This window comes from Misgurnus anguillicaudatus, chromosome 3 (assembly GCF_027580225.2).
Source record: "Misgurnus anguillicaudatus chromosome 3, ASM2758022v2, whole genome shotgun sequence".
NCBI classification, from domain to species: Eukaryota; Metazoa; Chordata; class Actinopteri; order Cypriniformes; family Cobitidae; genus Misgurnus; species Misgurnus anguillicaudatus.
Window position 1 is genome coordinate 27,521,498 of NC_073339.2, and position 72,089 is coordinate 27,593,586.

Here is a 72,089-nt window from a genome sequence, read left to right on the forward strand (position 1 = left end):
CTCCATCCACGGTGTTACTCTTGAAGTTTATGTTGGCTGCACACGAGCTATCTCACGACGAGACAATATCAGATCAATAAGCAATAGTAAACTTTATGAAGTAGGATAATTACAAATAAAGCGTTCATCTACCTAATGTGCCATTATACACAATATTTTAAAGGATATAACGAGTCCTAGTTTTACATTTATGTAAAATAATCTTATTTTAAAATATGCACGTGTGTCAAAATATGTAACGTAAGTTTGTAATTATAGTTCTATGGCGATGTAAACATACATTATAAGAGGTGTGATATCTTTAATCATGAAAACGTTAATAGTTGAGCATCACATGAAATACAAGGTAACTGTCTAATAGCTATTTCAATAATGTGTCAATCAATAAATACTTCTGTCTATAAAGAACTGCCTCGAATAGCTGAATAGGACTGAAAATCACTTCACTTGCATCTCAAAAATAAAAACGTTTGAGAAATCATTAAAAAATGTACTCGTTAAGAATCAACTCTGAATATACACAAGTATTTAAAAAGCTATGTTACAGTGGTTAAGTTAATGATGGTTATATTTACCATTTTGTTGCATCTTACCATTTCTGTGTTTCAGATGTGATCCTTATTAAGCAATCATTTTCAATAAACTGACAAGCAGCCATAGTAATAATAGCGCGGTATTTTATTTACATATGAAGTTTATATCAGTGCACAAACAGTGTATTTAAAGACACCTCCTCCGGACTGATTTCAACATCCATGGCTCCTGTCGTCTCATCATCATCATCTTCGTTTCATCTCCTGCTCTTGCATGTGTTGCTGAGTCATCTCTCATATACAAAATAAAAACTCCTGGATGACAAACTGAAAGCTTTACGTTGGCATTTTTCTGTAAAACGGACACGAAAGAAAGCAGCACATGTTTTGTATAAAGGGTTTGTAAATACACATACTGTATACCGACATATAAAGTTTGCTACATTCATATAAGAGTTAAATTAATCTCCAAAATACCAGAAAGCATGGCTATGACTAATATAATAAATCCATGGTTACTTTTTCTAAGGGCTGACTAAAAAATTCAACAGAGATGACAATATAACACAAAAAACACAATAAACACCAATGTAAGACACTTATGCAATCGTTATTTGTATTGTATTTTAAGTGTTTTGTATGCAAACGTTATGTAGCATGTTAACTCACCGTCTGTAGATACCATCGTGACTCGAGTGATGGCTTCTTTAATACATGGACGATGAAATGATGATCCAACACAAATCTTTAATTTCTCAGCACTGTTGCACTTTAAACACTTTGTTCTGTGCCCGAAACTTTATAAACTTCTCCCGAACCGGTAGCTGTGTGCGCCGGGTCCTTAGCGTGGCGAATTCGGCGTTGTAACGCGTCTTTGTTTTTTACATATGCAGATCATTTTCTGCAGTCCGAAGTACAAACATAGCAGGCATCTTCCGTTAAACAGTAAATTACTGGTCATCCCGATTATTTTTAAAGTTTTAAATCTGCAGACAGATGGATGCGCATCTTGCCAGATAAACTCCGCCTTTGACCTTTACCACTCCCCTAGCCCCGAGAAGCCCGCTCTGGCCCAAGGAATTCGGCGGGCCAGAAAAGCCGGGCCTTAAGCCCCAACGAAGCACCAGTGAAGCACGATCATGCCCCGGAAGTGACAATGCAAACGCCACAGGCCTCGGCAGGCACTGGCACGCCTGCTTGAAGCCCGATAGTGCAAACACGGCTATTGTTTCTTTTTCAGATGGTGGAGCAACTTTTTCAAGAGGAAATTGTTGACATTGTCACAGAGGATGATGGTGTGGTTGTGGTGCCAGACACCTATTGTCCTTTCCCTTGTGAAAAATAAGTGTGCTTAAGTGTACTTTTATAAAGTGTACTTATTACATAAATAATACACTTTAAGTATATACACTTAAGTGTGAATTAAATGCAATCTTTTCGGCGCACTGAATGCACATTAAGTGTAATTAATTTCAAATATATCATATATTAAGTTGAAATAAAATGTAATAAGTTGCCATTAAGAGTGATTTTTTGGAACAACTTAATTGGTACCTTATTACAACTTTATATCTACTTTCATAAATGCTTCGTGTTTTTACAATATACTTAAAGTGCACTACACAATATAATTACATGCAATGAATGTGATTTAAAATACACTTTAATGTCTGTTAACAATACTCTTAAGTGTGAATTGAATGCAATGGTTTCAGCGCACTGAATGCACATTAAATGCAATTAATTTCAAATATATCATATATTAAGTTGAAATAAAATGTAATAAGTTGCCATTATAAAATAAATGTAGATGTATGAATAGTCTCTATTATATTCAAGCACACTTTTAAAATAATAATATTTAATTATTTAACCAGGGTTACGTTTAAGTAAAACTAAATTAGACAAAGTGCATTTTTAAAAAGTGTACTTAAGTATGTCAAGAAATATTGTGATGAAAGTGTACTTACTATCCACACTATTCCTGACGCATATGCGGGCGACGCCATCTTGAGCTCAGATGGGTAGAACTTCCGGTGACCCACTACAGCTAATAGTAGTCCTATTGCGAGAGACACGAGTCTGCCGTTTTGACTGGCATTATAATGCTTATTATGAAATCCAGGAAGACAGGCATAATTTGTGCAGTTACGGGTTGCCATAATAGATGATACAAACGCAGTAAATCTTTACAAAACAGTTGTTTTAACTATAATACACGCACAAGAACTGAATGTTTATGTGGCGCATGTGCATGTATTAACTGTATCCACACATCCATCCACACCTTTCTTAGAAACTGACAGTGAACTATACAATAATTATTCAAAAACAACATACAGTATTATGCTGATAAAAATATGCTTATTTATTCTGCTACTATATATTATAACAAAAATGAGATTACAGTACATAATAGCCTACGACATCTTTTATAATAGTTTGTGATGTGTTTACGCATAGCCTACCGTTATTTTTGTTTTAAATGATTTTAAGCAAATCATTTCATAAGCTCATGTCTTATTTACTGTATAATATTTTCATAAAAAGAAAACAATACTGAAAACATGTAATAGGAGTTTAATGTTTATTATGGTTTGTTTAAATAACTTACATTGTGTTGAATGAGAAGTATAAGTTACTGCTGCTGTCGGATCGCGTGAAGCTTGATGTGTAGCCATAAAAACTTGATAAGTCGATTAAAAATTGCCGTTTAAAAAAAACCTCACACCAGGGACAGCTGTGACATTTTAAACCATCACCTGAAAAGGTTAAAAACAAGAAGTCTCTGTATATTCCATGTATTAAACACTCGACTGACTGTCCCATTGTAGAGATGGTATGTCTCTGTGCTTTTATATTTGCACATTGAAGACTCGTCACCCCCGAGGAACAACATGAAACGATTGAATATATCTTGATGTATCAGGACACTTTTTAATTTTATCCTTACACTGGTTCATACGTGAAATTATGACTGTAATCTTCATGGAAATCGCCGGCTCTGGTTCAGTGACAGTACGCGCCGGAAGTCGCACCCATAATTCGCGCAAAGCGTCATGGGGCGTAGGAATAGTGTGGATAAGTTAAGCTTAATTAGACATTATTAAAAAGTCAATAAAAGTGCACTTAAGTGTGTTTATAAATATTATGATGAAAGTGTACTTACTATAAGTTAAAATTAATTAGATATTATTACAAAGTGCACTTAAGTGTGTTTATAAATATTATGATGAATGTGTACTTTCTTTAAGTTAAAATTAAATACATATTATTACAAAGTGCAGTTGTAAAAAGTGCACTTAAGTGTGTTAATAAATAGTGTCATTAAAGTGTATTCCATTTAAGTACGCTTAAGTGGTCTTTAATTTATATTATATTATATTATCAGCAAGTGCACTTCTCAAAAAGTATAATCTTATTATTTTAAGCACACAAAAAGTACGCTTTCAATACACTTAAATACGCTAATTTTTCACAAGGGTTGTCAGACCAAAAGCCTTTGATATCACCATTGAATGTCCAGGAGTTATACCAACAGACACTGGACTCGATGTCATCCAAAGACTGTGCTCCATTTAAACTGTAAAAGTGATTTTCAGGTTTGAAAGATTCAGAAGTTGGTTCACAGATGAACTTTCCTTTAAAACTATTTCCCACCTGTAATCACAATGGAGACACATCTCTGACTGCTGGGCTTCCCCTCTTATTGTGTTCAGATTCATATGCATCTGCAGGGTTATTCATGCCAACACTTTATAGCGTTGTGCTGGTAATTTATCTTTATATATCATGCCTTCTCACTGCGTCTGTCAGCCTGTGCTTTACATATCTGAGAGTCAACGCAGCTAAACATGAAGGACAAATGCAATGCAAGACGTTATGCATGTTATATATCAGCATATGGATGATTAGATTAGAAACTGCTTTCTGTTGGTGTGTTTAAACATCACATGACATAGATAATTTACTGGCTTCCATTTTTTGTTGTGTAATAAATCATAGGAAAATCACTTTAAACCATTCAACCATTTATTTTGAGAAATAACTTTTTGTAACAAAAATATTTAAGACTTTTTAAACCATTTAGTAGCATGTACATTGACAAGTGTTTTTTGTCATCTGTCATGATTTCGGTCTTACCGGTTTGCTGTGTGTCTGTTTTCCTTTGTTGTCTTGTATGTTTGTCTTACAGATCCACGTGCGCCTCTCTCACAGGTGTTCCCGTTCACTGTGTTTCACTCACTACGTCATCATCACCTGAAGCTTGTTTGAATCCCAATCGGCAGTAGTATTTAACTCTCCCTTTCCCCTCAGTCTTTGCAAGTCCGTCATTGAATGTACTAGAGGTGCTTCTTATGCATTTCGCCATCTTGTCCTGTCATGTTTTTTTCTCAGTTTTTGTTCACACATATTAGTCTGTGTTATCTGCTGTCTCGCTGTCGCAGACTTCCAGCCAAGTTGCTTCGATCTTCTCAGCCCTGCAAACAGCATGCTCATGAATTAGAGATCTTCTTTGCTGTGGAGAGATTGTAATACGACGAGTCTCAAGTTATCTGCTCTACTGCTGCACACAGCTGAGTTGACTCTTGTTTACTGGATTACTATCGCTGTCAACAGGACTTTGTCATTGTTCATCTCCAGCGAGCTGTTCAGTAATTTGCGTTGTCCAGCACTTTCTCTGCTGACCACCACTAACGTTGTTCTCCCCTCTCTATCACAGCTCTGGACTGTTGCTGTTGGCGAGCTGTCCCTTTTGGGTTGTGCCGTGGTTCAGTTCGCTGAGTAATTCCACGGAGGCTTAATTTCCCCTTCCCTGTGGCTCCCGTGACGCGGCGCTCACGGCAGCGGTCTATGTGCCCTGCCCCGTATCGGGACCCCCCAGTCTTCACCCTGAGCCTTAATTGCCAGGGATATATCTTCGTGCTCTTTTTCCCCGGATACCTGAAGTGACTTTGGTGGCTGAGAGACTTTTCTGTGTGAGCTTTAATAAATAATACTCTGCTCTGGAATCCTGTGTTTGTGTTCCTTACAGAACGGACTCGCCTATGATGGATTCCGCGGAGGCCGATTCCATGAGGTCGGCGCTTGCACAACAGGGCTCCTGGTTGGGCCAACACACCGCCCAGTTACCTTCCACCAATCGGATGGTCGATGATCTCACTGCCCAAGTCGCCGATCTCACTGCTCGTTTGAACCGGATTCAACGGGAACATTCTCAATCTTCATCTCCGCTCGAGAGAGAGCCTCATGTCACTGACCCGCCACCATACCACGGGGATCCAGCCGCCTGCCGAGCCTTTCTATCTCAGTGCTCCTTGATCTTCGCTCTGCAGCCCCGCCGTTATGTTTCAGAACGTACCAAGGTGGCGTACGTCATCACTCGTCTGGTCGGTAAGGCCCGGGACTGGGCCACCGCTGTTTGGGATTCCCATGATCCTTGTTGTCACTCTTTCACGGAGTTTAGAGATGAGATGGAGAGGCTGTTTGATCGATCTGCCCGTGGTGATGCGGCTGCCGCCCATCTGACTCGTTTTACCCAGTCTGGGTTATCAGTAACAGATTATGCCATCAAGTTCAAGACTCTTGCTGCCACCTGTCGGTGGAATGAGGAGGTGCTCCGAGCGCGCTTTGTAGATGGACTTATCGATGGTATTCAAGATGAGATCTCCTCTCACGAGCTGCCCGAGTCCCTGGAGGCGATTATCGATCTAGCTCTCCGTATTGAGGCTCCCAGATCTTTACGGGCACAACGTCGAAATCTACGACAGCCAAGAACATCCTTATCTCCGCGACAGCCACTGCCCTCCTCCAGCCCCCCTTCATCTGAGTCAGAACCAATGCAGACTGGTAAATTCCGGTTATCAGCCCAAGAGAAAGAACAACGTTTTCGAAATGCGCTATGTCTTTACTGTGGCAAGCCTGGTCACATGGCAAAGGTCTGTCCGTTAAAAGGCTCCGCCCATCAGTGATGTCGGGAGGACTGATGGGCGCCTCTACACCTAAATTCTCCCCAACCACCTGCACTAACATGCCAGTTACAATATCCATCGCTGGGCAGGATATTTCCACTGTTGCTCTGCTAGATACGGGGGCTGAAGGTAACTTCATTGATCAGGAATTAGCTCATTCCTGGGGTCTCTCCATTGTTCCCTTCAAGAATCCACTGGATATTTTCTCTCTGCTTGGTCAGCAGATGGCACAGATTACTCACTGCACCACACCTGTAAGTCTTTGTATCTCTGGGAATCACCATGAGAAGATTGTGGTGTACCTACTTCATGCCGCTTTGTCTCCCATTATTTTGGGGCATGAGTGGTTCGTACAGCATAATCCTCACGTGGATTGGCAGAGAGGTGTTATTTTGTCTTGGTCTCAGTCTTGTCATGTTTCTTGTTTGGGTTCCGCTGTTTCTGCTCTTGTGTCTTCTCCTCCGCAGGTACCGGCGGCCGATTTAACCGGAGTCCCGGCGGAATATGCCAACATCAGCCAGGTTTTCAGTAAAGCCCGGGCCACTTCCCTTCCCCCTCACCGGTCGTATGATTGTGCTATCGATCTCCTCCCAGGCACGACTCCGCCTAAAGGTAGACTTTATTCGTTATCTGGTCCAGAGAGGGAGGCTATGGATAAATATATTAATGATGCCCTTCGTGCTGGTCTCATCCGACCCTCCACCTCGCCTGCAGGGGCGGGGTTTTTCTTTGTTAAGAAGGACGGCTCTCTGCGTCCCTGTATTGTTTACAGAGGATTAAATGATGTTACTGTTAAGAATCGGTTCCCTCTTCCTTTAATGTAATCTGCTTTTGAGCTTTTACAGGGAGCCCAGGTCTTTACCAAGCTTGATTTGCGCAATGCTTATCATCTGGTACGCATAAGAGAGGGGGATGAATGGAAGACGGCATTTAACACCCCTACTGGACATTTTGAGTACTGCGTTCTGCCTTTCGGGCTCACAAACGCTCCATCCGTCTTCCAGGCTCTGGTCAATGACGTGTTGAGAGACATGATTAATAAGTTTGTCTTTGTGTATTTAGATGATATTCTCATCTTTTCTCCCTCTATGCAGGAACACACTCAACACGTTCGCAGAGTTCTTAGACGTCTTATAGAGAACCAGCTGTATGTTAAGGCAGAGAAGTGCGAGTTCCACCAGAGGTCGGTTTGTCATAGCAGCTGGTGAGATACATCCAGATCCCGCCAAGGTCAAGGCAGTCGCTGAATGGCCCTTCCCCGCATCCCGCAAGGAGCTATTAAGGTTTCTGGGTTTCGCCAACTTTTATCGGCGATTTATCCGTAACTAGAGCCAGGTTGCTCAGCCGCTTACGGCGCTCACCTCAACTAAAGCCACGTTTGCTTGGAATAAAGCAGCTCAGGAAGCCTTTGATAATTGCCCGGTTTATCTCTGCTCCTGTTCTCTCTATTCCAGATCCGGCAGCCCAATTTATTGTTGAGGTTGATGCTTCTGATGTCGGGGTCGGCGCTGTCTTGTCTCAGAGGTCTTCTAAGGATGGCAAGGTGCATCCATGTGCCTACTTCTCACACAAGCTTAACCCAGCAGAACGTAATTACGACATAGGTAACCGGGAACTGCTGGCGGTCAAGCTGGCCTTGGAGGAGTGGCGTCACTGGTTGGAGGGGACCTCAGAGCCTTTCCTGGTCTGCACGGATCATAAGAATTTAGAATATATCCGTTCAGCCAGGAGATTAACATCTCGTCAGGCCCGCTGGGCACTCTTCTTTGACCGATTTAACTTCGCCTGGTTCCAAGAATACTAAGCCCGATGCTCTATCCCGTATGTTTGAAGGTCCTTAGCCCACCAGAGACGAAACCATCCTCCAGGAGGGGCGGGTGGTGGGTTCGCTGAGTTGGGGAATCGAACAGAGAGTGGAGCAGGCTGGTTGAGAGGGTGAAGTGCCAGTCGAGTGTCCAGCGGGGCGATTGTGGGTTCCGGATGCGTTACGCTCTGAGGTTATCCGGTGGTGTCATGAGTCCAATCTAGTTTGCCATCCGGGGATTCTGAGAATATTGGCTGCCGTCCGCCAACGTTTCTGGTGGCCCTCTGTGGGTCCTGATGTCAGACAGTTTGTATTAGCCTGTCAAGTTTGTGCCCATAATAAGGCGTCTCATCAAGCTCCCTTTGGTCGTCTTATGCCTCTTCCTGTCCCATCCCATCCCTGGTCTCATATTGCAATTGATTTTGTTACCAACTTACCCAGTTCTGAAGGTAACACTGTAGTGTTAACTGTAGTAGACCGTTTTTCCAAAGCGGTCCATTCTATTCCTTTACCCAAACTCCCTTCTGCCAAGGAAACTGCTAGTGCCATGATCAAACACATCTTTCGCTTACATGGTCTGCCAACTGACGTGGTTTCTGATAGGGGTCCCCAATTTATTTCTCGTTTCTGGCAGGAGTTCTGTAGACAGATCGGTTGCACGGCCAGCTTGCCTTCAGGCTATCATCCCCAGACCAATGGGCAATGCGAACGGGCTAATCAGGATCTAGGTAAAGCGCTCCGCTGTCTGACATCTCAGTATCCAAATTCCTGGTATGCGCACAACTCCCTTCCGACGGCTTCCCTTGACATGTCCCCGTTTGAGGCGTCCATGGGGTTCCAGCCTCCTCTGTTCCCGTCTCAAGAACCCAATGCGGCGGTTCCGTCTGCGTTAGCTTTCGTCCAACGTTGCAAACGCACCTGGAGGAGAGCTAGAAATCTTCTTCTTCAAGCCTCCAGACGAACCAAAGCCGCGGCTGACCGTCACCGCCGACCAGCCCCTCGTTTTATTTGTGGGCAGAAAGTATGGCTTTCGTCCAAAGATCTGCCTCTCCGGAACCCTCTCATAAGCTGGCACCCTGTTTCCTTGGGCCATTCACTATTGTTAAGGTCATTAACCCGGTGACAGTTAAGCTCAGATTGCCACCAACTCTCGGTCAGGTCCATCCGGTTTTCCATGTTTCTAAGTTAAAACCGATATTTTTCTCTCCCCTTAATCCTGCCCCGTCTGCTCCCACCCCTCCCACCCCTCGTCTTATAGATGGTATCCCGGCTTACACTGTCAAGTCCATTTTAGATGTGCGCCGCCGGGGTAGAGGCTTCCAATATCTGGTGGACTGGGAGGGCTACAGTCCGGAGGAGAGGTGTTGGGTCCCGGCCTGGGAAATCCTGGATCCTGGCTTGATAAGGGATTTCCGTCGGCGACGAGGTGAGCTTCCCGATGGCCCGCCAGGTGGCGGCCGTGGGCGGGGGGGTAATGTCATGATTTCGGTCTTACCGGTTTGCTGTGTCTGTTTTCCTTTGTTGTCTTGTATGTTTGTCTCACAGATCCACGTGCGCCTCTCTCACAGGTGTTCCCGTTCACTGTGTTTCACTCACTACGTCATCATCACCTGAAGCTTGTTTGAATCCCAATCGGCAGTAGTATTTAACTCTCCCTTTCCCCTCAGTCTTTGCAAGTCCGTCATTGAATGTACTAGAGGTGCTTCTTATGCATTTCGCCATCTTGTCCTGTCATGTTTTTTTCTCAGTTTTTGTTCACACATATTAGTCTGTGTTATCTGCTGTCTCGCTGTCGCAGACTTCCAGCCAAGTTGCTTCGATCTTCTCAGCCCTGCAAACAGCATGCTCATGAATTAGAGATCTTCTTTGCTGTGGAGAGATTGGAATACAACGAGTCTCAAGTTATCTGCTCTACTGCTGCACACAGCTGAGTTGACTCTTGTTTACTGGATTACTATCGCTGTCAACAGGACTTTGTCATTGTTCATCTCCAGCGAGCTGTTCAGTAATTTGCGCTGTCCAGCGCTTTCTCTGCTGACCACCACTAATGTTGTTCTCCCCTCTCTATCACAGCTCTGGACTGTTGCTGTTGGCGAGCTGTCCCTTTTGGGTTGTGCCGTGGTTCAGTTCCATGAGTAATTCAATGGAGGTTTAATTTCCCCTTCCCTGTGGCTCCCGTGACGCGGCGCTCACAGGAGCGGTCTATGTGCCCTGCCCCGTATCGGGGCCCCCCAGTCTTCACCCATTTTTAACAGCCGTTGGCATCCAGCTTATTGGTGCATTACCGCCACCTTCTGTTCCGGGGTTCCGGTTCAATGAGCTGTCAATCAAAATCTCACAAGCCAATAAGAGCAAACCGCTGTTAAGCCCGCCCCTCACGAGAGGTTTGTGTCAAAATGGAGAACGTAAATTTGCGAAGCGCAAACGAAAACTTGGAAAGCGAAAACGAAAACAATTGCAGCACATTCAAAACTATATTTAGTGAAATTGAAACTTAGAAAACCATAAACAAAGAATGCAGTATATTTAAAGATGATGTTAATTTTTTTGCTAGTTAGTTGTTTTTATTTTCAGAGTGTTTTTTTTTCTTTTATCAATGTATATTTTTGTTTGTTTTTGCAAAAGTTGCGTTCGTTTAATTTGACACAAAAATAATTCCATAGTTTGGCCATTCTAGTTCATCAATCAGCAGAAAGCGGATTAAGCGCAGGTATCCGTACTGTTCACGCTTGTTTATATATTCATATTTTACAAAAAGAACATAACTCCTCGTTTAACATAATCTCAGATTTGAAAGTGTAAAAATGTTAACTGTATGCAAGCAAAATAAAAAACACTTGTGCTTTGGTCATCCGGAAAGAGTGTATATAAAAGGTAAAAATAGTGTAATGACTTTGATCCCTTATTTAGACTTATTTTATTCATTTAATGACTGGACACAATTTTTAATAAAGTCAAATCAGTTTTTTTGTAACAAGTAAATACATTAGTTGAACAACACATTTTGCCGCGCCTGCTGGCGTATTTCTGTAATATGGAAAAATGGTCACTGAATGAATCAGTGAACGAATCTGAAATAATCATTTTCCACCACTAATTCGTAGCCATCTACTGCTTAGTCTTGATTTTTTAATCTTGATCTGTTCTGCAGTCCTCAACAATAGCTATTCAATCATGCCACATGTACAATTAAAGTACATGTCCTACATATTGGTCGCTAATGAGAACATACCAAGGGCAACAGAATACAGACACAGGAAGGTAAATATTATTTGTATCATTATTTTAAATTGTTGATATGTTTTTCTTGTTCTTCTTATAATTATGGCAGTAGTCGCCCTACTACTTCTAAAATACTACTACTAATAATACTAATAATAATAAGAAGGCCCTAGTATAGCAGTACTAACAATAATATTAATAAAAAAATTATAATGTTATAAAAGGATAATAGCTAGTAGCAGAACAAGCAATGGAGAAAGCCTACTTGATATTCATAATAAGTAGTAGGCTAGCTCCACCATCTTATAGGCTAGCTATACACTCTAAAAGAACAAACGGTGCTATATAGCACCAAGACTGTTGCTTTGGATCGTGACCATGGAGGAGCCATTTTTGGTGCCGTGTAGCACCGGCGAAGCACCTGTGTAGCACCTGTGTAGAACCATATAGGGGCCATGTAGCACCACTATAGCACCACATATGGTTCTGCATGGCACTATATGGTTCTACACAGGTGCTTCACTGGTGCTTCACCGGTGCTATATGACACTAAAAACGGTTCTTCTATGATTACGAGCAAAGAACCACTTTTGGTGCTATATAGCACTGTTTGTTTTTAGAGTGTACTGTTTTGAAATTGTTTTTTGTTTCAGTGAAAAGGCAGAAGACATAAACAGTACAAGCAATACCTTTGCAGCACTGGTGTTGAAGTCCCTAACCGAATTTTAGGATGTCATGACAGAGAAGTAAGATAGCATATATGATGATGTAAAGTATTTTTTTATGATTACACTCTAAAAACAAACGGTGCTATATAGCACCAAAAGTGGTTCTTTGCTCGTAATCATAGAAGATGAACATGTAATGTTTTCAGCCAGAAAACTTAGCTTAATACCCAAATTTCTTTGACACACTGACTGCAGAAACTGCTTATCTAATACAAATTTGACCAAGTGATATTAAACTTATTTCAAGATCAAAAAAGTAGTTATTTTTCCAGACCTACCTAGCTCTTTCTCGTAAAATCATTTGAGTTAATTTAAGAAGAGTTTGACTTAAGACGTCTCATCCTGAAAACAAGTATATTTGGCTCCCAGTTCGTTTTAATCAAATTGGTCTTAATAAGACTTCTACAAAAAAGTAAAAGTCTTCTAAAATTAAGTCAAAATTCTCTTTCAAGAGAGCACGATAAGTCTCTTCATACTAAAAACAATAGCAAAATTATGTTTTCATCTTAATATAAGATTAATTACACTTGGTGAGAATGTATTGTCTGCACTGACATGGATGATAACAATTGTTTTGCTTCCAGCTTCCAGCTCACCATGATGCACCACTGCAGCCAACAGCAGGAAAACGGAAGAGAGCTGACAGTAAGGTTAGGACACTGACAATGCCTAATTCATTCCTTATAGCCTAATTGTCTATTCTTTACATTTTACCTTTGTAACAATGTGACCAAAAATTGTTGAATTACTTACATTTGGATGGTTTCCTGTAGACAGCAGGCCTGCTGTGTGCCAGTCTATAGGCCAGGGGTAGGGAACCCTGGTCCTGGAGGGCCACTGTCCTGCAGAGTTTTGTTCCAACCCTAATTAAACACACCTGAAAAATCTAATTCAAGTCTTCACGATCACTTGGAAATTAAATTCAGGTGTGTTTGATTAGCGTTGGAACTAAACTCTGCAGGACAGTGCCCCTCCAGGACCCAGGGTTCCCCACTCCTGCTATAGGCTAATGTAATGAACTACCCTGTAACTAACCATGTCTGTACCGGATGTCTGTGTGGAAACTTATGTCCAGTAATAACAAAACAGTCAGTCTTCATGATGGAACAAAGTATGATATTCACATAAATCAAACATCAAATTGTTCAGGATGGCCAGAAAAGTGGGTTTCTGTCTATATGTGTTTGTGTGTGTGTGTAATACAATATGGGGCAGAGTAGTACTATCTAGTAGTACTAACCTATAGGTTAGTGGCAATAGTGTGCAGAATTAAAAAACAAAACAAAAACATGCAGGCCAGGAGACAGGTAATACACATTTGTTCACTATGTTAGTTTATTCTTATATTGTATTTAGTGGAACTGACTCCTACAATATAACAAACTAGCTCACACATTTTTTAAATTATAGAGTGGAGCAGTTGAAGCAAGTTGCTTTACTTCTAGTGCTTTAAGATCCCACTCAATACCAAAATGACACCAGATTCAGTGACTAACCTGCCACACACTTTGTGCCAACTTCAGAATGGATCATCTGCTGATGATAAACTGCTTGATATAGAGAACACCAGACCATACAAGGACCAGAGGCTGAGAGACCCAACCCAAATCCGTCACAGGTAAGATTACAATTACTTAAAGGCTAGCATTTCCATTATGGATTGCTTTACTTTTAGTGCTTTAATATCCCACTCGATACCAAAATAACACCAGATTCAGTGACTAACCTGCCACACACTTTGTGCCAACTTCAGAATGGATCATCTGCTGAGGACGAACTGCATGATATAGGAGAGCACCAGACCATACAAGGACCAGAGGCTGACAGACCCAACCCAAATCCGTCACAGGTAACACTACAATTACTTACAGGCCAGCGTTCATCTTTGTGCGTGTAGTTTATCTTTTACAGGAGTGATTTGCAATGATGACTTGATGCACACAATCTCAACAACAAATTTTATTCCTAGAATAGAAAATATTGATCATAGTGATGATTACACGTAGCATTTTACTATACGGTCTGATGTTTGAACTCAAAAAATATTTGTGTTGTGTTGGACCCCCCCAAAACTAGCTACACACAAGAAATCCCTAAAATATGTGTACATTTAAGTTGTGATGACAACTTATCAAAACCCATCAGCGAGTAATACTAAACTAAAAATGGTTAGATTAAGTCATATGCACAAGTGCTTAATCCCAAGGGTTCCCAAAATAATGCATACATTTCATGTGTAATCATATTTAGAAAATAACATATCACAAATAATTATAATCTTTTACTTGTGTTAGATTTTGCTTGGGTAGTAGAGCAAAGTTAATAATGTGTACCGTGTCACTCATATATAGCAATTTTAAATGATTAGAAACTTGAACACTTGATAATGTTTTGTACATTGTACTGATTTTTTTTTCAATCTCAATGTCTCATTTTGTAGGATGGAAATTGTGGAGATGACCTTTTGTACCCTGGAGCACCAATTACCAAAGGTCAAAGTTTGCTCCTTCTAATGGCCTACGTCCTGAGGCATAACCTGACCGGGATCGCTCTGGACCATCTTTTACGGATTTTTAATGAACTTTTCCCTGCACTGATAGCAGCAACCTCGTATCTCTTCCATAAATCCTATGGCGAGTATGTGCCCCATTTCTACTGCCATCAGTGTTCAAATTATATTGGAACAAATGAATGTGGTTTGACACAATGTGTTCTGTGTGAGGCAGAATTTGATGTGGTTGCTGGTCTAGAAAAGGGTTCATATTTTTGGTTATCAGTTTATCTTTGCAAATTAAAGAGATTCTGGAAAAACCCAACATCAAAATCCAAAGACATACATCAACTCCAGGTTTAATTTGTGATGTTTAATGCGGAGGGGAGTATAGAAGGCTTAAAGATAGTGGTGATATAGGTGATGATGACATCAGTCTGATCTGGAACAGTGATGGCATCCCTGTTTTTAAAAGCTCTAGATGCCAAATATGGCCTATTCAGTGCCAAATCATAGAACTACACCCTACAGACAGGAAGAACAACATATGTGTTCCTTGTCTTTGGTTTGGAGAGAGCAAGCCTAATATACATACTCTCCTAATTCCATTTTTAAAAGAGCTACAGGAACTTCAAAGTAATGGGATCACCTGGAGAGATGGTTGCTCAAAGGTGCATGCACTTGTATGTAGTGCAGATTCAGTTGCAAGGCCACTTCTCCAAAATAAGAAACAGTTTAATGGCATTTATGGCTGTGACTTCTGTTACCACAGAGGTGGAGGCTCCTATCCATATGTTATTCCTGAACCCTGTCTTCGTACAGAAGTTGAGCATTTTGTTAATGCCATGAATGCAACACCTCAGCAGCCCATAATGGGAGTGAAACGACCAAGTCAACTAATGAAACTAGACAAATTTCAAATGGTGCAAGGCTTTGTTCCAGAATATCAGCATAGTGTATGCCTTGGAGTTACAAGACAGCTGACTTCTCTGTGGTTAGATTTCACAAACCATCAGCATGGTTGGTACATAGGCACCCAAACTGAGAAAATTGATGAAGTGCTTACAAAAATTTCACCACCAACTGAGATCACAAGAGTACCACGATCTATGCAAGAAAGGAAGTTCTGGAAGGCATCTGAATGGAGGTTGTTTCTTTTGTTTTATGCTTTGCCTGTTTTAAATGGCATCCTCCCCAGAAAATACTGGAATCATCTTTTTCTTTTGGTTTTTGCAGTATATCATCTACTGCAAGAAAGGATCAGAGAGGCCAAGGTGGTGATAGCATTGAAAAAATTTGTCAGGGAGTTTCAGGGGTTATATGGCACAGCTAATGTGTCATTTAATGTGCACCTCATGACACACTTGGCTGCGAGTGTAAGGAACTGGGGACCATTGTGGGCCACATCCACATTTTCCTTTGAATTTTTTAACGGCACCCTTTTGACATATTTCAATGGCACCACTCATGTCCCTGTCCAAATAATGAAAAGGTACCTTAGGGAGAGGAGTCTCACAAAGAAAGGAGCAACAGTTATGCAAAATGCTAACAAGTATGTCGAAGATCTTTTCTGTGAACTACAGGGCAGAAAGTGTTCAACTGACAAATCAGTTCAGATCAGTGCCCATGTCAGAGTTTTTGCTAAATCAGTACAGACAGATGTCTCGGTTTTACACATGCTTGGAATAGAAGACCTACTAGGTGTTAGAGTGAAACAAGCCTACTACTACAACCGTTTCATTGTGAAAGGAATACTGTATCACTCTGACACAAACCACTGCCTACAGAAAAGAATCAACTCTGTTGTTGAGTTGCAGAATGGCACATTAGTCAGAATTGTGAATTTGGTCGTTTCTGGTGTAACACACTGTGTTTTGGTCAAGGAGCTTGTTAAGTCTGGGAGAAAGCTGTGCAGAAACACAACACTTAATATTGCATCAAGCTTTGTGTATCAAGTGTCTGAGTGCAATATAGTGTATGCCATCCATCCAGAGTCACTGACTCGCAAATTTGTCATGGTTAAGTGCAGGGAGAAGGTATATGTTATTCCCCTGCCAAACAACATTGAACGAGACTAATGTGGCATCAAGACAATTGTCATAAGCTGAATACTGCCAAGAAGTCCTGAGATTCCATGAGACCTATTGAATTGACATATAAATACAATATCGGTACAAACAATTACTGTTCTTTACCTGTTACATAAAGTGACCCTTCTGTCAATTAAGTGTTTGTGCATTAATACATGATGGTAACAAATAAAGTTAACTATATGTCTTACTCACTGCAGCATTGTATATGACCTTTTTGGAAATCAGCCTAACAATGTCAATACACTGTCCATTAGTCTACAGTAAATTACTAAATTACTAAATTTCCACTATAAAAGTGTTATTTTATTTTATGACAGTACTTTGATATGCTAATAAAAGTACACTTATATTTTAGTGCACTTTGTTTACAGTGTACTTTGATTACAATACTGATGAAGTGAAATCAGTGTACACTTTCAAAAAATTATACTAACTCTGTATTACAAATAAGCGTACTTACCAAAAGTACATTAAATTACCACTATACATTTTATTGTTTTAACATAATTTATGAAAGTACTCTGATATGCAACTTAAAATACACTTCATTCAATTCATTTCCAAAAAATATACTTCCCACAAGTACATTGAATTGCCACTCTAAGTATGTCAAATTTAATACACTTAAAAAAAACCTTCTATACAATTTAAAATACATTGACAACAAAGTACACTTTCAAAAAGTATATTTAAAAGATAATTGAATTACTGGTAAATTAGTATACTTATTTTTTGGACTGTTAAGTGGAACTTAATTACATCTTTTTGGAAGTATACTTTTAAAAAGTACATATTAAATACTCTTTAATGTAAGTACAACAAGTAGAAGCATACTTGTTTTATACTTCATGTACTTCAATCATATTTCTAATACACTAAAGTATACTACTTTTTTACCTGGGGAATCACGATAAATAACATAATATGAACAAATAAGTAACCGATCAACGCGATGCAGACAAATGAATTAAATCAAACTTACCATACTGTTCAGCGAGCAAACAAAGACGCGTCCGGTAACTGTTTGAATTTTGCGACGATCGGTTGAGCCTCCGGAAAGGGTGGGGCGGATGTGTGGTGCATTCTGGGAAATGGAGTTCTTTTCCATTGGCGTTGTTACTTTTGTAGGTGTAAACTGACTACGATTTCCAAGATGCATTGAATGCACTATGTAATTCCCACAAGTTTGAATGTTTGTTTTCATCTCGCACTTTTTTGTACTTTTTATAATCTGCGTTTTTACACTATGCTTTGTTCTTTATTCTTGATCATTAATAAAAATATAAAATATTTGTATAAATATCATAACGTTGACAAAACATGTTTAGTTTACAAACATGTTGACAGTTATTTTGAATGATGCTCAGATTTTCCTAAATATAACGAATGTAATTATATAAATAATACATTTATTTAGTAAACACACTTGTAGATATTGTGTTTTTATCCAGTTTTTATTTAACAATATGTGTTTTGTTACTGAATCATAATTACATTTTCTTGATGAAATACAAAACTCTTTAACATGCCTCAGGAATTGTCCCTGGGTTTAGTGGATTAACTGCTCATTATTGGAAACATTGAACTACTATATCTATTATCTCGGTAACACTTTATAATTCAATAATAATAAGAGTCCATGAATCATGATGAACTTATACCTAAATTAATTCTTACATAAATATAAACTAATGCTGAGTTAAGACATAACTTACTGAACATTAACTAATGAAGAGTCATCATTAACTACAACATGAACTCAAATTATTTTTTGTAAATTAGTGCATTAACTAGCAATGAAAAACATGTCATATAGTACCATGGCTATAGTACCCGAGTTCATTAAGTTTCGTGATGCATGTAATACACCTTCAAGTATGCATGTACTTTAAAACTTGACTTTTATCCTTTTTCCTTATCTCACGTGGCATGACGGGCCAAATTAAAGGTCTATTGTGGGCCAACTTTGGGCTATGTGCCCTAATTTCGGCACCTCTGGACTAGAAGTACAGTAGCTGACAGGTATCTGCAGATAAGTTTACCTGAGTTTGTCAGTCTGTATCACCCAACATGTTTTGCATTCACATGTGAAAGACTTTTACACTCTTAAAACAAATGTGTTAAAAACAACACAACATGTGTTATTTCTTACACATGTTCTGAGTGTGCGCAGGGACAACACATGTTAAGTTAAATTTAACACAGAATATACTACTTAACTATTTATTTGTAAAATAACAAATATTTGACAATTAATGCTAGCATGAAAATATGCTAGTACTGTATGTTGCTAGATGTATGCTAATTTAAATAAATGTAAGTGCAAGTATAATCACTTATTAGAGTCATACATTTTAAAACACTATTTATAAAATAATTCTTTGAATTTAAAAGCACGTGTTAAACATGTTGCATAGAACAATGTCTGAAATCATTTTCAACATGCAAGTTATCAAAAATTCTTAACTTGTCCTGAAACATTAACATGTTATTTTACATTTAGAAAAATACTTTAAATGAACTTGACAAGTGTATTCAAAGAAATTTCCATCACAAATATTTAAGGGTGGTTTTCCGGACAGGGATTATCTTAATCCAGGACTAGGCCTTAGATTAATTAGGAAATATAACTGGTTTTAACAAACATGCCTTACTAAAAACATTACCTGTGTGCATTTTGAGGCAAAACAAAGGGCACTGATATGTTTTAAGATATGTCAGTGCAAGTTGTTTTCAGTTTGGACAGCTCTTAAAAATCTTTTAGTCTAGGACTAATCTAATCCCTGTCCGAGAAACCGCCACATAGTGCATGCATTGTTTAAAACAGACTGCAATTTTGCGGTCCATCTTGAAACTCCATTGCCTTGGATCGTTTGCAAGAGGACTGGGACAAGGGTAGATCATATTTATACAAAAAATAAACTGAAGACAGTTGGCAGGGATACTTAAGGTTACTTAGCTAGTAAATTTGAAAAGTCTGTCCACCGCACAGGTCAGCTTGTCAACATCAAGTGGAAAGGCAAGAGAATCGTTCATTGCGACAATTACATAGTGGCCTCTAAGTCCTGAAGAACCGCTGGAAACCAACTGTGGCTGAGCTGATTTTAGACACCTTTTCATCATTAAGTAAGCAAAGAGGTCACGCTGGTACCAGCCTACAGAAATGAAACAATGAACATCATTAGAAAATGTTGTTGCATGAAAATTACTTATTTTATATAAAGTTTATAATCACAAAGCTTACCGGCACAAAGAGACAGCAGAATTCACACAGCAGAAGATGAATGAGAATACTTAACATTGTATAACACAGCTCATCTGGGTGTAGTAAACATGCAGGTCACATGCAAAATATAAATTATGAAAAAAAATCCTTTAAAAAGGATTACTTTTATATCTTACATTGAATGTTACATTTATAATGTCATTTTCCAAATAAAAAATTTGGAACAGAAACAGGAAATCATACCATTATGTTGACTGACAGCTTTCCTCAATGAATGTCTGATGTCCATTTTCTTCTCTAAAGATGCTATTTCCCCGAGTTTCTCAATAATTGTCACCTCCCATTTCCTGATAAACATGTCTTCTTTCCTATCGGTAAGTCTGGAAAACTCGATGTCCACCTTCAGTAAATTTAATAAGAAATATTAATATTGAAATTATGAAACACTTTGTGTAAAGTTATATATTACAAGTATATTACATGTCCAGACATTGGGGATATTCCTTAAAGATTTCACCAACAGTTGGTGATTTTGTCATTACCTGTATCCATCTCTTTTGATGACTGAAGGTTTGGTCAATGGCATTCTTTATTGATGATGTCCTATCACGTCAACTCCATTGAAGCTTCCTTCTGATGTTCTGCAGTCTCATTTTTATAAATCCACTGTGATGGGTCATCAAAAAAAAAAAGAAAAAAAAAAAAAGAAAAATACTCCTATCATGATCAATGCAAAAATAGCACTAAGTTAGAGTCAAGTACAGTTTTTATACACATTGTCAAGTAAGTAATTTCATACACATTAATGAAGTATGTAAAAGCATCCTTACAGTACATGTCCCTCATTTTGACCAAATGAGACCATAATCCAACAACACAATCTCCTTTGCGAGTGCCAGCTTTTCTTTTTCAGATGGATAGCTAAAAAAGATTACAAACAAACATTGACACAAAAATTGTGATCTAAATCTAGTAGCACAAAACTACACCCATTTTATTCACTACGTAGCACTTCAGCCTTACTTCAAGCAGTGAAAGGTTAGCGAAGTTTGACTCCTTACATTTAGACCACTATGTTATATTGAACGCGAGGGGCGCGACACGAAAATAAAAAAACATTATTATAAAATGTGGCGGTGCATCCAGTATGTTACAGCATCACCGAATAATAATGAGTTTTACCATCTTTTGTCTCGTCATGCCGGTCACAGGTGTACAGTACATTAGGTACAGTGACGTGCATACTGTTCCACCATGTGCTTAACCAAACGTGACGAGGCGTCGCGATAATCGAAAGGCATAATTTATAATATCCCGTCCTATTAACGTCAGGACATAAACTGAAAAGAAACCCGTTACCGCATGTCACATCTATTTAGGACACGGTGTTAAAGATTTACGTTAAAGTGCTGCAAGTGTCACACATACTAGTCCAATGACTTTCATTAAACAATGACTGTTAACATGAATCTCCAAACGTAACTTTGCAAAACGAGCGAGCATTTAACGTTACCACAATAAAGTTTAAATGAACAGTCTCCTGCACAATTAATGCTAAAGTTTCTTACACTATATGAAAAATAGATATCATATTATAACGGTAATTTTTTATTAAAATTCTTACCTGATGCAGACAGGAACATTCTTGACCTCTTGACTGGAAATGCGGTTGAAAAAAGAACGTCACAGCGCAGGCGCAACACAATATGCGTTATTGTCTGTTTTTTTTCTCCTCAATAAAACAAATACAAAATAGACTGCCAAGGCTCAATAATAATGTTCACGAATTGCATAATAATAAAATAATAATAACACACGCAAAAAAATATATACAACAATGCGTAGTTGTCTGTCCAAGTGAAACGTCATCAGATGACTCGTGTGAACTTACGACAGCCACCATGGAAGAGAGCGCCTGCATAATGTTTGAAATATTACTCTTATTGTGTCACAAAATGTATATTCAAAAGCTATTTAGGCAAGAATGTATGTATAAAAAGATCAAATGTGCGGTCGGTTAATAAAGATAACGTTTATTAAAAAATCTGCTCCGACTCTTTCGGAGTTCTGATCCAAACAACCACCGGATACTCAGCTCATCAGCTCTGAAAACAAAGCACTTCTACCTGTGGGTCATTAACATATAAAAAGCCCTTCACACCTCACACCCACCCCTCCTCACAACCAGCGGTAAGGATTCCTGGAAACCTATACCAGTTCCTATATATATCCACATACGTAAGTTTTCTGAATGTTTCACGAGTTTACTTCTGTGTTTTGTTTCCAAGCACTCTGCCTGAAAAATCTGGCAAACCTAAAGTTTAGCAGGGATTTCCCATCCCGTATTTGTCCGTATACAGCTCTTTTCATGCAGTGAAAACTACTAATTCCACCAAGTTAGGATACTCCCCTAATGATACCAATTCGGATGTATCTTGCTGAAGGGATATTCCCGTGGTATATGCAGCCATTTGTTGCTATGGCAAGTAATCCCATTGAAGATTTTGTCAGGGGACACTTTCACACCTACAGGTACTGGAATTTCACACCTTTGCACAATTCTGGTGTCCCCATTGGTGTTTAATCTCAACACTGATTGGTTGCTTTAAAAAAAAAACTCCCAAAAACCTGACAACTATTGGGACACAACTTTGAAACTTTCCTGTTGACATGATTTGATTGGTTACACTTTGTATTTAGCCCAACCCAAGCCCTCATAGCCCTCATAGTGACTTGATTTTTTACCTGCTATGCAGATAGATTACAACATCCCTCTATATACCCCCAAAACCCTTCAAAAAAGAAAAACTTAAATTGAGTCTAAAATGTTTATTTAATAAAAAACCCTGAACAATCCACAATCACAAAACAATTATTTTACACAAATATTAAAAGTTGCATACAACAAATCAAATGACATACAATTAAAGTTGTACATTTTAGGAAGTTTACATTAAACTGTACAAGGATACAACAACATATATGATCAAATAAATGCATAATGTACATCATCTGATTTTCTGTGTTGGATAGACTTCATATTTAAAGCAACACTATGTATTTTCCATGTAAAATTGATGTACGGCTCCCCCATGTGGTTAAAAAGTGCAACAGTGCCTGGTATCAGACACTCTTCTGCAGGGAGGGGGAGGGGCGGGGCTGTGTGCTCTACCCTCCACCTCGACTTTCAGAGTGTGCTTGTAGCAGCTAGGATGCTGGTTAGGTTGCAGCAGCAGTAGAATTTGTCCAGTTAACAGTTGTTCTATCACTGAAATAATTTGAGACATTAGTTAAAGGTTGAAAAACTACATAGTGTTGCTTTAAAAAGATAAAGAAAGGCAAACATATAATGTTAAAATATATTATGATCCAAGCTTACAATAGCATCTAGGTTATGTCAAAGTGAAGCTGGCTTTGTTACAAATCAAAATAATGCATTAAAACTTGCAAAATAAGCAGCATCTACCAGCATCTACCAGAACTAAAGCAATGAGCTTTTAGTCCACAGAGGATCATCTGTATCATTTAAAATAGCAGAGAGTCACTTGCTAGCTGCTAACATTACCAACACATAAGTTCCTGGTATTTTGTTTTTAAGCAAATCACGTTTCATCTCGGCTTCTTTAAAGTTTTGTTTTTAAAAATTTAAACATCGAATTGATTCTTTTAACAGCCAGTTGTGCATGTATGTCACGGTAGGAAATCCATTGTTTCCTCCGTGTCATGTTTTGTGTTTGTGTTTGTACTCACGTAGTCTCCATGTGCTCGTTTGATTGATTGTTGTCACCTGTGTGTTGATTGTCTCGCTCCAGCTGATCCTCATCTCCACTCAGCTACAAATACTCACTCATCTCTCTCCATGTTGTCAGATCCTCATTCATGTTGCACCCACACAGTTTGGATTATCGTCTCCCGTGTTCGTGTTTCTTGATCAGTGTTTCATGTTGTCGTCTTCGTGTGAGTGTTCCGGTCTGTTCCTGGTTTCATCCATTGACCATCATGACATTCACCACCGACTTCAGCATCCAGCACTTCTCACGCCTCCATAGACCTTTGATCACCATTGCCAACATTCTGGACTCAGTTATTGTTTCAGTCATTTCTGTGTTTACCATCATCTTCAATAAAACATTTCTGATTGCCTGCATTTGCTTCCTCCTCTCTGTCGAGTCGTCACAGTAGGATCTGGCCATCATGGAAGCAGCAGGCGATCACTCCCCATCTCATCTGGAGGAGTTTTTGCAGAGAGCCGTTGGTCGTATGGATCGCCAGGACAAGGCGATAGATGAGATGGGTCGAGCTTTCCAAGCAATGGTGACAGAAGGCGTCCGAGCTCGCTCTCCAGGCTCAACAACAACAACCGCCACTCGCTGCGCCGGCCCACGCCACCCACACCACCGATCGTCTCCGGGGGGATTTCCCAGTCCGAACCACGCCTCCCCATCCCTGAGAAGTATGCGGGGGAGCCTAAATTTTGTCGATCATTTTTGTCACATTGTTCTCTGCACTTCGCCCTTCAGCTCCGCACGTTTTCCACCGAGGAGATGAAGGTGGCCTTCGTCTTGTCGCTACTGACTGGGAAGGCTGCCCTCTGGGGGACGGCGGTGTGGGAGAACCAAGACAGCTGCTGTGCTTCGTTCCATGCCCTTTCGGAGGAGATGAAACGGGTCTTCGACCGCTCCGTCGCCGGGAGGGAGGCGGCTAGACTTCTAGCGGACCTACGTCAGGAAGATAGGTCCGTGTCTGATTATTCGATCGAGTTCTGCACCCTGGCGGCGGAGTGTAAGTGGAACGAAGAGGCGCAGTGGGATCACTTCCTGCATGGGTTGGCTGACCGCATTCAACAAGAGATACGTTCCGTTGAACTCCCCACTTCTCTCAATGGTCTGATCGACCTCACCATCAGAATAGACAACCGACTCACCAAGCTCCCAAACGGAGGGGGAGAGCTACTCTCATGACCAGATCGGAGGTTCAGCGTCAGCAGTCAGAGGTTGCGGTCAGCCCACCTGGAGATCTTGAACCCATGCAGGTGGGGCGAGCTCGGCTCTCCCGGGAGGAGAGGTTCAGGCGGAGATCCCTGGGACTGTGTTTATACTGTGGCAGCCAAGAACATCACATCCAGCGCTGTCCAGTAAAAGATCAAGCCCGATAGGAAATCTGAGGCTACTATCGGGTGGGATCTTTGCCAGGAAGACCTCATCTACATCGACACTCCTTCCGGTGAGACTACGGTGGTCCACCCACGCACTTGATCATCACGCTTTGGTGGATTCTGGGGCCGAGGGTAGTTTCATGGACTTCAAGTTTGCTAGTAAGCTCAACATTCCTCTCACATCCCTCAAACACCCCATTGCACCTTTTGCACTCAACGGACACAGGTTGCCTGTCATCACACAGACCACTATACCTGTTTCCCTTGTCACATCTGGTAACCATACAGAGGAGATTTCATTTTTCATCACGGACTCACCTCAAACTCCCATTTGGCTCCATAAACACAACCCCAGGATCGATTGGGGTCTTGGATCTGTGGTTAGCTGGAGCGAGGAGTGTCATTTGTCTTGTCCTTTGTCTGTGTTTCAGGGGGAAGCAGTGGATTTGGCTAATGTGCCCGCGGAGTACCACGACCTGAAGGAGGTGTTCAGCAAGTCTCGGGCTGATTCTCTTCCTCCTCATCGTCCCTATGACTGTGCGATAGAGTTATTGCCTGGTACCTCTCCGCCTAAAGGCAAGTTATATTCTTTGTCTATTCCAGAGACAGCGGCCATGGAGAAATATATATCCAGTTCTCTAGCAACGGGGTTCATCCACCCTTCCTCTTCTCCTGCGGGGGCGGGGTTCTTTTTTGTGGGAAAGAAGGACGGATCCTTGCGACCTTGTATTGACTACCGAGGGTTGAACAACATAACGGTAAAGAATACCTATCCTTTGCCGCTTATGTCTTCAGCTTTTGAGAGGTTGCAGGGAGCGTCCATTTTCACTAAATTGGACATACGTAATGCATATCATTTGGTCCGTATTAGGAAGAGGGATGAATGGAAGACTGCATTTAACACCCCTAGAGGCCATTTTGAGTACTGCGTGATGCCATTCGGGCTATCTAACCAGCCGGCAGTCTTCCAAGCACTCGTTAATGACGTGTTGCGAGACATGGTCGATCAGTTCATATATGTTTACCTGGATGACATATTGATTTTTTCTTCGTCTCTCCAGGAACACGTGCAACACGTACAACGAGTGCTTCTGCGGTTGCTAGAGAATGGATTGTTTGTCAAGGCGGAGAAATATGTTTTTCATGCACAGTCTGTTTCTTTTCTAGGACACATAATTTCGACGGAGGGTGTTCGCATGGATCCTGAAAAGGTTAAGGCTGTGGTAGATTGGCCATCCCCAGAGTCTCGCAAGGCCCTGCAGAGATTTCTGGGGTTCGCCAATTTTTATCTGCGTTTCATTCGCAATTTCAGCCAACTAGCCGCACCTCTGACCGCTTTGACCTCCCCTCGGGTCGGGTGTACCTTTCATTGTATGGACGAACCATAAAAATCTCGAATACATTAGAACCGCCAAAAGACTTAACTCCAGGCAGGCTCGGTGGGCATTGTTTTTCGGTCGTTTCAATTTTACACTTTCTTACCGTCCGGGTTCCAAAAACATCAAACCCGATGCTTTATCCCGCTTTTTGAGCGTTCCGATCGTACTGCTACTCCCGAGCCCATTTTACCGGAGACCATCATTATCTCCGCGGTCAGATGGGAGGTCGAATCGAAGGTTTTGACTGCCTTAGTTTGTTTGTGCCGGAGGGGTTACGGTCAGACGTTCTCCAGTGGGGTCATTGTTCCAGTGTTGCTTGTCACCCAGGGGTTAGTAGAACTAGGTTTCTAGTCAAGCAACGATTTTGGTGGCCTGGTATGGCTCGTGATGTCCACGACTTCGTCTTGGCTTGCTCGGTTTGTGCTATTGGTAAGACTTCCAATCGACCTCCAGATGGGTTACTCTTACCGCTGTCTGTCCCTTCGAGACCCTGGTCCCACATTTGGCTAGATTTCATTACCGCCCTCCCACCCTCTAAGGGTAATACAGTGATTTTAACCATAGTGGACCGGTTCTCGAAGGCGACTCATTTCATTCCCTTGCCCAAATTGCCATCAGCCAAGGAAACAGCGGTAGCTGTCATTGACCACGTCTTCCGTATACATGGCCTTCCGACAGACGTGGTTTCTGACAGGGGTCCCCAATTTGTGTCCAAATTTTGGCGAGAATTATGTAAATTGTTAGGAGCGACTGTTAGCCTTTCGTCCGGGTTCCATCCCCAGAGCAATGGTCAAACCGAGCGAGCCAATCAGGATGTCGAAAGGGTTTTGCGATGCTTGGCTTCCAACAATCCTTCGTCCTGGTGTCAGCAACTCTCAGTTGTGGAGTACGCACACAATTCTCTGCCAGTGTCATCTACGGGCATGTCTCCATTTAAGTGTAGTTTAGGGTACCAACCACCTAATTTTGTCAGTACTGAATCCGAGGTGTCGGTTCCCTCCGCACACGCACTAGTCCAGAGGTGTCACCCCACCTGGACCAGAGCTCGCAGAGCTCTGCTCCAGGCAAGGTCGCGCACCAAGGCTAAGGCAGATCGCCACCGGTCGAAGCCTCCCCGTTACGTCGTCGGTCAAAGAGTGTGGCTTTCAACCCAGAATATTCCGATGCATTCCGTTTCGAATAAGCTTGCTCCCAAATTTATTGGCCCGTTTTCTGTTACCAAAATCATTAATCCGGTAACAGTGCGTCTCAGCCTTCCATCGGCGTACAGGAGGGTTCATCCCGTGTTCCATGTGTCCAAAATTAAACCGGTGATTTTTTCCTGTCTTAACCCGCCTGCCTCGGTTCCCCCCCGCCTCATATCGTTAAAGCTGCGGTCGGCAACTTATTTGATCATATTTTTTGATCATAGTCTAATTTATGTTGTTCTATCGGAGCATAGTGTTGGTTTCAGTGAATGTTTAAGAAAAAACCCCGCGCTTCTAGCTCCACCTGGAGCCTGTTATTTGTTTTGCAAAAATCCACCGCTCCCGGTTCATTTGGTCCAATCAGCGCAGGGCTGTGTAAAATCTGCCTGTCAATCACAGTAACTGCACGCGCCACAGATCCCCATCCCCCTCGCGCGCGTTACAATATCACGTGCATCCGCCTGAATTCATAGGTGTTTTGGTTTGAACAGCGTGATGGCGGAGAGAACTTTTAGTAACAAACTTCCGATTTCTCGGTTAACAACTAGAGCTAGAAAACAACCAATGAAAAGAAGGAAACAAAGATAGAAAGCGACTGTGACTGTAATAAAACTAGGATCAATATCGGACCGGCATTTCCGGTATTCTTGCTAAGTATGCGTTCACAATAATACTTTTGCACACGCGCTGACGACAACCAGCTCTGAGGGAGGTTGCTCGGAGGTAGTGGGGGAGGGACATGAAATTGTAAACATTTGGAAACTGCTCAATCCTCCAGAGTTGCCGACGGCAGCTTTAATGGGGAGACCACATATTCGGTTAACCGTATTCTGGACTCTAGATGGAGGGGACGCGGATTTCAGTACTTGGTGGATTTGGAAGGTTGCGGTCCGGAGGAGAGAAGGTGGGTTCCTGCGCGGGACATACTGGATCACCGCTTTATAGATGATTACAATCTACAGGTAAAGCAGGCTGGGAACGTCAGGTGACGTCCTAGGGGAGGGGGTACAGTCACGGTAGGAAATCCATTGTTTCCTCCGTGTCATGTTTTGTGTTTGTGTTTGTACTCACGTAGTCTCCATGTGCTCGTTTGATTGATTGTTGTCACCTGTGTGTTGATTGTCTCGCTCCAGCTGATCCTCATCTCCACTCAGCTACAAATACTCACTCATCTCTCTCCATGTTGTCAGATCCTCATTCATGTTGCAGCCACACAGTTTGGATTATCGTCTCCCGTGTTCGTGTTTCTGGATCAGTGTTTCGTGTTGTCGTCTTCGTGTGAGTGTTCCGGTCTGTACCTGGTTTCATCCATTGACCATCATCACATTCACCACCAACTTCACCATCCAGCACTTCTCACGCCACCGTAGACCTTTGATCACCATTGCCAACATTCTGGACTCAGTTATTGTTTCAGTCATTTCTGTGTTTACCATCATCTTCAATTAAACATTTCTGATTGCCTGCATTTGCTTCCTCCTCTCTGTTGAGTCGTCACAATGTAACGTTAACTTTGCGTATTGTTAACATTCATGTTTACTGTTGTGTACCGCGTATAGGCTACTCTTAGGGGCGGTTTCCCGGACAGGGATTAGCTTAATCCAGGACTAGGCCTTAGTTTAATTAGGAAATATAACTAGTTTTAACAAACATGCCTTACTAAAAACATTACCTGTGTGCATTTTGAGGCAAAACAAAGAGCCCTGATGTATTTTAAGATATGTCAGTGCAAGTTGTTTTCAGTTTGGACAGCTCTTAAAAATGTTTTAGTCTAGGACTAGTCTAATCCCTGTCCGGGAAACCGCCCCATTAATGTTTTACTGTGTGATTTAAATTTAAACACTTTAAAGACAAAAATGAATCACAGTAAATAACATAATATGAACAAATAGGTAACCAATCAGCGCGATGCAGACTTACCGTACTTTAATTGATAATTAAATCAAATTTACCGTACTGTTCAGCAAGAAACAAAGACAACAAAAGAAACAAAGAGTCCAGTATCTATTTGAATTTCTTGACGATCCTAATGGGTGCGGTGGATGGGTGGTGCATTCTGGGAAATGGAGTTTTTTTACATTGGCGTTGTCACTTCTGTAGATGTAAACTGAATACGATTTCCAAGATGTATTGAATGCACTACGACTACGTCATTCCCACATGTTTGAATGTTTGTTTTCATTATTTTGAATCCTCTGCTAGCATTCTTTGTACTTTTTATAATCCGCGTTTTTACACTATGCTTTGTTCTTTATACTTGATCATTAATAAAAATATAAAATACTTTTTATAAAGTTTATAACGTTGACAAAACATGTTTAGTTTACAAACATGTTGACAGTTATTTTGAATGATGCTCAGATTTTCCTAAATATAAAATCTTTACGAATGTAATTATATTAATAATAAATGTATTTAGTAAACACACTTGTAGAGATTGTGTTTTTATCCAGTTTTTATTTAACAATATGTGTTTTGTTACTGAATCAGCATTTTTTTTTGATGAACTACAAAACTCTTTAACATGCCTCAGGAATTGTCCCTGGGTTTAGTGGATTAACTGCTCATTATTGAAAACATTGAACTACTATATCTCAGTAACACTTTATAATTCATTAATAATAAGGGTCCATGAATCATGATGAACTTCTACCTAAATGAATTTTTACTTAAACATAAACTAATGCTGAGTTAAAACATGTAACTTACTGAACATAAACTAATGAAGAGTCATCATTAACAGAGGTGGGTAGTAACGAATTACATTTACTTCGTTACATTTACTTGAGTACATCTTTTGGGTAACTAGTACTTTTAGAGTAAATTTAAGGATGGGTACTTTTTACTCTTACTCAAGTACATTTCTAATGAAAAAACTGTACTTTTACTTCGCTACATTCGGTGGCGTTACTACGCTACTTTCAAATGGTAATAATTAATGAATATATTTTATTTTTTAAGTTTATATGGCTTGTTCGAAAGTCTTGCGAGACGTTAGAGAGGCTGCGTGAGTTGCGAGGGGTGGCTACGTATCACCCTTTAGCGCGCGTAGATGAAAGGAGATGACTGAAGCGGAGGATGACCTATGCAAGCTATCGGAGGCAGATCACGAGTGGCCTCAAGTTTGGTCTATGTTTACACTACAAAAGGTCAAAAAGAATAGTTTCATAATGCGATGTATGCTTTGTGCACCAAAACGAACTGACATCTTAGCGTACATGAATTCAAGCTCCAACCTGAAACAACACGGCGGTAAGTGTCACTTTGTGCAGTGCCTTAATATTATTTCACGCACTGTTTTTGTCATATGCGCTCTTGTGCAAGCAATGAAAATTACTCTAACCTTACAAACAACACACGTTCACATCTGCACATTTCCATATCATTTCCTCATAAAACTAAAATTGAACAGCATAACGTTAAGTCTTGCATTAATAATACGGGAGAACCGGGGCAAAAGTAACGCTGGACGAAAGTAACAAAGCGATTTTCTCAGAGGACTGATAACATTTGCATTCCAAACTATGACAGCATCTTTGCAACCCTTGACAGAGCTGACAAATATTGCGTTATTTACTCACCATTTTCCGGGTGTACTGTAGATCCAGAAAGGTGTTTTCAACCATAAGTAAATTCCAAAAGCGGTCATTGTTTTATTATAACGCATTGTGTTTCTCGTTTCATCAATCTTCAGGTTATTTAGTGCTCTAACACATCCTGAAGTTTGACTTCTCAAGAGCTTTTCAAAATAAAAGTAAATCGGGTTTAAATGTGAGGAGATCCTGTCGGGACAAAAGTAACACTTACTTATACCATTTATATTATTCTAATTTAATTTAATTTAATTTTCATAGTGTTCAAACTGTTGAATTTAAGTTTGTACTGTTGGTTGCTTTTGAAACATTTGATAAAACTGAAATTTAAAATGAAAATATGATTTCATTATTTTTTACAAAGATAAATTACAAAATATGTTTGCAGTTACATATTAAAGAGGTCATAGTCATGTATAGTTAAAAACAAGTGTAACGCGAAAATCTACATTGTTTTGTTGGGTTAAAAAAAACAATTCACCACTTATGTTCAAAGTGAAATTATACTAGTCATTTTACATTTGTTTAAAATTCCACCTGGTATTGATAGTTACTGACCACAGCAAAAATATATCTTTGTCTGAAACATTATCTTTAAAAATTTAAAAAACTAAAAAAAAAAAAAATTCTGAAAATTTTTACTTTTCGCCTGTTCTCCCCTACACATAACCGGACACCTTACTTAAATGTAGAAAATACATACGAATAAAAACTGGATTGTATTTTATTTAATTCCTTCCTAAAGAATCTATATACTTATAAAAATAAAAGAATAAAGTATGTTTTTAAAGAAACATGTTTTATATATTATAATAAATGTAGAGTTGATTTGCAAAAACAGATAAGTTCCATTTGAAATTCTAAAATAAGCATTTTATCAAGCTCCTTATGTTCATTAATTGCACATTAATGGCAATAAAAATAACCTATTCATATAAAAACATGATAACAAACAGACACACACATTCTTTTTTGCTTACTGTAAGCTTGTTTAAAGGCAGATGCAGCCAAATTTTGTTGTGAACGTGAAAATAAAGACACAGTTAACTGTCAGTGTGTGTTTAAGATTTTTTTTAATGACAAGTTATGTGATGTTGGAGGACTGAGATAGACTGCTTTACTTTAACCTAGGTTTATAAGTAGTATATAAGCAGAACAATGAGACTTTTAAGGAGAGGTTTGTGAAAGCCCTCCAAGTAGTCTGAAATTCAGGGATTTTACGCTTCTTTTCAATCAGATCGGAAGTAACGAGTAACTAACTACTTGAGTAGTTTTTTCATGTAATACTATTTTACTCTTACTCGAGTAAATAATTAGATTGTTACTTTTACTTTTACTTGAGTAAATTTTTGTATAAGTACTTGTACTTTTACTTAAGTACAGATTTTGGGTACTCTACCCTCCTCTGATCATTAACTACAACATGAACTCAAATGATTTTTTTTGTAAATTAATGCATTAACTAACCATGAAAACATGTCATGTTGTAGTTAATGATGACTCTTCATTAGTTTATGATAAGTATATGCTCTAACCAGTGGCGGATTTAGCAAATTGGGGGCCCAAGGCGAAGGTACGTATGCCCCCCCCCATCAGATCTATAAAAGTATTTTTTTACTCCAAAATGAAGATGGAAAGCAGAGGACACACAAAGTGCAGCACAACACAAACCAATAGAGAATAAATAAATAGGCACAAAACACCCACAAACAGTAAATGAGGGATAAATAATTTAAATCTGATGCTGCACAAAAACTAACAATGCATCAAAGTCAATGTTGTTACTAATCTTTCACATGCCCAAGACTGTGATAAAAGGTAAAAAAAAATCCAGTCTACAATCACTTTTTATATTAAAAATATGTTTTTTTGATGTTTTCTTCACAAACATAACAAAAGGGTTGTGAATTTTCCCACAGTGTATTGTTGAGTTTTTGAAAAATGTTCAAAGCATTTTCCCAAAATATGTGTCAACATAAGATTTTTCACCAAAAATCATTCCATTTGCTGAAACGCAGAGAAAGTTGTGGCCAAATTAAGGCTCAACAGCACCCCATAGTGGACGAAAACATCCACAACATAACATCAGCAGGGCTCCAGACTAACATTTGAGAGAGGTTGCACTGGCGCCACCAAGTTGTACAGCTGGGGGGCTGGGCCTCAATTTGGTGGCACCAGTCACTGGGTGGTGTAAAAACAAAAAAAATAAACACTAAAACTTAGTCCAAACATGTTTAAAGGGGCTGAATGTAGGTTATTACTTAAAAAAATCTTTAAGATAAGAGTTTTCATTTGTATATTTATAAGCCAACCATAATGTAATAGAAAGAATGACACCTTGAGTGTCCTCCACGGTTGTCTCTATCAGCCTGTAGGCTCTTTTGTGTGTGGAGGAGTCGGGTCCGAATTGGCGCGAAATTCAAAATGTGACGTCATGTACATGCTCGTCTACTTGGGCGTTTCATATAGACGCATACGCCAGCCATTAGTAAACAGCAGCAATTGCTAGCATGTTTCAAATGGACTCTGTAGACGGAAAGAAGCGACCAACTTCCAGCACAATCCAGACACTCACAGAAACTCCTCGTAAGTTTAAAAAAAATCCTTATTTAGTGCGGCCAAAATAGAGCGTGACCGGCATCGGGGCAAAGACAAGAGTAAACATCGGATTGGCATTTGATTCTTGGAGGGAGCTCCGGTCAGCGCTGGGTATAAAAACAGACCTCGAGCTGGCTTTCTTTTTACTGCAAAGGTAAGACATAGTTACAGGGCATCTGTAATATATTATTTTATTGTTTTTGTGGTGTAATGCTAACGATAGCATTGTTTTTGTGGTGTAATGCTATTGATAGCATTTTTTTGTGGTGTAATGCTGACGATAGCATGTAGCACAGGACCGTTTCAAAAGTTCCTTTCTTATATGAATTATCTTTATTCAGAGCACGAGTGTATTAAGATTGTGAGTGTCGGGCGTGTGTTTTACAGTGTCCTGTTACTGTCACAGGGTGACTTTCATAGGGCGGAACCAAAATTGGTGAAACTTGGTTCCGCCTGAAGATGGTTTCCGCCCAGGCCGCATTTGATGACACGCTCTTTTACTTCCTGGTTCCGGGGCAACACAATCGGGACCTTACGAGCCACAGGTGCGAAGAATTAATGAAGCAAACTGTGATTGGAGGCTGGGCGTGGATGAGACTCATAAATAGCTCTACAGGAACACAAGTAAAAGGGCGATTGACACGGGAAAGCTCCTTTGCCAAAGGCAGAGTAATGACACGCACCTTTTGAAGAGCCCGAAGGCTCTGTTGATCCGGGCTGCGCTGGGAAGCGAGCGGAAAGAAGACAGAGCCACAGGAGGCGAAAGAAAGGCAGGCTGTGGATTGATTAAAGGAGCCCCCCGAAGAGAGCAGAGGTCGTTGTGTGCAGTGTGGAGGTGTTGTGTTGTGTTCGTCCGGTGCATTCGTTGTGGACTGTTATCTCTCTCCCAGGCTGAAGTGTGTGGCCGTGTGGACATTACAAACCTTACGGGTTGAAGAACGAACAGGGACTGCTGAAGACTGAAACATAACAAAGAAGAGGAAAAGGAGTTCGCGTGAGTGTACTTGCATGGAAGTTACTAAGATACATGGATTTGCTGTGCTAATCTTGTTAGGGGAGGAGACGCCCCGTTTGTGCGATTAGGAGGCGATCGCCGTGTGCACTAAGACAGAGAACAGTGGAACCAAATTTGCATCATCCGTGAGTACCAAAATTTGAGTTTGAAGACGCACTGCATAACATTCTGTTGTTGTAGCGATTATCTCCAAGGGAAGGAGGACGGCCCTACCCCTAAATTAGCGTGGTGGGTGAGCGGGAGGAACATTTGCTGGGGCTAGGCACAGCGACGCCTCTACCGACTGGACCGTACTAACCACCGCCGAACAGACCCCGGCGAAGTGGAGGAAGGCGGGCATCTTAAGTGTACACTGGATTGTGGTGGGTGAGTCTTTGTGCTGTGGAACTTTCACTTTTGACGTGGTGCTGTGTACTGCTGTGTATTGCTGTGTGTCTTGTCAGACAAACCCCCGCTTTCATACACCTCGTCGAGGGAGAACGAAGAGGCTGTCGTGTCCAGTGTGGCTACTCAATATATGCTGTGAGTCCGCCCCAGGCGTATAGTAATGGCGTGGTGCCCAGGACGACCCCCCCTCCTTGTTATCAGAGTGAGCAACACGAAGAGGAACTGTGTGAATCCTGTACTTACCGTACGCTGTATCCAGCAAAGAGGTGAGAGAGAACCAAGTCCAGATAACTGTGCCTCTGTGTCCCAGCCGCTGCCTGTGGAGAAAGAGAGAGAGAGAGAGAGAGAGAGAGAGAGAGAGAGAGAGAGAGAGAGAGAGAGTGAGCGACACGAAAAGGAACTGTGTGAATCAACTGCGCTGAAATATCAGAGAAAGCTCTTACATACACATATAAAAAACACTATGCAACATTGTTAATTACAACACAAGCACTGGACTCTGACATAATATTAGTTCCCGTCATTTCTCCCGAAAACGAAAGCAGAGGCTCTCGCCCGCAGTCTCCATAGACCACCCCTCAAAACTATCAGGGCAGAAGCGGGCTAAAGTGGACAAAAGAGACGAAGTTAGAGATGTGATATGCACCTGAGCTGTGATAGAAAGGCGGGGAAGCGGGCAGCAACAGGAAGAGTGACTAGATGCTCCGCAGACGTAATCGCCTGCGCATTATATTAATATAATTGTATTTAAATTTCACAGTCGCTCCAGTGCGACGTTTAATTAAAAATAGTCACATAGGCATGAAAAATACTCGCAAAATGCGACTATTTACTCACAGTCTGGAGCCCTGTCAGGTTAAATTATTTTTTCTGTAGTAACATTATTTACTTCACCACAAAATAATTTTTATCAATGTAGGGCTAAGGCTATTACTAGCAGAACTAGGCGGTTGACTCACTAAAGCCCCATTTTCGCGTTTATATTTGTCTTGATACATCTCTGTTTGTGTACTTTCCCAGTACTTTGTGTTTATCTTTCGCGCAGCAGCACGCACCATTATGGACTAGTCCATTTCATTTTGAAAGAAGATCACAAAATTTGAAAGAAGAGATTTCGTTCAGCACAAACTGAGCTAAAATATTACACGAGCTACATGTATGTACATGTTTGTATTTTTGAGAAAAAAATGTTTATGCGTGGTTTTAAAAAAAGCAAATTTTTTAAGTCACTGATATAAGTCCACAAAACCCATACTAAACATGCTTTAACAAGACTTTTCTAAACATAATCTAGTAGTCTAGAGTTTTTTTCTTTAAAATGATGTGAAAATCATCCTGCCTTCTTATTCAGATAAAACAATATATTGACTTAGAAATTGTAAGACACTTTTTGTTTAGAGAAGGATTGATTGACAGCTAGCAACAAAGGCTCGCATAATGAGCTGCATAATGAGCCTTTAGGCAGGAATCTGAGAGTGAACTACAGTAAAGAATGTGAGGACAAATAAATGTATACATGTTTGTTTGAGGTTTATTAAGAAATTAAAAATATAATCAAAATAGAAATGAAGGTCAGTTCAAAAACTTAACTTGTATAAGAAACTGATAAACAACAGAGCTGTAAACTTCATGTGGCTCATGTTACCATATAACTTTATGTCCAAAAAGTGTTTTTCCACTTTATAGTTTTGTACTGATGAGAGGGACGCAGACCTGTAAGAGAGTTATAAACAGCTGTTAGCATAAATTGTCCACAGAAATACCCTTACATACATAACTGACAGGGAAAAATATCACTGATAAACTATCATGTACATAAACTAAATTCAGAACATCTCAGATAAACCTCTGCAGTGATTAGTTTTATAAAAAGCTGTTTTCAGATGACTGTTTTCAGATGCCAATCCCCTTATCGTCTAGCTTCTGTTTAAACGCGTTTCTGTAAGCGCGTATGAACTTTAAAAACACATCGCATATGGCGTCCATGTGTGCGAGCTTGCCTCTCCGTGCAAACAACGCGGCGCTCATAAAAAAACGGTGTCGCGTGTAAACCACAACGTAGGGAATGCGTTGCATGTACACAATATCATATTACAGCAGATCCCGCAGTGCAGCATTACTCAAAGTTGCCATGAAGGGTACGAAAGTGAATAACTGTGTCTAACACTGTACAACATGTAACAGATATCCGCCATTACGTGAGGTCATGCGTACTCGTTTGTAAATAAGCATGTAAACATGGAATCATATTACAGCACACACTTAAAAGATACAGCAGTGCAGCATAACTCAAAGTTGCCATGAAGGATATGAAAGTGAATAACTGTGTCTAACACTGTACAGCATGTAACAATGAAATCCGCCATTACGTGAAATCACGTGCCCTCATTTGTAAACAATGCGAAAGTTTTTTTATCCGAAGCGTGCAGTCTGCTGAGGTTGCTTACTATATGTAGGCTGAACTGCACAAGCCATGAGCGTATTACATGATAGCAAATATAAATGGTATAAATTAACTGTGAACTTACTTCAAATACTGTATCCTCCTCCAGTGTGTCTTCCATTGTTCTTCTTCTTAGGTAACGTTAAAGATAAACGCTTCTCTTCCTCAATGTCCAGACATAAATGAAGATATTCCTCACGTGTGTGTATAAAGTTTATAACCCAAACATGCGGTAAAGCCTTTAAATGTGATAAAACTTTATGCTTTGTTTATTATTGTTGGAACTGCTCGTCTCTTCATTACCATGTCAACAGCCTGTGGGCGTGACCGCATTAGAGATAATGAGCTCAACCAGGAAAAACGGTACTCTCTTTACTTCAATGCAGATTATATAAACAGGAAATATTTGTTTTTGATTAGCTTGTTTAAAAGTAGACATTTCAGGCTTTCTTTGGATGTGTGTATCATGTTTGTGTGACGAGTATTCGCGGAGTTTCAATTGATTTTTGTAACGTGATTTGAGAGACAGCTGGCGGAGACAGAAATGTCTGAATGCGCACCCTGTTTATTTTCTTTATTTGACAAAAACACAAAGATCTGTTGTTATTGTGAATGTACACTAATTAAAGAGGACCCTTCAGAGTTTCAAATGATGTCAAACACGTAAGTGTTTAATTATTAATGATGGAGTATTTTAAGTTGATTCTGCTATGATAAGGAGAAAACACGTCAAAACGCGTCCCTGCGTTTTTGGACCCCTGGGGGTTAAATTTACATTTTTGTAATGTACAGATAAAAAATACATTTTAGAAAATGTTTAATTAGAAATATGAACATCTGCGTCAATGACTTTTATCCTTTTTCCTTATTTCACGTGGCATGACGGGCCAAAAGCAAAAAGAAAGCAAAAGATGGGCAGTCTTATTCACATGTCTAAGCATCAGAGCTTAGTTAAGTTTCTTTAATGCTTTAAGGAGGTTTCTGGCAATCCGGGGTCCAGTGAAACAGATTGAAGTACTCTCCACCTTCTGGCTGAAGTCACTGCCATTATAAACAATAGGCCACTGATACCTGTGTCAACTGATCCAACAGATCCTTTTATCCTAACAAATACCTTGTCCTTGTAAATATCTAGCAGATAATATGGCGTTAAAGAGTAACTAAACCCTAAAACAACTTTTTTTAGTTAATGATCTAAGAATGATGCTTTATTAGTTGATTGATTTTAGTAAGTTTTTTGACATTTGGATATAAAGTGTTTCAATACTACAATATATGGTGTAAAAACGTCTGAGTGCTGCCCTCTTGAATGGTAGCAACTGCAGTTGAATTTTCCTATTGGATGTTGGGTCCAAAAAAATAACTTGTGACGTAAGCAGATTCAAGCTCACCATGCCCTTGTTACGATCTCACCACACACTTGGTATGAGCTTAGTTCGTCCCCTCTATCTCCGTTGGGATCTGCCCACTTTTCTTGCATTTTTCAAATATCACCAGTGGGTGGTGTCAGACCCGACCAGGGGTTTAGTTACGCTTTAAGTCCTTATATGATGACATTACAAATGTGAGTCTAGTTTTCAGCAGCAGCAGGGAAGAGCATGCGGTCATGGCTACTACTCCTTGATTTAAGTTGATTTGAAAGCACTTTCGATATGTAGATTTTGCTACATTATAGTTCCTATGCATATTTACTGTTAATTGGAACATTTTATATGCCAGACATTAAATTATTTTCTCTTTGTTTTTGTGAATTGTAATAGATGTATTGGATCTATTTTCTGAAGTAGTTGATGCTAACTATAAGGAATGTGAAGAGCATTTGTTGTGTTTATGTAAACATAATATTGATACTGTATACTTGGAATTCTTTATGTTGTACTTTTACAGTTTTACGTTATTCCATGGACAAAAGTAAATCTTGAAAACCATTCTTGCATTTGTTGTTTTTGGAGGGCATTTTCTGACTGCAACAGTGGTGCAGAATATGAAGAGACAATGCAGAAAAGCTGAGCGCATGTGGCGGAAGACAAAATTTGTGGTCCATTATTATATCTATAAAGACAGCCTTCGTGCTTTTAGTGTGGAACTAGGCAAAGCTAGACAGACTTTCTTTTATAAATATTATAAACAACAACATAAATAACACACACACTCTTTTTGCTACTATAGAGAGACTAACAACCCCCCAAGTCACATTCCAAGTGAAATGCTCTCAGACAGCAAATATAGTGAGTTTGCTAACTTCTTCTCTGAGAAAATCAATAATATCAGAAAGGTGATCAGCACATCCTTGAGCTGCGCCGGGTCAGACAAGTCAGACCACAACATCAGAAAGTAGTTACGATGTCTGATTTCGAAGCAGTTGATGGTAAAATTTTGGAAGAAACAGTACAGCATCTTAAAACATCAACCTGTGTCCTTGACACACTCCCAACATCTTTTTTCAAAAGTATCTTTAACTGTTTAGAAGCAGATCTCCTAAAAGTGGTAAATTCATCACTTAACTCTGGGACTTTTCCAAAGTCCCTTAAAACTGCAGTTGCTAAGCCCCTCCTGAAAAAGAGCAACCTAGATAACACTGTATTGAGCAACAACTACAGACCAATCTCAAATCATCCTTTCATAGGCAAGATCACTGAAAAAGTTGTTTTCAATCAGCTGAACAAATTCTTAAATTCTAATGGTTACTTTGACATTTTTCAATCTGGTTTCAGACCACACCACAGTACAGAGACAGCACTCATAAAGATAATAAATGATATTCGCCTCAATACAGACACAGGCAAACTATCAGTGCTGGTGCTACTCGATCTCAGTGCTGCTTTTGACACTGTCGATCACAACATACTTCTTGACACGCTGGAAAACTGGATCGGGCTTTCTGGGGTGGTCCTGAAATGGTTCAAGTCATACCTAGAAGGGAGAGGTTATTATGTAAGTATAAGTGGCCATAAATCTGAGTGAACATCCATGACATGCGGAGTCCCGCAAGGCTCAATTCTTGCGCCACTCCTGTTCAACCTGTATATGCTCCCACTAAGCCAAATAATGAGAGAGAACAAAATTGCCTATCACAGTTATGCAGATGACACTCAGATCTACTTAGCTCTATCCCCTAACGACTACAGCCCCATTGACTCCCTGTGCAAATGCATTGATGAAGTTAACAGTTGGATGTGCCAAAACTTTCTTGGAAACAAAGATGAAGTTCTCAAGGTGAATGCATACCTTGACGCTAGGGGTCAAACAACTTAAAATCAAGTCAGGAATCTTGATGTAGCGAAGGCTGACCTGAAGTGTAGGGGGCTAGTTACGTATGAATATAACAGTGTACCAGCGTGTCGGTCAGAACACAACAGAGAGAGAGGTAAAATCAACTTGAGCCTTTTATTCGGCACACCAGAGAACATATATCAGAGGGGAGAGCCAACATTCAATATGTAAGAGGTAGCACACAGCAGAACTCTGAATGAGAGCACAACTTAAAGAAGAGCAGAGCAGGCATTGAGGCGGGTAATGGTAATGGTTGCAGTGGTCCTTTAGGGCGGTGCACAGGCTGAGGGATGCTCCTTTAACAGAGGTAAGTCAGAGCTGTATTCATGGGCTTTGTTGCATGGCATGTAATAATGGAGATGAATGAGTGGCTGTATTTGAGAGTTTTGCCAGATTAATGCAGGTGGAGATGTGGTTTCCTCTGATCACGCACATGAGCACACCGCATCACAATCTCGTGCTTGTCTCCACAGCAACCTGATTCATGTGTCCAGAATGCTTAACACAGCGAGACAAACATGCATTGATATGCAGCACCGTTTAGAACTAGCGCTCTTCCGCCGTTGCGCCGTATGAGCGATTATCACTATCAAAATAAAAGTCCTCTTCCATCTGAGTCTTTTGCACACTTGGTGTGATTCTGGAGTCTGACCTTAGTTTCAGTAGTCATGTCAAAGCAATAAATAAATCAGCATATTATCATCTCAACAATATCGCAAGAATTAGATGCTTTGTTTCCAGACTTAGAGAAACTTGTGCATGCTTTCATCACCAGCAGGGTAGATTATTGTAATGGCCTCCTCACTGGCCTTCCCAAAAAGACCATTAGACAGCTCCAGCTCATTCATGCTGCTGCCAGGATTCTGAGCAGAACCAGAAAATATGAACATATCACACCAGTCCTCAGGTCGCTACACTGGCTACCAGTTACATTTAGGATTGATTTTAAAGTATTATTAATGGTATATAGATCACTCAGTGGACTAGGACCTCAATACATTGCTGATATGCTCATTGAATATAAACCCAACAGATCACTCCGATCATTAGGATCACATCAGCTAGAAATACCAAGGGTTCACTCAAAGCAAGGAGAGTCAGCTTTTAGCTATTATGCCAGTCGGAGTTGGAACCAGCTTCCAGAGGAGATCAGATGTGCTCCAACAGTAGCCACATTCAAATCCAGACTCAAAACACATCTGTTTAGCTATGCATTTACTGAATGAGCACTATGCTGCGTCCGAACTGATTGCACTATATTATATATGCACTATTTTTATTATTTTTATTTCTCTTGTTTTTATTCTTATGTTTTATACTTTTATTCCTGTTTTATTCTTTTTCACACATTTATTTTCTTTTAATTGATAATTTAAATTCATGTATCTTTGATTTTTGTTTTCTCATTTCTATGTAAAGCACTTTGAATGACCTCTGTGTATGAAATGTGCTATACAAATAAACTTGCCTTGCATACTCAAGCAAGGCGTTTGAAATAAAGGGCAGAACAATGGTACCTATAGTAACAATTGTTTGAGCTGTAAACAATCTCTCTGAGTCTAAAATAAAAAAGCAAAATTTAAGTGATAGATCTTCACAATCATCTTTATCTAGTCAAAATCTTGTCCCTAGTGAACACAGATTATGGGCTGCTGGTGAGAGGTTTTGGGAATTAATGTTCCCAGCTATAGGAATCAGCAGAATAAGGATTGGAATTGAAGTGACAAGATATGAACTGATTGATTTTAAGAAAAATAGTACAACATTTTTGGGGGAATTAAAGCCGAATTTAGGGGATTGAGATGACATTACAAAATAGACTGGTCTTAGATCAACTCACTGCACAAGGAGGAGTGTGTGCCATTGTCGGAGATATGTGTTGTACCTATATATCCCAAAATGATGCAGATGGGCATTTGATTGATCAAGAAATAAAAAACATTACTCAATTAAATTTATTTATATAGCGCTTTTTACAATTGTTTGATTGTTTCAAAGCAGCTTTACATTAATAAAAGCCGGAGAAAATGCAGAAAAGTCAGTGGACAACATAAGCATCAAAGCATAGCGTAGATTAAACCATACTAGCGAGCGTAGTAATAATGTAACATATAGAAGAGGGTGCTAAATTAGGTTAAGGGTGCAACCCCTAGGGGTTGAAAAAACTCTTAGGAGAAAAAATCTCCCGGCTTTTTTAGTCAGGAGAAAAAAGTCCTCCTGACTTAAGTCCTGACTTAACCCTCTGGGGTGTAAGGGGTTTTTAGGGCCCTGGGGAAGTTTTGACATGCACTGACATTTGTGCTTTTTTCAGTTGCTTAAAAACATATAAATGGCAAAAGTCTTATAACACTGCGTCAGCACAAACTGGGCTACAATATTATATGATCAACATGTATGTACATGTTTGTATTTTTGAGAGAAAAATGTTAATGCGTGGTTTTTGAAAAAGCTAAATTTTTAAGTCGCTGATACAGGTCCACAAAACTCATTCTAAACATGTTTTCCCAAGACTTTCCAAAACAGGATCTAGTAGTCTAGAGTATTTTCTTCAAAATGATGTGAAAATCATCCGGCCTGCTCATTCACATAAAACAATATTATTGATTTACAATTTCTAAGACACATTTGCTTGGGAAAGGCCGTATGCGTGGAGGCGGGAAAGCTCCTGAATAATGAGTGATTGACAGCTGAGGAACAAAAGAGTTGAATAATGAGCCACATAATGAGCCTTGTAATGTTCAACAGGAATGTAACTTTGTAGTAAAACCATGATAAGGTTTACTTGGGAATTTATAACAAAAAATTATATATAATGTGTGAATATATAGAAATATATAGAAATATTTTCTATTAATTTCACAAGTATACCTTTGAAAACCATAGTAATCATAGTAAAGGTACTGTTTGGCCATCGTAAAAATGAACACACGGTTGTTTGGTTGGCCAGCGAGAGGTTTACTTTTGTGCAGTAAAAAAGCTCAAAAGAACTGCCTATCGTTGTCTGGACTCTTATTTGTGTTTTTGTAATCATAGTAGAAACACAACAAGGGACAAGCGTGACAAACTTATCAATGTTTGTTTATACCCGCCGCCGCCATTACTCACGTGTTGATCATGAAAGCAGTAATGCGAGTGATCCTGTGTTTAATTAACTTGCTGTGCGGAGATATAAGCTTAGACGCAACTAAATAAGGATTGTACTGTTTGCATCGCATATTTTATACGAATACCAAAAAGCGAGTTGAGTTTCCTGACTCGTGTGTTTGTGTATGTGCGTTTCCCCTCACGTAAAATGTTTGACGGAAGAACAAAGAAACACTCGCGTCTGGAGATATTGACACACACACGCAAGTAAATAAGGATTTAGATGTCATGTTTGGTGCATTCGGATGAAACAACAAGGAATGGAGAGACTGGATTGTGGATTGCGTATCCATTGACTGCAGGAGGCACGAGTTATGCATATGGATATCTCTGCTCATTCACCTCAATGGCGCGGGGGTGTGGCGATCTCATCTTATTACAGATAAACAGGTAACAGGAGAGAGACGGTACTTCTCCTCTTTCTCATACAGTTTACACCGAATGACAATATCTGTTTTCGATCTCACTTGCATCATTTAAAAGCTGACATTCCAAGCATTATGTAGACATTTATCTTTTGTTTCTATACCATGTAATCGTTAAGTTACAGTTAATTTTTCTGACGCGTTTCTGAAAGGACTTCCCTGAGGGAGAGAGAACAAAACGTGCATCATGTTTATTTTCTTAATTTTGCGAAAAGCACAACATTCTGTTTTTATTTAGACACTGTAATGTTTTAAATGATGTATAAATCATATCTGTATATCCAAAATCAGCAGAGTTATCTAAGTCTCTTTGCGGAGTGATTGAAAAATAAAGAGTTTGTGGCGCCCGCACCGCAGTTGACCCCAGAGTGTTAAGGGATCGAGGACAAGACAGGGAAGGAGAAACAAAATCCTATTAGTGTAGGGGCCATTCGCATGTAATGCAAGTGTCATATAGTATTGTGGTTTTATATCTGTTCGGTTCCAGACAGGCTAACTATTGCGGAATAAGTATATTACCCAGACGAGTTATGTGAATGATTTGTTCTGGACAAGCTTACTATTGCGGCATAAATATATCCTAGATGAATTATGTGAATGCTTAAAGCGAAATGTCTTTAGTTTAGACTTAAATTGATCGACTGTGTGTGATTCTCAAACATTTTTTGGTAAATCATTCCAGAGCTTAGAGGTTAAGTAGGAAAAGGATCTACCACCTTTAGACACTTTTGATATTTTAGGGATAATTAAGTGACCAGAATTTTGCAATCATAGTGTTAGTGATGGATTGTATTCTTATAATAGTTCTCTAGTAAGATACGAAGGTGCTAGGCCATTCAAGGCTTTATAGGTGATTAGCAATATTTTAAAATGTATGCGATATTTAACTTTTGTGGTCATACTTTTGAACGAGCTGTAGCTTATTTACCTGATTTGCGTGACACCCCACAAGTAACGAGTTACAATAGTCTATTTTTGAGGTCATAAAAGCGTGGATAAGCTTCTCTGCATCTGATGCAGACAGCATATGGCGTATTTTTGAGATATTTCTAAGATGGAAGAATGCTATGACATGGCAGACATTGGAGATATGACTATGGAAAGATAGATTGCTGTCGAACATCACACCTAGGTTTTTGACTGTGGACAATGGCACCACAGTGCAGTCATCTACCATTACGAAAATTAACCATGGTTTTACTACAGTTAAAACCAAAAAACCATGGTTACTGAAGTAAATCCAGGGTAACCACAAAATAACCATGGTTTTGACAACCATGGTTTTCAAAAACCATAGTTAAACCATGATTAGTGCAGTAAAACCATGCTTATAGTAATCAATACACCAAAAAACATGGTTACTACCCTTTTACCACAATAAAATCATAGTTAATTTTCGTATGGGTATGGTCAACTTGTAATCTAACATATTTAGATTGGAGCAATTCGGTTCAATAATAAGTATCTCTCTGTGTTATTGGAGTTTAGCATCAGTGGCGGCTGGTGCTACAAAATGCTTTTTTGGGGGGACACAAACAAACTTAAAATCAAACTTTTGCTGTAGTAATGCAAGACTGTATATAGCAATTTATCAGGTGATGAATATCATTACTGTTAGCTAAAACGCTGAAAATGTTTCTGTTGAAGTCAACTGTTAAAGCATGAAATAAATGTACTATGAATCTGTAAATGTGTGTATAATAATGGTGTAACGAGAGCCAGGATGGTTCCCTCTGCTCGCCTGCAGAGGATTCTGCCACACATCTTACTCTGAACTCCATTACCCACAGACTTTTTCACTTGTAAAAATTCTACCATCAATTATTATCCGTCTTTTCATGTTTTTTTGACAAAAATTATTTTCTTTAACATGTTGATTTCTAATTATGAACTTGCAAGTAGGGATGGCGAAGTGATTACTCGAAGCTTTTCAAATCGGAGCTCGATGAGGACCTCTGCTGGTGAAAGTGCTGTATCACAGCATGTTCCACAACAAGACAACGTATTAATTATAAAAGCAAAACTTAATGGATTGACAAATTAAGGATAAAATAATAAATAAATGTAACAATATATTAAATACATGACCAAAGCATGTTCCATTTCATGTGAATGGTAACTCCAAACAAAAATAACAAATTAAGGATAGACCTTGTCTATAAAAGTATAAAGTGTGAACCAATTAAAAATATACATCCTGGTATTAAGTGGTGCAGAAAAGGCTTTCTATATATATACAATATCTCATAAACTCACTATACAGTAATTGATTCCGTGTAATGCAATACTCCAATACAACCGATGAGGGCGCGCCTCACATTGCACAATTTTAAATCTTTGAATCAGATAATGAAGCAGTCACGTGGGTGTATGTGAAACAAAGCTTCGGACGTCATTGGTCACGTGATTTTGCAAGATCGAATCAAGCTTCGATACAAAGCTTCAATGAATATTGGTTTGTTTTTTTGACACATAAATTGCTATAATGTGCAATAATGATTAAAAACAAATACACCACTCTCAATAACCATTGCAAATTTATTCATATATAAAACATACACAATTTGGATATATCGGAAACAGAATATTTAGATGCGTCACACATACATTTAAATTACATATTCTGAGACTATGTATTATACACTGCTATACTCAGCATATGTCCATATTTCAGTCAAAATCTTTCTATTTCATCATAGACATTCTGAAAACAGGGCTTTAAGTGTAAAATATCGAACTTGTCCTTTAACTCAAACCGTAACCATTTTTAAACCCTCAAATGAGTGTGAAATAATAGTTTGAGGAGTATTTCTTAAAAGCCCCTAACCCAATCCTAAACATTAATCTAACATACACACTAATCCTAATCCTGCAATTTGATTTGGTTAATGAAAATGTTGATCCAGGACCAACAATGGGGTTGATCCAGGATCACATCTTTCTTGGTGAAATCATGTTCACCCTTGTCAATGACCCTGCCCCCTCATCTCCTCGTATCCTCCTTGTTGTTTGATCATTGTCACCTGTTCCTATCTAGATTTGCTCCCTTATTTAATTCCCTTTTGTTTCCTGTTCTGTGTCCGTTCCTTTTGTATTTTCCTGCATGTAGTCAAGTTAAGTCTAGTCAATTGTTCTAGTAAAGTTTTGTCAATTGTCCAGTTTAGTGTAAGTCTGTCTATGGCTACGTTTACACGTGGGCGGATTTATTTTCATAAACAGACATTTCAACCTCTGCCGTCAAGAGAAGCTCTTGTTTGTTTGTTTGTTTGTTTAGTGTTTGTTTGAAAACAGAGGGTGTGTTCTTTAATTTGATATAATTTGTATGTTTATATATTTATAGAAGATAATTTTTCCTGCAAGGAATTTTGTGAAACTTTTGTTAAAATCACAAAAATGCAGGTGGGCAACTTTTCTCAAAAAGGCTGGCGGTGAATGAGTTAAAATGGTCCGCAAATGTGCGTTTTATATATGTAACATGTGACCTCCCTACGTCACTACGCATTTACGTTAGGTCGCGCTGGACCGGACCTAGACGAAAAGTTGTGGTTTAAAAGTACATATTTTATATTTTTCTTGTCAAAAATGACAATCGTTTCGCTAGATAAGACCTTTATGCCTCGTTTGGGATTGTTTATAGTCCTTTGAAACTCCGTTGAAAAAAACAGTTAAGTGTTGAGTTAAGTATTAAATGTTGAGCTCTATTAAAGTCCATTAAAATTAGAAAAATCCTGCAATGTTTTCCTCAAAAAACATAATTTCTTCTCGACTGAACAAAGAAAGACATCAACATTTTGGATGACATGGTGGTGAGTAAATTATCTGGATTTTTCTTTTAAGAAAATAAATTAATCCTTTAAATGGCAATTATTCACTGGTGTAGTAACAAACATTTAGATCCAGTTAACTGCACAGTGGCTTCAGTTCTGGAGTTTCTACAAGACTGGTTTTCGCATGGTCTACATTCATCTACTATCAGAGTATATGCTTCGGCTATCTCTGCTTTTCACGCTCCTACCCCTGAGGGCTCTATCGGGAAGCATCCCTTAGTAATTCGCTTTCTGCGTGGTACACTGAGGTTGAGACCTCCTACTAGAGTCAGAGTTCCCGCATGGGACCTAACAATTGTTCTCGAAGGGCTTTCTGTAGCCCCTTTCGAACCCATTGATTCATGTACAGATAAGAATCTGTCACTTAAATTAGCCTTTTTGTTAGCCATCACCTCTCTGAGGAAAGTGGGCGATATTCAAGCTTTATCGGCTTCACCTTCATGTCTGGAGTTCGCTCCGGGAAAAATTAAGGCTATATTCACCCGAGACCGGGATATGTTCCTAAGGTTCCTAACAACGTAGCTAGGACATTGGTTCTACAGGCTTTTCATCCTCCTCCTCATGAGTCGGCGAATCAGCAGAGGCTAAATCTTCTATGCCCTGTTAGGGTTTTAGTCAAATATATTAACAGATCTTCCACCTGGAGGAAATCCGACCAACTTTTGGTATGTTTTGGTTCTCTGAGCAGAGGACGTGCCAGCCTCTAAACAAACAATCAGTAGGTGGATTGTAGAGGCTATTTCTATATCATATGAGGTGCACAATATGCCTTCACCTCTAGGAATAAGGGCACACTCCACTAGGGGTATGGCATCTTCTCTGGCCCTTTTGTCAGGGGCTTCTTTGCAAGATATTTGCGATGCGGTGGGATGGTCATCTCCGCACTCATTCATGAGGTATTATAGCTTAGACCTACCTTCTTTACCTGGTTCTCAGGTCCTTACGTCTTAAGTTGTGCATAGACAACTTCACACTTACAGACAGCCACAATTTATTATGGCGTAGTGGGTATCTCGTTCCCCAAATGTCATTAACATGACGCAGCGTCAAGTATCCCTTGAAAGGGAACGTCAGGTTACGACTGTAACCATGGTTCCCTGAGATAGGGAACGAGACGCTGTGTCCCTTTGCCATAACTCCTTGTGCCTGTAGCATTCGCTTCATTTTTAACAGAAGCTGTTTGACCTATATTATCTCCACCTATTTATAGCCTCGCGTTGCCATGTCACACTTAACGTCATCCGCCGGCGTCTATATATAGACCTAGTTGACACAATATTCACGCGCATCACGCTGCATAGCGTTCCCCAAATGTCATTAACATGACACAGCGTCTTGTTCCCTATCTCAGGGAACCATGGTTACAGTCATAACCTGACGATCATCGTAAAGCTCTCAGATTGTAGTTTTATTATTTTAAAAACCTTATGCGGTTGACAGTAATTTATTAGTTTGTGAGTATACTAGAGTACAAGAGTATGCAGCAAAATCTTGTGGCAGTTGTTGGTAAAACCACTAAAAGTGTGATTTTTCGTGATTTTAACTTAAAATTTGGATCACAACTAATTGAGACATATTGCTTCATGTTTACATTATTTATTATTTACATTTTAATAATTTGAATATGCTATTGCATTATTTTTATATATTAAAATAAAGGTAAACTGCTATAAAAATATTTATATTTAATATTTTCACCTTCTAACACATCTGTGAAAAACCCTAAATTGTCGTCTTTAAAACAAGACCAAGAATAGGCTTCTAGCTCAAAAAAATCCCAGAGAAATATTCATTTAAAGATGTACATCACATTGTCACCCCCCACTCAAATGGGATTTGCACCACATAAGGGGTTAAAATACGCCGAACCATGTGTCATAGCTCCATGAATGACCTTTGCAGCAAAAAACCCGGGTAAAAACAGTTCGGTATTCACTGAGATATGATTAATTAAATGCACTGATAGCTCATTCCACTTGTCATACAGATTACACTGAGTGGAGCGGGTGACCGATCTAAGATGGTGGCCCCATGGCTGGCCCGCGCCAGTAGGCAGTAGGGCGTCTACCTATATGATGTCTATGCCTCACAGCACATCTAATACAAGTCAATGGAGTTGGACAAAAACTACGATAAAACCTGTTGGAAAGCATCTTTTGCAGCGATTTTTGTGTGAGCATATCGGTGAACACCCATGACCACTCTGTAAGTTTCACGTCGTTGTAAATGGAAATAAAATGCATTTTAGGAAGGATTGTTCCAGTGCACCTATGCAGCCATTGTGGGGGTACCACTGAAACCGAAAATTCTCCGGCCAGCAGCATATGTCCATATTTCAGTCAAAATCTTTCTATTTCATCATAGACATTCTGAAAACAGGGCTTTAAGTGTAAAATATCAAAGTTGTCCTTTAACTCAAACCATGACCATTTTTAAACCCTCAAATGAGTGTGAAATAATAGTTTGAGGAGTATTTCTTAAAAGCCCCTAACCCAATCCTAAACATAAATCTAACATACACACTAATCCTAATCCTGCAATTTGATTTGGTTAATGAAAATGTTGATCCAGGACCAACAATGGGGTTGATCCAGGATCACCTCTTTCTTGGTGAAATCATGTTCACCCTTGTCAATGACCCTGCCCCCTCATCTCCTCGTATCCTCCTTGTTGTTTGATCATTGTCACCTGTTCCTATCTTGATTTGCTCCCTTATTTAATTCCCTTTTGTTTCCTGTTCTGTGTCCGTTCCTTTTGTATTTTCCTGCATGTAGTCAGGTTAAGTCTAGTCAAGTGTTCTAGTAAAGTTTTGTCAATTGTCCAGTTTAGTGTAAGTCTGCCTATGGCTTCGTTTACACGTGGGCGGATTTATTTTCATAAACAGACATTTCAACCTCTCCGGTTTCAAAAATAATATTGTGCACACATGTCAGTTTTCAGAAAAGTGTTCAGTTACACATACTCATGCATATATGCCGTCAAGAGAAGCTCAAGCCCACGTAAGCCAATCACCGGCAGTGCTAGTGGTGATGCAGACTGGTTCTTTGTGTTGGAGGGAGTAGTTGTTGCAGTAGGTGTTCGATGACGTCAAAGTACCGCGAGAGCGATTAGAAATTAGACCTCTACGTGTGATTTCTCAACTTGCTCTTGCGGTACGTTGACATCATCCGTCTGTCGGTTCTTGCAGCGCCGCATGAAGTCGAATACGCGTAAAATTGCTGAACCCCGAGCACTCGCCTCTGCTCCTCGACATAATGGAGCAGCTGTATTTGCAAATACAAACACACGAAACGAGTTTGCACGAACATAAATGTGATCTTGGAAGCGTTCAGAGTAGCAGTCACATGTAAACAGGTCGCACTTTTGACATAGGTGCGAGCTCTGGTGCATACTCTGTGATGTTGCCTGTTTAAACATCCGTTTGTCTCAGTTTACATGCAACCGTGCAACCGAAGATTTTTAAGATCTCCACTCTGGCCGGAGTTTTTAGAAACAATCGGTTTCAGAGGTGAGTTCTCCGTTTGCGTGTAAATGAGGGCACAAATGAAGGTACATCTCTCAGTTCTTAAAAATAACCATGTACGTGTAAACAGGGCCTATATTGTATAATCTTGTTTCATGTTGTTTGCCCCCTCATGGGTATTGTTTTCCCTGTTTTGTCTTGTTCAAATAAAATGTTCATCCCCGAATCTTCTGGGCTTGGGTTCTGCCTCATGTTCCTGACATTTAATGTTTAAAACTGTAAATTGTTACATTATTTACCCCACCAGGGAAAAAGCTTTGTGTGGGTGTTTTTTTATATCTCCCCTTTTCATGGCACAAGTAAGCTAAATTTACCAGTCAGACCCATGTCACTATCAAGTTTACCACTATCTTTTTGTTATGCAGTATCATTAAGATGCAGAAAAGAGGCAGGAGAACACTGGCACCTTTTTCAAGAAAAATCCTGTAAGTGAAATTGAAAGCTGAAAGTAAAAAAAAAAAATTGATATTAAACAACAGTAGCCTAGTACCATTAGATATTGTTTGCATTTATTGTGTAATACTATTCAATATTCACTGAGGTTTGCTTGTGCCACAGCTATAAATGTTTGACCCTATTCCTTTACCACTGCAACCCTTGTATTAGTAGAGGAAGTTGCTGGAAGCTTTAGAGAATGCACAAGAAGGTTCACAGGTGATCAATAAATTAATGTTACAGTTTGTGAAAGAGGTATATGAAGGAAGAGAGGCCATGTGTGTGTGTTTGTGTGCTTATTTCCATTCCAGGTGCATGTGTGTGTCTGGTGTGTTTATATCAAATTCACAATTTCATCAATCCCCACACTGTGTGTGTGTGTGTGTACATACGTAGATGCCTCGTAGACTGAAGCTGCCTATTTGAGCTGCAGACATACTGTATCTCATGGCTGCCATCTAAGATGGGTCTCCAATGCGCCCCCTGCATTTATTTCTACTGAGGAATAATCGTAACGCCCCAAATTTTTACCAGATTTTCACACGGTTCATTACAAATGGCAGAGATTTAGTTATGATACAGGATGCTGTCACACATTGAAAAAATACTGCTTTCATGCTAAAATACTTTGTATTATGCTCTTTAACAACGAAGACATATGGTAGGCTATGGCATATTAATAAATGTATAAATGAATGAATTTTATATTTTAATAAAGAAACAAGTTTGATTGTTCATTTGAATGGCATATTTCTTGTAATAAAACCTTTTGCAAATGTTTTATGTTCACTGAATATAAAAATATGCATTTACACAGCAAGTAACCAGCAGAGGTCCTCAAAACACTACGTTTCACATAACTCTCAACAGTGAATCTAGTGTGTGTATTTTAATATATTACCTGTTGGCGTAGACAATGTGATAGGGAAAAGCATTATGTAGTCAATTTCACAGCAACTGGATCAGCGCTGGATTCCTGAGGTAATTTTATGTTATAGACCTCAGCAATGAGCTTCTCCACCGTGTCAAGTCAAATACATTTGATTGGCTGTTAATGGTTTATCGTTCATTAGGTGGGGAAATGCTCAGAAAGTTATCCCAATAATATTGTTCATTGCATCTTTATCGTTATAGTTGTGATGTGAACTCTTATTTCTTTAATATAAAGTTATTGTATATTGTGAACAGCCCTTAAACCTGACAATCTGACCCATCCTGTCAAAATCATAAGGCTTGAAGTGCTCACTACAGAGCTTTGACGACTCAGTCACAACAAAACCCTCCCATCTTATCGACACTATTCCTGACGTAAATGCGGGCGACGCCATCTTGAGCTCAGATGGGTAAAACTTCCGGTGAGCCACTACAGCTAATAGTAGTCCTATTGCGAGGGATACAAGTCTGCCGTTTTGACTGGCATTTTAATTCTTATTATGAAATCCAGGAAGACCGGCATAATTTGTGCAGTTAGGGGTTGCCATAATAGATGATACAAACGCAGTAAATCTTTACAAAACAGTTGTTTTAACTATAATACACGCACAAGAACTGAATGTTTATTTGGCGCACGTGCATCTATTAACTGTATCCACACATCCATCCAGTAAAACCTTTTATAGAAACTGACAGTGAACAATAAATACAATAATTATTCAAAAGCAACATATTATGCTGATAAAAATATGCTGATTTTTTTATTCTGCTACTATACTATTTACAAAAATGAGATTACAGTACATAATATATAGCCTACGACATTAACTGCTTATTAGTTAATGTTTATAATAGTTTGTGATGTGTTTACACATACCGTTACTTTTGTTATGTTTTAAATGATTTTTTTAAGCAAATAATTTCATAAGCTCATGTCTTATTTACTGTATAATATTTTCATAAAACGAAAACAATACTGAAAACATGTAATAGGAGTTTAATATGTTTATTATGGTTTGTTTAAATAACTTACATTGTGTTGAATGAGAAGCGTTACTGCTGCTTTAGCGTGAAGCTTGATGTGTAGCCATAAAAACTCGACAAGTCGATTAAAAATTGCCGTTGAAAAAAACCTCACACAAGGTGCAGTTGTGACATTTTAACCATCACCTGAAAAGGTTAAAAACAAGAAGTCTCTGTATATTTCATGTATTAAACACTCGACTGACTGTCCCACTGTAGAGATACGGCATGTCTCTGTGCTTTTATATTTGCACATTTGCACGCCGACCGCTATGCCATTTAATTGTGGGCATGTTAAGCTAAAACTAGGTAAAATTGAAGAAGAACGGAAGAAATCGAGAAGTTGAAAGAAAAAGAGAAGGGACCCTATAGGGAGAAACTAAATGCTATTGCCAAAAAACTTTATTTGGACAAATAAACAACATAGATCCATATGATTTAGCAACGCAAGACTGGATTACGGATCCAGACGCACTACCTCCGTTTACATATCTTGTCAATTACCTTGTTTTTGCAGGACTTTATTTACACTTTGCAGGAGTTTAAGAGCTATAAATCCCTTCAAGCTTATAGTAAGGTGACACTTCTTCTTTTGGAGTCTTATGACGGTTGGCAAACCAGCTAATTACTGACAATGTGTTAATACCTACGTATCTTAATGATTCTATAAAAGAATTTCTCCGTTGTATTCTGTGCGATGAATCAACACACGTTCATAAGATGGCACTTCTGTTTTGGCCAAGTTATTAAAACAAACAAAATGCTAAATATTTAGCTAACGTTGTTATTTAAAGAGTCACAAGCAGTGGGTTTGAGGAGTTGCATTTAATAAAAAATATGTGTTACAATCGTCAAAATTGTCTAAATGTTTATTTTTATAACTCATGTGTTTAAGGTGATCAGAAATGAATGAATGAATCAATCAATAACCTACATTTACAAGTTAGTTTGACAGTGTTAGCATACAAACAAGACAATTTAAGTGGTTCTGCTTTTATTAATCACAAATTACTGAATGACTGAAAATGCAGCGAACACACTCTCGCTGATGCAGTGATTTTTTTGAAAAGTAAACGTTTTTCTTCTGATTGCAGCAGGCAAACCACGCGATCCGGCGTCTTTTCGTCAGCTCCTGCACCGGCTTCCTTTGTTTTTTCCACGAATAAAAGCTGAAAAAACGTATTCCGTTGTTCAGTTTCCTCCCTGAACGATCGCGTGACCTGCTTGATCGAGCAGTACTGACCAAACATATCGAAGTTTATTAAAATCTCGACAGAAAATACAAAAACAAACTCCAACCCATGAACCCAAATACGGCGAGATAGGACGCGTGCCTGCAAATATGGCGGATTACCCATAATGCAACACCGCGTGACGTCAACTCCACATTCCCTATAGCCATCTTATATCATTTATATCTACTATATAGTATGCCACAACCAAACTGCATATTCTAATTTTAATAAACAGAACTACGTCTAAAACAAACACACTAAATGCTGCTGGAGACTTGCCATTGGCTGTTGTATTTGAATGAATAAATAATGAGGTGAGTCTAAGAAAGGATAAGGGGCTGTTTTGGGCATGTTTTACTATAAAAAAAAGTTTCACTGTAATATGTGTTGTGTTATTACGTTTATGTAATACTAAATTGCATTGTTTCTGATATATATTTTAAAGATGTGGATTTTTAGTTACCGTCATAGAGAACAGTAGTACATTTCCTGTGAGTTAAATACTGCTGAAAAGACCCTCAAGACTTGAATAAGCTAATCAGATGATAATGGGCGGAGCCGTATACACTGGTGTTTGCCAACAGAACACGTTTTTGTTTAAAAAGACTCCGTTATTTTATAGTTGGCTGGACATTTTTGGGGGGGCAGAAGGAAAATCTGGGGGGGCAATGCAATGAAAGTTACACATAAGTAATGTTAGTTACAATGACATAATATTCTAAATGGTAGCATAAAATAACCAAAATGATTGTTCAATCTTACTTGTGAAAGGAAATCCCATGCGATCTGATATCAGTACTGCGCCGTTTATTGCAGCCGTAAGCTGCACAAAATACGGGCATAGTTGCTCGCTCTCCATTGACTCCTATTGACTCTGGTGCTAGCGTAGAGTGAGGAGACCCATCCAATATTGAGGTGACACTGGATGCGTTCCAGCACGTCATGAGGTGTCTACGTATATATGTATATGTATATGGGCGATTTCACAGTTTAGGGCTCAACTACAGAGACATTAGCCTGCAAAAATCAATCTTCACAGAGAAAGCCACACTGTAAAAAATTTATATTTTAAAAAATTGTGGAAACTGAAAGTTAAGTATTGACTAAACATATTGCTTTGAAATAATTCTCCCCAAACAAAAATATGCATTGTGGTAATTAAAACCCATGGTATTGAGGTAAAACAAAAATATATATTCACAGAACATATTAAACTCTGCTCAGCCAATTCATCGTGTCAAATGAAAAATCTGAGTTGACTGAATGTAGTTTGAGACAGAAAAGCGTATGGGCATGCACCTGAAAATAATTGGCTTCAGTGTGGATACGCGGGAGTTGATGATCGTCATTTTCTACAATAAAGTTATGGTAAGTACTTAAATATACAGCATACAAACAAAAAGCATATTGCCGAGCCAGAGGAACTGAAAGCAAGACAGATTTTCTGATTGTTTTAATGTTTTAAAACGAGTGTTTAACTTTATTGTGTTTGTATTGATTGATTGAGAGACTAGGTTAGTAGTTATACGATGTTTGTTATAAAACTGATGTGTTTTCTCCTCAGTGTAACGCACCGAGCTAACGCTTCCTTTAGCGATGAAATGGCAAGGCCACTACAACTTTCACAGTGAGTATATTATATTTATATTTCTTATATAACATAATTGTGTGAAAACTGTTAGCTTTTTCGAGATTTATGTGTGTTATTTTTATTAAGAGTCGCTGTGCCGCGCCCGCACATGTGCAGAAATAGACATGAATCTGTCACAGGTCGGGGCGGACCCGGGATATTTAGAAACAAGCCACGCCCCTTCCTAGTTTCCACCTCGAGGAGGTCCCAAGGCCACCCCAATGACCAAACACACAAGTGAGAAGTATTAATATTAAAATAAATCTTTATTAAATTATTTAAAATCAAGGGAAAGGGGAAGGGGTATTTAAAACTGAATTCTATCACGCCTTCAGGCGGGGGCCCACGGGCGCTGGGTCTTGCAATTTTCTCTTTGTACACCCCTGGCGCGCTCCTCTTCTCCTGGAGGCAGATCAAACAGAAGAACAGTCGTTACACTTCAATTTTTCCTCTCACCTAATCGTCTGGCTTGTTCTTCTCGTTACAGCCTGGCGTCCGGACCCACGGCGTACCAAAGGGCACTTCGTCCGTCGAGGTTCGGGTCGTGAACTAGGTAAGTGGATATCGTTGATGGGAATTTCTTCTTCTGGGATTCGTACTGTAAACACCGGTAAGTGACTTTACAATATCGAAGCTTTTTCTTCCTCTGGGCTGGTGCTGCGAACAAAGGTAAGTGTATAACGTTACTGGAGATCTCTTTTAGGTTCGTGCTGTAAATACGGGTAAGGGACTCTACAAGGCCAAAGCTTTTTCTTCCTCCGGGCTGGTGCTGCGAACAAAGGTAAGTATATAACGTTACTTGAGATCTCTTCTAGGTTGGTGCTGTAAATACAGGTAAGGGACTCTACAAGGCCGAAGCTTTTTCTTCCTCCGGGCTGGTGCTGCGAACAAAGGTAAGTATATAACGTTACTGGAGATCTCTTCTAGGTTCGTGCTGTAAACACAGGTAAGGGGCTTTGCGGTGCTGAAACTGGTTCTCCCTCTGAACTGGTGCTGCGAACAAAGGTAAGTAATGACAGGTAAGTGGGCCGACCAAGCAGCAAGGGGGTACACACGGGGTGTTTTACTCATGGCCTCCGGTAACCAGGCGGGACAAACTCACACGGGGAGCCGAACGCTTCCCTGGGTCCTCCTCCGCTCTCGGCTTCAAGGATACGGGACCGGGGCGAACCTTTGAAGAAGCTCCACTCAGAATTGGGTTACGCCTTGCTGCCGTCGTCTCCTCGGCCGTCGGGGCAGAGAACCTGGCCACTGCGCACCCGAAGGGTCCCAACGGACGTATGCCTTTCCTCACACCCCACAGACCTCAAATGGCCTGGGCTTCCTCACAGCCCCCTGGGTCTCGATCCGGCTCCTATCAAAATAAAATAGGGCACAGCACTGCAAGCGATAAACGCACACACACACGTGAAGACAGGGACTCACCCACCACAGCACTACACAACCACATTTCGTGAAACTAAGGATGAAGCCGGCCTCGACCTGGAATGCCGTAAGGGCGTTGGACTACCTTCCGTGGGGGTAGAGTTGGACAGGGGGGTAAAGGCACAGAACCGCCTCATGTGATCCCGATGAACACCACGGCTCGCCCACGCTTATCTCTCCCCGTTCAGTGGGGCCGGAATGATAAATCACACAGAAAAGGTAATGCTTTGTATTGGTATTACAGAAGGAACAGCAAAACTACTCACATGAATGCTTCTCCTTTAAAATGGCTCCGCGGCTCGCCCACGCTTATCTCTCGCCGTTCGGTGGGGTCGGAATGATTAACAGCACAGAACAGGTAATACTTTATGTTGATATTACAAAATGAACAGCAGTACTACTCACATGAATGCTTCTTCTTTAAGATGGCTCCGCGGCTCACCCACACTTATCCCTCTCCGTTCGGTGGGGCCGGAATGATAAACAGTACAGAACAGGTAATGCTTCGTATTGATTACAAGATGAACAGCAATACTACTCACATGACTCCTTCACCTTTAAGACAGCTCCGCGGCTCGCCCACGCTGATCTCTCCGTTTGGTGGGGCCGGAATGATAAACAGCACAGACCAGGTAATGCTTTATGTTAGAATTACAAGATGAACAGCAGTATTACTCACATGAATGCTTCTTCTTTAAGATGGCTCCGCGGCTCGGCCACGCTTATCTCTCTCAGTTCGGTGGGGCCGGAATGATAAACAGTACAGAACAGGTAATACTGGATGTTGGTTACAAGATGAACAACGATACTACTCACACGACTGCTTCACCTTTAAGACGGCGCCGCGGCTCGCCCACGCTGATCTCTCTCCGTTTGGTGGGGCCGGAATGATTGACAGCTCAGAACAGGTAATACTCTCACACCCTTTGGGCTACGGTTGCAAAACAACCACTGTTTTTCCTTCCACTATTCAAACTACTCCACGCTTAGCGTTCCTTCTGCACCTAGTCTTTCAGTATCCAATCCTCTGTGGCATCCAACAATCACCGGCACAGCACACCGTCACCAAAGGACCAACAGCCAAAAAAAACACTGTCACCAAGCACACGTTTGTGTCTTCCAAAGTCCCTTTTATGCTCCTTCCCTTTGTCTCTTTCACCAATCACCAACCGCTGCGTTAAATACTCCGCACCTGCGTCCCATCTGGCGTGATTTGCAGTTCACCATCCTACCGGAAATTCCGGTGTCTCTGGTAGGTCTTCCGGGCGGAAACCGCCCCGGGCGGAACCAATGTTCTTAAATTTTGGTTCCGCCTATGGCAAAAACTCACACCGTGACATCCTCCCCCGCCGAAAACGTTCTAGTCCCAAGAACATGGTCTCGTGGTCCACTCACCATATCGAGCCGGAGGCCGTCCTTGGTTCTCTCGCTGGGACCGTCGAGGGGGAGTCGCAGGTCCAGCTCTGGCTGGTGCGGGTTCGGGCTCTCCGCATGCCTCCTGGGCTGGCCTGTGTACTGGGATCCTCGGAACTACAGCCCATCCTCCGATCCAGGGGGCTTCTGGTGCTAGCTCCCTAGGAGCTGGCTCCGCTGGTGGTGGCGGGTAGTTCGGACAAGGGCGGATCATGTTCCGATGCACCACCCGGTCGGCCCGGGCTTCCCTTCTGGTCGGATCGTGTATACCGGTTGCCCCGGCCTCTGCTGGCTCTGGATGACATACGGCCTGGCCTCCCACCGGTCACTCAGCTTGCCCTTTCCGGGCCGTCGGTTGTCCTACACAAGCACTCTCTCACCTGGGAGTAATGGGGCTTCCCGTGCCGTCCGGTCGTATAGCCGTTTGTTCTTGGCTCCCGCCACTTGAATTCGCTTAGTGACCTGCTCGTAAGCGAAATGGAGGCGCCGGTGGTGCCGATCTACCCACTCTGTCAGACTCACCTCTTCTTTTTCTCCCGCGGCTCCCAACAGTAGATCCGTGGGCAACCGCACATGCCTCCCAAACATCAGGTAAGTGGGCGCATACCCCGTCGTACTGTGGACACTGTTGTTATAGGCTTGCATCAGGTTCGGCAAGGCACTCACCCAGTTGTCTTGGTGCTTCTGGTCCAGGGTCCCCAACAACCCTAGCAAGGTTTGATTGAAGCGCTCACACCCTCCGTTCCCCTGGGGGTGATATGAGGTGGTATGTGTTTTCGTGCACCCGTACAGCTGGCACAACTCCCTGATGATCCGTGACTCAAAGTTGGGCCCTTGGTCGGAATGTAAAAACTCCGGGCACCCAAACGGCTGAAACACTGTCCCCCATAACGCTGAGGCCGTGGTTCTCGCTGTCTGGTCCAGAGTAGGGCTGTCAAAATGGCTGAACAAGTACATTCGAAATTCGTCCTTGAAAAATAATAAAATTCGAATTATATTCGAATTATAAAGAGCTACTTTATCTTGGAGAAAATACTCCTAAAAGCCCACAAGAGGGCGCAGCACAAAGCCCCAATAATATAAACAAATCATGCACAGCATATTTTTGGTTAAAACGAATGTTATAAACACTAATAAATTAAAGATAATTTCTTAAATTCATATGCAAAGGAACAAAAGTGCACATAGATATCTGGAAGTGCAAAATGCCTCAACAGCCAGCGTGTATAGGCTATTAACACAAACATAGTCAAGAAACTATCCATGTATACATTTACAAATTATTTTATGTACCGTACATTAATTACATTTAAAAAGAAAATTACAGAGCCTCAGTTAATACAGAACACAACAGTGTCTTAATGAAATCAAAATTAACCAGTATATTTGTGCACCTGTAAAGGTACAAAACGAATGCCATACATAGACAATGCATATTAATATAGGCCATTTTATATAATATATAAGTAGATAAATGTACGTGTTTCTAATAAAGTATGAAAACGAATGAATCTTTATTTAAGCCAAAATAAGTGGGAAAGATCATTAGTCATTTAAATTTTGTCAAGCTTAAACGCGATTCACAACAACTTATATTATATTTTGAATGTTCCTTGGTTGAAAATATGTAGAAATATAAGCGAGTAATAAAGTACAGAACAGAAATGTTTAACTTACGTGCAGAGCGAAGCCGTTAATAAAGCAGACTCTCCGTAATTAATAGAAACGTACTGAAACAGTCGAGTTGGCAGATGATCATCATGTTTATATTTCACGCAGATAATGTTGATGAAAAACTTGCATGTCAAATGTCCAGGTGAAAGTCAAGTTTCCAGTCAGTCATAAAAATAAAGCCACCGCGGCGCTACATTGCAACTCTCTCATATGCGTTGTGGACTCTGTAGATGCACATATTGTTTTAATGTTGCTAAACAAGCAGCTGTATTATGGCACTTTCGTGTTGATCAGTTATTTTAAACTTTAAAACTGCATTTAGAACCAGACGACACTAATTCTGTCATCTCAGCTAGTTTCACTTTGCGGTTGAATTCCAGTTGATGCTCCAAAAACCAAAGAAGCATCACACAGCCCTTTTAATACGTATTCTGTCCGACTCGTAATCCCCACTGTCTTTTCTTGCTATTTTTCAAATGAATAACGCTGGCTTGCTCCGCATAGTTGGCTGAGCCGCTAACGCTCTGTATAACAATCCGCGTCAGTTACGTCATCATAACGTTGCGTGAGCTTCCTGACACAGATAAATTCGAATACAAAGTTTTACGTTCGAATATGCATATTTTTTTTACATTCGACGAATATTCGAAATTCGAATTAAAATTTGACAGCCCTAGTCCAGAGTGGGGATGGCCCAAGCGTACTTGGTGAACAGATCGGTCACCACCAGGATGTTCTGGTACCGATCCGCAGGCCGGCCTAGCGTCAGGAAATCCATGGCAACAATTTGGAGGGGGGCCCGGGCATGGATAGGGACCATGGGTGCTCGCACTTCCTGTCGGGATTTAAACAGAGTACACCTTGAACAAGCTTGAATGAACGTACTCACGGATGCCTCCATCTTCGGCCAGTAGAAATGCCAACGCAATAGCGACACCGTCCGATCCTGCCCCTGATGTCCCAGCTGTTCATGGTACGCCGTAATCAGAGCCGGCACCTGGTCTCGTGGAACCACGATCTGGCGGATTTCTTCGCCCGACCCCGGGTCTCTGATGGTCCTGCACAACACACCTTCACGTACCGTTAGCTTGGTCCACTGGCTCAGTAATTTACGGCCTACCTCTGTCTGGGCCTGTCTCTCGGGCTGTGTTGGCCGCCGGCCTCGTATGAGCCACTCCCCCATGTTCCTCACATCCTCATCCTTTTGTTGCCGGCTCCTCCAGCGATGAGGATCCCATCCCCAACTCGCGGGCACCGCCTCTTGCTGACTCCCTGGCGCCTCCACTACCCCGACCATGCATCCGCCGTCTAGTGGCTCCTCCACTGGCTCCGCTGTGCCCTCAGGGCCTTCCGTCGTCGGGAGCCGGGACAGCACGTGCGCATTCGTGTGCTCCCGCCCCGGCCGATACTGGAGCTGGTAGTCGTAATTTGCCAGCTGGGCCACCCATCGCTGCTCAACGGCTCCCAACCGAGCTGTCTGCAAGTGCACAAGAGGGTTATTGTCCGTTACTACAGTTACCTTAGCACCCCACAGGTAATCTTTAAACTTTTCGCTGAGTGCCCACTTCAAGGCCAGGAGTTCCAACTTAAAGGAGCTGTAGTTTGCATCGTTCCTTTCAGCCGGATGCAGACTTCGACTGGCATAGGCAATCACCCACTCCGCCCCATCTTGTTGCTGGGCTAACACCGCCCCCAGACCGAGGTTGCTGGCATCTGTATACAGAGTAAAGGGTTTAGTAAAGTCAGCATAGGCCAGAATCGGGGCTTGCAATAACTCCTGCTTAAGTGTTCGAAAGGCTGCCTCACATTCTGTGCTCCACTCTATAGGTGGGGATCCTCGGCCCCGGGGCCGGCCTGTCCCAGCCAACAGCTGGTTCAGAGGCTTGGGGATTTTTGAAAAGCCTTTGATGAAGCGTCGGTAGTACCCAACAAAACCCAGGAACGATCTCACCTGCCTCACGGTCTTTGGGGCGCTCCAGTTGCTAACTGCCGATACCTTCTCCGGGTCCACGGCGACCCCTGCAGCACTCACCACGTGGCCCAGGAACTTTACCTCCCGCCGCAATAGATGGCACTTTTCGGGCTGTAGCTTCAGGCCGTACCTCTCCATGGCCTGGAATACCTTCTCTAGGTGTTGGAGGTGAGACTCAAAATCTGGGGAATAGACAATTACGGCATCTAGATAGACAAGCACAGATTCCATTAACTGACCTCCTAGGCACCGCTGCATCAGTCTTTGGAAGGTCGCGGGAGCATTGCAGAGACCGAAGGGCATCCGGTCCCATTCGAAAAGTCCGAATGGGGTCGTAAAGGCAGTCTTCTCCCGGTCACCTTCTTCCACCTGCACCTGCCAATACCCACTGGCCAGATCTAACGTGGAGTACCAGGCGGATTTGGTTAGACTTGTCAGGGAGTCCTCAATTCGTGGTAGGGGGAATGCGTCTTTCTTGGTCACCTGGTTTAGCCTCCTATAATCCACGCAGAATCTCCAAGCCCCGGTCTTCTTCTGGACGAGCACTATCGGTGCCGCCCACGGGCTACTGCTCTCCCGGACGATCCCCTGTTCCAACATACCTTGCAGCAAGGCCCGCACCTCTGTGTATAGTGTAGGGGGTATCGGCCAATACCGTTCTCGACTAGGTCCTGCTTCGCCTGTGGGGATACTGTGTCTCACCACGATGGTACATCCGTAGTCCTCATCGTGTCTGGAAAAAACATGTTGCCACTTCTTGAGGAGTTCCTGCAACCGCAGGGCCTGAGCCTGCTCCAAGTCTTCCCCCTGCAAAGAGGTCCCTGCCAGGTGGCTGGGTATGCTCCCTCCCGTCGTCCCAACGGGCGGCTCCGCTTGCGTTAGGGTCACTTCGACTACAGCTGGACGCACCTGGCGGAAGCTCACATCTCCGCCTTCCCGTACCTGCTGGCTCTCCACAGCCGTCACTCGCACCAGACGTTGGTGCCGAAGTAGTTGAACGGCATAGGGGTTTTCGTTTCGGACCCTCACCGGCACTCTCCCCCGTTGGACCACCGTCAGCCCTCTAGCCACCTCCACCTGTTGACAGTCCCCGTGGGGTTCGACTAACACCCACTTCCTGGGCCCTTCTCGTCGGGAGGGAACCCTCGCCCACACTATGGCCTCGCTCCTGGCCGGTACAGACAGGGCAAAGCGACAGGCTACTCGTCCCACTTCTTCCCTGTCTCGTTGGATCTGAGCCATCTGCACCCGGCGACAATCGGCTACCACTTTCTCCCAGTCAGACCGCTCGGCCCTCTGTATTTTCTGAACGGGCCTAGCCCAAAATAGCTCCTCCCAGCATTCTGAGAAAACATTCATACCAATGAGGGCCCGGTGCCTTCCGAGGCAGTGATCTTGCACGATGATGACTCCCTTCTGGGGCACTCGCACTCCATACAGCTCCAAGTCCGTGAGTCGGTATCCCGTGTAGGGGATTTCCAGGCCGTTCGCCCCCCTCAGGGTAAGCCAGGGGGCCTCTGCTCCTTGCGCACCTCTCTTTCCGAATAATTAGTGGGACAAACTCTCTGAAAACAGAGTCACTTGTGAGCCGGTGTCAACGAGGCATTGTATCGTCTTACCACATACCTGAACTTCGGCTACTGGGCTATGCCCGATCATCCTGTCCCCTGTGTCCGTTCCTCTAGATGGGTCACTTACGGGGGTCCCGGCCACATGACCCACTGTGGCCGGTCGACCTAAAACCCCCCCTCCGAAGCTCTTCGGGGGCCACATTGTCTACTGATATGACCGGGTGCTCCACATCGGTTGCATATTGGCCTCCCCTGCTCATCCCACTCGAATCGGGGTCGGTTTGACTGATACGGCCGTCTCCCTCCGTCCCGTCCGCGCTCGGAATAGGTTCGTTCTCGGGGGGCGGGTCCACCCTCCCTGCGCTCGTTTCCTAAGTGCAGCTCACCTATCAAGGTCTTGGACAACTCCGCCATCTCGTCTCGAACGTCCTTCAAAAGCTCTGCCCTCAGGGCCTGCTTCCAGTCTACGGCCTCCGGAGCCACTGCCGCTGGCCCACTCACAGCTGCACAAACGGGGGTCTCTTTTACCTCGGCTTGGTCGTTCTCTAGGGCTATCGCCTCTTTCCTCAGGTCCTCGTAGGTGAGTGCGGGATCTCGTCGAAACTGGATCCTCAGACTCTGGCGGATGGGGCCCTCCTTTAGCCCCAGCAGAAACTGGTCCCTCAACAGGGTGCCCTCATCGCCCAGCCCATGGTCTCGCTGTTTCTGCAGTTGCGTGAACTGTTCCCTCAGCCTCAGCGTGAAAGCTCGGATCGACTGCCGGGGGCCTTGTTTACAATTGAAAAACTGTGCCCTCAGTACGGCAGCGGGGGTGGCATCACCATATTGCTCGGTGAGAAATTGGAAAATGGACTGGGCAGTGGCTCGAACGGCCTCTGGGGCGGCCTGGACTTCACGGCGGGCTTCCCCTTCTAATGAATTTAGGACGAATTGTTGCTGTTGAGTGGCGCTCAGCCCTTGAAGGCCGGCCAGGTATTCAATCTGGGCTTTCCACTCGGACAGGCGGACTTCAGACTCTGCTCCTCCATATTTCTGCACCCAGGAGTTTCCCAGGAACATGGGCATGACACGGGGTGGGGCTTCGGCCCTCTCGTCGTTGGCCATTGGGGGACCTTGGTCGCTCAACTCGAGGTGGAATCCTGCCGACTACGCCAAATATGTCACAGGTCGGGGCGGACCCGGGATATTTAGAAACAAGCCACGCCCCTTCCTAGTTTCCACCTCGAGGAGGTCCCAAAGCCACCCCAATGACCAAACACACGAGTGAGAAGTATTAATATTAAAATAAATCTTTATTAAATTATTTAAAATCAAGGGAAAGGGGAAGGGGTATTTAAAACTGATTTCTATCACGCCTCCAGGTGGGGGCCCACGGGCGGTGGGTCTTGCAATTTTCTCTTTGTACACCCGTGGCACGCTCCTCTTCTCCTGGAGGCAGATCAAACAGAAAAACAGTCGTTACACTTCAATTTTTCCTCTCACCTAATCGTCTGGCTTGTTCTTCTCGTTACAGCCTGGCGTCCGGACCCACAGCGTACCAAAGGGCACTTCGTCCGTCGATGTTCAGGTCGTGAACTTGGTAAGTGGATATCGTTGATGGGAATTTCTTCTTCTGAGATTCGTACTGTAAACACAGGTAAGTGACTTTACAATATCGAAGCTTTTTCTTCCTCTGGGCTGGTGCTGCGAACAAAGGTAAGTATATAACGTTACTGGAGATCTCTTCTAGGTTCGTGCTGTAAATACAGGTAAGGGACTCTACAAGGCCGAAGCTTTTTCTTCCTCCGGGCTGGTGCTGCGAACAAAGGTAAGTATATAACGTTACTGGAGATCTCTTCTAGGTTCGTGCTGTAAATACAGGTAAGGGACTCTACAAGGCCGAAGCTTTGTCTTCCTCCGTGCTGGTGCTGCGAACAAAGGTAAGTATATAACGTTACTGGAGATCTCTTCTAGGTTCGTGCTGTAAATACAGGTAAGGGGCTTTGCGGTGCTGAAACTGGTTCTCCCTCTGAACTGGTGCTGCGAACAAAGGTAAGTAATGACAGGTAAGTGGGCCGACCAAGACGCAAGGGGGTACACACGGGGTGTTTTACTCACGGCCTCCGGTAACCAGGCGGGACAGACTCACACGGGGAGCCGAACGCTTCCCTGGGTCCTCCTCCGCTCTCGGCGTCAAGGATACGGGACCGGGGCGAACCTTTGAAGAGGCTCCACTCAGAATTGGGTTACGCCTTGCTGCCGTCGTCTCCTCGATCGTCGTGGCAGAGAACCTGGCCACTGCGCACCCGAAAGGGTCCCAACTTGCGTATGCCTTTCCTCACACCCCGCAGACCTCAAATGGCCTGGGCTTCCTCACAGCCCCCTGGGTCTCGATCCGGCTTCTATAAAAAAAATAAGGCACAACACAGCACTGCAAGCGACAAGCACACACACACAAGTGAAGACAGGGACTCACCCACAGCACTACACACACACACTTCGTGAGTTTAAGGACGAAGCCGACCTCGACCTGGGACGCCATACAGATGTTGGACTGGCCTTTCGTGGGGGTCAGGTTGGACAGGAGGAAAAAGACACGGGACCGCCTCGTGTGACCCCGATGAAAACCGCGGCTCGCCCCCGCTTATCTCTCTCCGTTCAGTGGGGCCGGAATGATAAACAGCACAGAACAGGTAATGCTTTGTATTGGTATTACAGAAGGAACAGCAAAACTACTCACATGAATGCTTCTCCTTTAAAATGGCTCCGCGGCTCGCCCACGCTTATCTCTCGCCGTTCGGTGGGGCCGGAATGATTAACAGCACAGAACAGGTAATACTTTATGTTGATATTACAAAATGAACAGCAGTACTACTCACATGAATGCTTCTTCTTTAAGATGGCTCCGCGGCTCGCCCACGCTTATCTCTCCCCGTTCAGTGGGGCCGGAATGATAAATCACACAGAAAAGGTAATGCTTCGTATTGATTACAAGATGAACAGCAATACTACTCACATGACTCCTTCACCTTTAAGACAGCTCCGCGGCTCGCCCACGCTGATCTCTCCGTTTGGTGGGGGCCGGAATGATAAACAGCACAGACCAGGTAATGCTTTATGTTAGAATTACAAGATGAACAGCAGTATTACTCACATGAATACTTCTCCTTTAAGATGGCTCCGCGGCTCGCCCACGCTGATCTCTCTCCGTTTGGTGGGGCCGGAATGATAAACAGCTCAGAACAGGTAATACTGGATGTTGGTTACAAGATGAACAACGATACTACTCACACGACTGCTTCACCTTTAAGACGGCGCCGCGGCTCGCCCACGCTTATCTCTCTCCGTTTGGTGGGGCCGGAATGATTAACAGCACAGAGCAGGTAATACTCACACCCTTTGGGCTTCGGTCGCAAAACAACCACTGCTTTCCTTCCGCTATTCAAACTACTCCACGCTTAGCGTTTCTTCTTCACCTAGTCTTTCAGTTACCAATCAACTTTGGCATCCAACAATCACCAGCACAGCACACCATCACCAAAGGACCACAGCAAAAGAAAAAACACAGACACCAAGCACACGTTTGTGTCTTCCAAAGTCCCTTTTATGCTCCTTCCCTTTGTCTCTTTCACCAATCACCAACCGCTGCGTTAAATACTCCGCACCTGCGTCCCATCTGGCGTGATTTGCAGTTCACCATCCTACCGGAAATTCCGGTGTCTCTGGTAGGTCTTCCGGGCGGAAACCGCCCCGGGCGGAACCAATGTTCTTAAATTTTGGTTCCGCCTATGGCAAAAACTCACACCGTGACAAAAGGCTGCTTGCAACCGGCACCTTTCTAGAGAGAAATTGCCGTGTTTTTAAATTAATGAATATATTACGAGTGTATGGGGCATCTGTATTTGGCCTGGACGTAACGAAAAGGACGCATTGTTTACAGGTATTCGACCGTATGCAGCACTGCGCAGACAAATCAACCCATGACATCAAAGTTCCGTGAGAGCCATTCGAAAGCTTATTACTCTCGCGATACATTGATCTCATGTGTCAATCGATCTGCGCCGCGCATGCTGCCGTCGTCATCTTGCATCAGGAAATCCACGAGGGGTAGATATGAAAATGACGCTCTCTATCAGCTGGTGTTGTAAAGCTGCAGGTGATACTCAACGGCGCGAGTCTCATATAAGTGCAAGGACACCGCCCAAAACGGATGAGATGTTTAAATAATCAGCGCGTTGACTGTACTGTAATTAATCGAATATAAAACCAACACGAAGTACCTTAACATTAGTACCTAAAGGTTTGCTTGAACAATTCATCTCTTAGAAAATTAACCATAGTTTTACTATTGTTTGTGTTGGATAAGCATATAACCACACATTTACCATAGTCTCACTAAAGGATATTTTCAGTCAAACTATAATAAAGTAATGAAAAATGTCCAATACCAAAATAACTGTACTTCTATATTAAAATTGTTTTATTTTTCATGATGTTGAACAGCAATATAGCTAAGAGCAGCCGTTTTTTTATGTTCAGAAGTGTAAACTTTGAGGATATTCTGTATTGATCTGGTTTTATTTATTACATTTGGTTTCATTTGGTACATGAACGCTCAGTGATAATTTTTTACTTCTTACAGAGTACCGAGGCTTTGGAGATTTACACACTTGACATGAAAATTGTAATTCGTAAAACTCTGAACGGTTGCTGATCCATGTCAAGATTCATTTCCAGTGAGCAGGTTGTGCTGGAAATTTTGTGAGACTTTATGCCTTTAATTTGTAGAATGTTTTAGGTGTTTAATGTTTAAACTGTTATGAGGCATTGTTTAAAGTGTTTAAAGTAGTTTCATAAGCTCTTACTTAGTGTGAGAATGTTAAATTCAAGTGAAATTGTGATTATCGTTGGGTGAGGAACCCTCCCCACTTTTATATAGATGTTTTTGGAGATAGGCCTATTTGTAAAATGTTTTACATGTTTAACGTTTGAATTGTTAGGTGGCGGTTCCATGAGCTTTGAGTACTAAAATCTATGTGAAGCTTTACTGAACACTTGGGCGTTTTCCCGTACAGGGTCTAGATCAATCTAGAGGACTAGGCCTTAGTTATATTAGGACATTTAGGTACTTTTTACAAACGAACCTTATAAAAAACATTACTGGTGTGCATCTTGAGACAAAACAAGGGCATTGATATTGGTTAAGATATGTCGGTGAAAGATGATTTTAAATTAAGACAGCTTAAACATGCTAGTCTGGAACTAGGATAAGCCCTGTCCAGGAAATCGTCCCTTGGGAAGGTACACTCAGTTACTTACATTTTATTTAAATTTTCACAAAATATTTGTGACTGTTATTGTATAAAACTTTTTATTAAAAATAATTATTTTCTAATGTCTACTGTGCAAATGTATGGAGACCATTTCTGTATGTTTACAATTTTAAGGTATTACTAATAAATAAAAATGAATAAAATGTTACAAAATAGTTTGAGTGTTTCTTTTTCTATTAGGACAACGGGGAATAAACAATTCAGCATGGTTCCATACAAATATAATTTTACCAATATACATTTTATATATTATTATATTATATTATAAATGTATTGTAACATACATTTTCAGTTTGGGTAAATTAAAATAAGAATGCTACCACAATTTAAAGTTAATTGGGCAAAAACATGGTTTCTTATTTTCAAGTGGCTCAACCTGTTATTTCCCATTGAGCTAATGTTTAAAAATCGTTGCCACAATTGATAAAATTCAATTCACAGAAGATCTATTGGCCCAAGAGAAAATTGTCAATGTTACCAGTCACTAGAAAATTTTGAGTTAGGGAGGCAAATTTTTTTTTAAAGGGCATTGTTCTCAGGTTAACATCCTAAGAAAACCCTGGATACCGCTGTGTGAAAGGCAGGATAAATCTGGCAATGGTAAACTAGTAAACTTTTATCAAAGTTGAGTTAATGTATAACACGGAGGCACTGAGACTTCCGTTTACAATATGATTTTCATTTTTGACACATGAATAAATGTTTAGGTTCCTTTCAAACATAGTTAAAAGTGTGCCCGTTATATATTATTATTGCAGTAAAAGAGTTTATTTTGATCATGGTGCCACGATTGCTGGATAATTCTGAAATTACTTTTCAGTCATTTGTGATGTTATACGTCTTCACGTATTGACATTATTTGCAAAGTACATTTGCAATGTGTTTTAGAAGGACTGTATGCTCAAACTCAGCAATGACAGCAATGTGATCGCTGATGGGCTGGTAGAGAGATAGAGACCAAGAAAAAGAGAGACCACGGCTCTGTAGAAATGATCAGTGTTATTTGAAGTCGGCTCTTAAAGGACAAAATACCAGAGTAAGCTTTTACATGGCTATCATACACATTTTTTCAGGACGTTCTTGCAACTCTGTGGCAACTTGTCCACAACCTGGTACTGGGTTGCGACCCGGTGGTTGAGGACCTCTGCTCTAGCTGCCATCAAACAGAGCTTTGATGTGCAGAATCTTTCAAAATGTATACAACCACCATGAATACTCTTTCAAGATGAACACGCCGCCGCTTTCTTTCCGAAACCACTAGCAATGATCCGACAAGCACACTCTTTTCTCGTTTCTCACCAATGATCCTATTTAATGTTTACTTAATCAAAGTTTAGCACGTTCTAAACATTTTAACGTTGTAAACTTTTGGGCAGAAACCAAAAACTATACCCACATTTGTCGAAATCTGTAAAAAACCTGTCAACTCTTCCTCCCACGCAGAGCAT

The 72,089-nt window shown here is 41.2% G+C and overlaps 2 long non-coding RNA genes across 2 annotated transcripts; one reads left to right on the top strand and one right to left on the bottom strand.

The window, feature by feature from the left end:
* The first annotated feature begins 12,112 nt into the window (after nt 1–12,112).
* On the top strand, nt 12,113–15,266 carry LOC129443314 (uncharacterized). The gene is made up of 5 exons (XR_012360434.1): nt 12,113–12,277; nt 12,844–12,909; nt 13,783–13,877; nt 14,013–14,108; nt 14,700–15,266. It is a non-coding gene; the product is annotated as an uncharacterized lncRNA (long non-coding RNA).
* A 4,737-nt stretch (nt 15,267–20,003) lies between these two features.
* LOC141353358 (uncharacterized) lies at nt 20,004–22,274 on the bottom strand. The gene is made up of 4 exons (XR_012360435.1): nt 21,694–22,274; nt 20,612–20,990; nt 20,313–20,469; nt 20,004–20,161 (listed from the first exon to the last, which is right to left on the bottom strand). It is a non-coding gene; the product is annotated as an uncharacterized lncRNA (long non-coding RNA).
* Between the last annotated feature and the right edge of the window lie 49,815 nt (nt 22,275–72,089).